Source organism: Bombus flavifrons, chromosome 4, assembly GCF_040668555.2.
Source record: "Bombus flavifrons isolate JBK064 chromosome 4, iyBomFlav1_principal, whole genome shotgun sequence".
NCBI lineage: Eukaryota > Metazoa > Arthropoda > Insecta > Hymenoptera > Apidae > Bombus > Bombus flavifrons.
In genome coordinates, this window is record NC_138445.1 from 6810290 (window position 1) to 6882378 (window position 72089).

At 35.2% G+C, this 72089-nt stretch overlaps 6 protein-coding genes and 1 pseudogene across 6 annotated transcripts; all 7 read right to left on the minus strand.

Moving 5' to 3' along the window:
- Positions 1-20383: 20383 nt before the first annotated feature.
- Positions 20384-24204, minus strand: LOC138178920 (glucose dehydrogenase [FAD, quinone]-like). Its single transcript, XM_069111267.1, has 4 exons — positions 24141-24204; positions 23125-23337; positions 22527-22697; positions 20384-21891 (listed from the first exon to the last, which is right to left on the minus strand). Exons 2-4 carry the CDS (start codon positions 23306-23308, stop codon positions 20399-20401), a joined length of 1848 nt encoding a protein of 615 aa, XP_068967368.1. The 5' UTR covers positions 23309-23337; positions 24141-24204; the 3' UTR covers positions 20384-20398.
- Positions 24205-27531: 3327 nt separating this feature from the next.
- LOC138179079 (glucose dehydrogenase [FAD, quinone]-like) lies at positions 27532-29414 on the minus strand. Its single transcript, XM_069111518.1, has 4 exons — positions 29306-29414; positions 28732-28836; positions 28465-28502; positions 27532-28380 (listed from the first exon to the last, which is right to left on the minus strand). Exons 1-4 carry the CDS (start codon positions 29412-29414, stop codon positions 27697-27699), a joined length of 936 nt encoding a protein of 311 aa, XP_068967619.1. The 3' UTR covers positions 27532-27696.
- Positions 29415-32586: 3172 nt separating this feature from the next.
- Positions 32587-36568, minus strand: LOC138178919 (glucose dehydrogenase [FAD, quinone]-like). Its single transcript, XM_069111266.1, has 4 exons — positions 36495-36568; positions 35475-35687; positions 34827-34997; positions 32587-34181 (listed from the first exon to the last, which is right to left on the minus strand). The coding sequence occupies exons 2-4, from the start codon at positions 35656-35658 to the stop codon at positions 32680-32682; spliced, it is 1857 nt and encodes a 618-aa protein (XP_068967367.1). The 5' UTR covers positions 35659-35687; positions 36495-36568; the 3' UTR covers positions 32587-32679.
- Positions 36569-40013: 3445 nt separating this feature from the next.
- Positions 40014-41094, minus strand: LOC138179080 (glucose dehydrogenase [FAD, quinone]-like; annotated as a pseudogene).
- A 2028-nt stretch (positions 41095-43122) lies between these two features.
- On the minus strand, positions 43123-46344 carry LOC138178972 (glucose dehydrogenase [FAD, quinone]-like). The gene is made up of 2 exons (XM_069111363.1): positions 46250-46344; positions 43123-45314 (listed from the first exon to the last, which is right to left on the minus strand). Exon 2 carries the CDS (start codon positions 45310-45312, stop codon positions 43834-43836), a length of 1479 nt encoding a protein of 492 aa, XP_068967464.1. The 5' UTR covers positions 45313-45314; positions 46250-46344; the 3' UTR covers positions 43123-43833.
- Positions 46345-49306: 2962 nt separating this feature from the next.
- Positions 49307-52094, minus strand: LOC138178767 (glucose dehydrogenase [FAD, quinone]-like). Its single transcript, XM_069110986.1, has 3 exons — positions 52060-52094; positions 51420-51590; positions 49307-50784 (listed from the first exon to the last, which is right to left on the minus strand). Exons 2-3 carry the CDS (start codon positions 51580-51582, stop codon positions 49307-49309), a joined length of 1641 nt encoding a protein of 546 aa, XP_068967087.1. The 5' UTR covers positions 51583-51590; positions 52060-52094.
- Positions 52095-55325: 3231 nt separating this feature from the next.
- LOC138178864 (glucose dehydrogenase [FAD, quinone]-like) lies at positions 55326-58410 on the minus strand. Its single transcript, XM_069111159.1, has 3 exons — positions 58202-58410; positions 57554-57724; positions 55326-56932 (listed from the first exon to the last, which is right to left on the minus strand). The coding sequence occupies exons 1-3, from the start codon at positions 58383-58385 to the stop codon at positions 55431-55433; spliced, it is 1857 nt and encodes a 618-aa protein (XP_068967260.1). The 5' UTR covers positions 58386-58410; the 3' UTR covers positions 55326-55430.
- Positions 58411-72089: the final 13679 nt, after the last annotated feature.

Here is a 72089-nt window from a genome sequence, read left to right on the forward strand (position 1 = left end):
TGCACATCTGGTGACGCAATGGGTCTTCTCCGGAGTCCTAAAGACTTGATATACCCTGTCGCTGGTCGCTAGACTTTCGACAAGTGGGTTGTTTAGGAACTCGAGATTTATGATTCTCGCGAACGCAATTGAGGCTGGCAACGAAACTTTGAAAAAAAAAAAAAAAAAAAAAAAGGAAGTACATGCACGCAATCCAAATTGTAGCGACGGGTAGAAAACAGCTTCCTCGGAAATAGCTTCACTGCCGTGTGGTGTCATAAATTCTATTGGTCATTGGCACACAAACGGTTTTTACTTCCGCGTGCCTTCACAATCACAGAACCCGGTTAACATCATCTATTCGCCTGACGCTACTTGCCGAAAATCATTAAAAGTGAAATCCTCGCAAGGTCTCCAGTGTTCGATATCGACATATTAAGATCGAGATCACAAAGTTCGGGATGACAACCATCTATCTTGTGATACACGAAGGAATCGATGTCAGCAACACCCGAACAACAGCGAAGAGCAGGATCAAGACGGATTACTTCCTCCTACTTCTTTAATTCAGAACCAGGATAACATCTAGCTACTTTAAGCTGAAAGTCGTAGTCGTATTATACCTCAGGTTTTGTGACTGAACTGATTCTCGTGGGATTTATTAACACCCGTTGTGAAGTTTCTCAGCGGGAGAAGCGCGATACTCCTCACCATCTAGCATCGAACTTTGTATTGCTGTTGCGCTGGTCATCTACGTCTGAAAGAGAGAGAGAAAGAGAGAGAGAGAGAGAGATCTACGATGGATTGAACTTCTTCGTTGTTAGATTTGTACCTGCGAGCAGAATCACAAATTCTGGTGTTTAGTCTAAAATACTTCTAGTGAGCAAAATGCGAACACTTGCACGTTATAAAAGTAAAAATTTGCTAATAATAGGGCACTGCATTCGTACCACTTTCTATATCGAACACGTGATATATAATGTCAGGTTTTTTTTCGCTAAACAGCATCAAAAGTATTATAATGTGTTTACATACGTATGTATTTATACACATTCCACATACATGCGTGCATACATATAAATACGAGCTCACAAATGCTCTATTAGGAAGTTATAACCAAATCTGCAATGACGTTATATTGGTTTTTTCTTTGACGTAACCAGAATTTAACGAAAATACAGAATAAGTCGGGAAAACCTATTGGTCCTCAAGATTATCAAATTATCACAGCTGCGGATTTTCACTTGTAAGAGGAAAAAATTATTTATTATGCAGAAATAATGCTGAGAATTCCTAATGCATCGAAATCATGGAAAACCAATGAGAAATTCGTAATTATAATAAATATAAGTTTTCGTAGATGTCAATTTGGTATATACTGAAGACGACACTTAAAAATGTATGTAATTTAAATATCGTCAATCTACTTTTGTGTTTTATGAAACGAAAATCATGTTCGTACCTTATTCCGTATTTTCATTCTAATTTTTAATAAAGCATTCTCTCGACCCGAGACGTAATTCTGGCAACCATTTGTTCCACTGTTCTTTCCTACGTGCCTGACTTGATATCCAGCGTGATATCCCGATGTCTGACGATAAAGCACAGATCTACTAGATAGTCTAGATACTAACGAGTCTACTAACAGGTCCTGAACAAGACATACCGTCTTTTTTATGCTCCTCCTCTTTTTTCATCTTTCTTTATTATTTCTATTCACAGAGTAAGTTTTATGGAAAACATCTGCGACATTCTATATATATGATATTCGGACTAAAGTAGCAAAAAATTCACGAGATGTTCCTATAAAGTAAAGTGAAGAATAATTACGTTCCAAGCTTTGTTTATCAGTTATTGACATTTAAAGATCAATCAAAATATCCCCGAGGCCCACGAATTCTCTGCCCAAAGCGAATCTAGGTCAACCTAAGTGACGAGGAACACGGTGATCCTGAAATCCAACGACACATGAGTGGCAGCTTATGTACCTTGTATAAGTCGTAAAGTAGAAGACTATGACATTCGTCGTAAACGATCCTGTTCTCCCATAGAAAACTGTGTTCTGTGTTACATGTTAAATCTGTCTATTCGGAGAAATTCATAAAAGAACGAGAAGTTCAGTTTCCGAATGGAGGTTATTAATGTTCCTTTCAGTCCTTGAATTTGCTCATGTAATGAAAAAGAAAAGATAACAAGCACAATGTACACTATACGCATAACATATGTGATGCACACGAAGAAGTATTACATAGTAATATTCATATAGGTACAATCGTGTACGAAATAAAGCGAAAGAACAAGGGAGGTTATAAAATTACAGTAAACTAAATCAAATTAAATTGATAATATAACTATACATTAACTATACGTTAAGTTATTTGATCAACATTAACTTTAATGTTTATATAAATTAATTTCGTTACTAATTAAAGACGATATTAGAAGTATCGCGTTGAAATAGTTCTCTCAATATTTCTCTTTCGTCGCGGAAATCTATTCTTTCGAAACTGGTCTACGTTAGTTACAATACCTGCGAGGCCACTTGTAAACCAGAGTATGGCCATTGTGAAACTGGGCACACGCTGTTCACCTGATATGTTTTATGAATCCAGAAATATGTAAGACATAATTTCAATGATTTTAAAGAGAGAATATCCAAGAAAAATTGTTTGTACGGGATCATTCTTTCCACATTTTTCAACACGGTTGATACATTTTTTATATTCAAATCTTGCAGCAGATGTAAAAACGTAGTTATGAAAATTGTAATTACGTGACATTTTTGAATATTGAAATAATAAATAAATTCCATGTCTGTATTAATAAATGGTTTAAATAATATTCATCACTTCGTTTAAAACGAGCATTTATTGATTGATAATGTCTTTCCTCTTTTATTAATTTGTGTAGAATAACACCATAGACTCTACTAATCTCGTGCATTATGCCTCGAGAAATAATACGTTGTTATAGGTAAACATCTTCATTTAACCTTCTTCAAAAAAAAAAAGAACTTTAATGGCGTTACATCATATAAATGTACTCGCCCTGATAAATGATAAATCTTCTTCGTCATTTTATTGAATGTGGTTCATCGTCATATATTAGGTTGTCCGATAAGTGTCTTTCTTTTACAGACACGTCTTTCACAACGATGCATCTTTATACAAACATGAAACCTAATCTGTTGAACGTTGTGATCTTTATTTTGATAGTACAAAATGGATCATACGTGATTCAATAAAATAATATAAAACGGAAAATGTTGTGCATCCATTATTTCCTTATAAGACGAAAGAAACTTTTCGGACGACCTAATATATGTAAAATATACTGACAATAATATAATTTCCAAAATGTCAGTGGTCTTCACTTAACAATAAGTACAACATCTTTATGAAGTGCGACTAACAGCTTGGTTGGATTTAATTGTTTTTAAAGCGAAATTTTGCAACTATTCGATTACTAGTTGGTCGAACTTAAAACAAACATCTATTTCACTTAAATATACTACCTTCGATTTTCTTTTTCTCTTTGCTTTACCTGAGTCAAACTTATTTCACAACTGCTATTTTTCCTTTTTAATATGTTAATCAGTATACCTGAAATTTAAACATAAAATATTCACAGATATGTTATTTCTGTTACGTCGTAGATAATAGATGCCATTGGAAAATCAGATGAGTGATAAACTATACAGCTCGATATACAAGTTCCTGTTAATCGATCATTAATTTTGATCGTTTTGTTTGGAGTCTGAATATGATTCACCGAGAATTCGAACAAGATTCGTGGCTACCAGAAATATAACAAACTGTCGTTTGAGTGACCGAACGTGGTTCTTTTATTATCTGAAAAAAACACATGTAGATTAGTTCATGTCCAAAATATTGGTTTTCCAATCAACAAGCTTCAACGGTATTGTGTTCACTAGACTGCAGATTTTTACGCATTTGTACAACATTTCAAGTTGCAAAAATACACGAAATTCATGTGATATACAGAAATATGTAAAATATCCAAAATAGAGAATTTACAATTTTTTATAAATAAGACGCGTGTAGTATTTAAGTTCCACTTTTTAAATTACGCTCATAAAATATAAATTTTCTTTTATATTATTATTATTTAATTTGTACTTTACAATTTGTCCAGCTGGACATTTGGTAAATTTTTCTAACTTAATTGCTAAATAACATGTGGATGGCTACCCCCAGCGGAATATCATCTTCGAGAAAATATAAATTTGAATAAAACTTCGTAGTCTACCGATCGCTATTTCATTTTTTTGTACGAAGAAGATATGGATTTTCCTTTATTATCCGAATACTCTCGTATCTGAACATTCTGTTATCCAAATAGAATATCTACTAGTAACAGATGCCCTTTTCTGTTTAATACACTATTACTATACGTATCAAAATACAAACAGTAAATGAAAATGTCGAGGATGTGCCGTTTTTCGCCGAAAATTTATCTAGTTAAGCGACCAAAAAGTACGAAGCCCTTACGTATTACAATAAAATAAATTGACAATTTCTCTGATCTCCCTTGAAACAAATAAAATTTAATACGAAAAAAGTAATTGTTCTATTAACTGTCCGAAAATTTTATTATCCGAACATCTTTGTCTTTATTAGTTTGGATATGGGAGATTCTACTGTGTACCTAAACGAACGTGAGATCTTTGAAAAGTTCTTTGGCAACGCCGCTGAATTTCCTCTACATCTGGCTTTCGATTGCACGTGTCGTGGTGCTGCTTTTTTATTGATTCTTCGAAAATATCGAATACATGACGTGTCTGTGGCTATTGCAAGCGAAGCTCTTGTTGCAGCAGGTTAATTAGTATTGTCAGAAATAGACTGATATTTCAACAAAATATACGCAAACATATATCATCTTCTTGTTAAATGAAAAGATACTAACAAGTCGCGTGTATCGTTTCGTCGAAAGGAACGACGTTATTCTATTATTTATCGATACCATGCTTTGTCGAATGTACGCGTGGGAACGTGCGCCTGTGAGTATAATATTAAAAATGATAGAATATATCGATCAGATCGTTTCGTAGGAATTGAGAAAAAGAATTCTATGCTACACGGTGATATGAATGATCTTGCCATATGTTATTACAAATTTACTAAATATCTAATCACTGAAATTTACAGAAACGTATCAAAATTTATTTTACTAAATTTTACTAAAATTTATGTTCAGGTTGACTGAAAGAATAACGAGTGGGAGAATTTGTAGTAGAAAAATATATTGAAATAAATAAAGCTATAAGTGTAAGTATAGTGTATGCTGATCCAGATCCTCACTCTTACAGTATTACAATACAATAGAGGAAGCTATGATAGGGAGCACGTTCACATACTTATAGCAAATGACATTACCACAAAGTTAACCTTGTAGCTCTAGCTGAAGGCTACAAGAAACAGCAATAGAAATCTACTTATAGCTCTTCTGTTTCTAGACCTTGTAATCCAAAGCATAATTTTATATTCAAGGGCACAATAATATGGACCTCTCCTTATTTCGAATTTTTTGTTTCACTAAATTCTATTCTCTTCGTAACAGTGGTCTACAGGTCACAGATATGCAAAAGTAAAGATGCAGAGTTTTTTTTGAAGTAATTAAAAATACCTATTTGCACACAAAAAGTTCTGACATATTACGAATCTGTACATTGAATTTACACTTGCAATATTTATACCTACATAGACATCGTAAATGTTACAGGCGATCTAATACACGTAGTATCATGCAGAACACTGAAAGCTTTCAAGTAAATCGTAATATTCGTTTCTAATTCTATAACGTATAAATCATTCAAAAGCAAATTTCATATAATTTCTTAATTTCACTTATGGATCATCTTACAGCAGTCTATCCTTTTCTTATCTCCGTAGTTTCTTATGTATTTTTGTCTGAATGTAGATCGAACTTTTACAATTTGTAGGCACAAAGCATAAATAATCTGAGTGTAAATAAAACGCGAAACATTGTTTTTTTAAGCTATTATGATGTTAAATAATTTAGAATTCATATTTTCGATTCGCGAGTCACGAAGATAAACGTTATGGAATGTTTTCAATTTAGTGTATCGAATATTGAAGTTTGAGTAGTAATTTCCAATTGACGAATAAGTGATCATTGGCTAAATGATACCGCATGTATCCTGAGGAATTATTAAATTGTGGAATGTATATAACAATGCACGATTCCTATGTATGATACTAAAGTAACTGTTTTTGTTATAACGATAACAAGTCAGAAAAGACTGCAATTTCTTATTAGATAAATATGTATATTGTTTAATAATAATATCTATAACTGTAATATATCTGCTTTTTCTCTTGTCGTTGATATTTTTCGAAAATTGAGGGATAATACACCTAAGATTTTGCACAAAATTCTCCTTTTTTTATATTCTTTTTTCCCTATTAAACACTATCTCCATTTCTATCTATATACAAATTATAGCAACTAAGCTAACTTCGAAAAGTATTAATTCCATATCCTAAATATAAACCGTGACTAATAAAAAACATACATATTCGATAGTTTTAGATGCTTCAGCTCTATGCAATTTCGTGGAAGTTAACGAGTGTCAATAGATGGAGCGTACTCGTTGTTAGTAATACATAGGATAGAGCAATTCGTTAATTTAAATGTAAAAGGAAAATATTTACTTCCGATGTGGCTACTAATGGGCAAGCTTTCGCAGGTAAAACGAAGCTTTGTTGCATTCTCTTTGCTGCGACAAAGTGAAAAATGGAATTGGATGTGATGTATTTTCGCTCGGTGGCACGAAGCTGAAAAAACTGGCTACGAGACAAATAGGTTCGTGCGGTTAACTCGAATTAAAGTTAGTAAATTTGTAGTGTTGGTCCGATCAATATCGAGAATTAAATTACCTGATAATTTATAAGTTCCTAACTACCGTAATTATCGGTTGAATCAGTCTCACCCGACGTTTATCGAAATCCCAAGTAACTCTTAATTAACCTAAATGTATACCCGCAAATCGATGTCGAAAATTTAGTTTTCAGGGTACATTCTATAGCTGAATTTAGCTATGCTTATCGGACCATATAAATTTCTGTTACGAACAATATTTATGTAGCGCGGTGTAATCTCGATATGTTACAAAGATATATGATAGATATATGATACGGTCTCTCCTATAAATACTTCCAATTGGCGATGGCTCATTAGCAAGCTAATGATTTTTCCAATGCTAATTGAAACTGTATTCTATCGTTTGATCCTTGCTACTTTAATCTTTCAAATTTAACTGCATAAAAGTTCGTTTCAACAAGCTTCACTTCGTTTGTGTAAGTCAGATTTTCTCGATAAAATGTTAATTACGCGTGGATGAGATTTTACCATTTTTTATGATTTGCTTTAAAATTTACTATAATTTCATTCAATATTAAGTCAACTAGGAACGTGTTGTTACATATGTATATGGAAAGGTAAAACAACGTGTTCAATAAAAAAACTGTAGAGTCGCTAGATGCAAAACTGTGATTTATTTTTCTGCGTTGCTGTGTATCGCATAAACACATCACCAGCATAAACGTATGGCATCCATTAATACCTGCGACTAGTCATTTTAATCGTTCGAGTCTCTTAAATTTTATCTAACCTGGAAAGAATTAGAAATCTCATTGTTGTAACGTCCTCCATTTTTTATTCTCTTTTCCCTCGTATTTTTCTTTTATTGCACAACCTAATTGCTTGAATATCAAAGTCATTTTCTATGACAAGATGTTATATTTCTTGAATAGACGAATTCTAGATAAAAGTATATTGGCTTAATTAATCGTACATATAATAATTAACAAAATGCATTCGCTTTGTTTCTGGAAGATTTACTTTCTATAACATCAAACTCTGACCACGTGCTGGTATGTACATGAAAATTCAATAACATTATAGATATTTTTTTTAAACCTTCAAGAATGGCAAGAATCATTCGCCAGTTGCACATAAGTAGATAAATTTATATGTACAGTATTTTTATTAAATTCTATGGTTTATTTCTTTTTATGAAAAGTCACTAGTCTTACGCTTTACATCAAACGTAAACATTGGACTGTCTTAACATTTTCATAATCTTTTTTAAATGCTAAAATATTGCAAACAATTTTTGTGATACTTTCCCCGAGTTTAAAGTGATATAAAAAGTTTACGCGTATATTTTAATTATTCATGATGATCCATAACGAAGTTTCAATATTTCTATTAGAAAGCTTGTTAACTTCTTAATATATGTGTATTATAGCGAAGTAGCTGGATACTTTAATGTGGCTGATAATAATTGACAATAGGTCAAAATTTAATGGATGGTATGGACCTGTCAATTTCAAATTTCGGATAAACCATCTTTTATACTTATTAATCCTTTCTCGTGTCTGCAAACCACTCTTGTGATTCATGACGCGGAAAGATCAGTTATATCGATGACGCGAAGGCAATTCTTATCTACAATCATTTGCGGACTTTATGTAACAAATTCTCTAGTTTTGAAGAGATTCTATTTAGTAATTGTTAAACTGCAACTAAAGAGATTATGTACTTGGTTTTCGTATACCATTCATGTCGAATTGCATCTTCTTTCGTTACGTCACCAATATTTTTTCCAACTTACAGTATTTTTTATAGCTTCTGCATATACTTGTTATATCACTATTATTCGAAATATTTTCATATATCATTCGAAAGCTACGATCATTCTGTACACTTTAACAATAGTGCTATGTATATTACAATTTCTAGAGATAAATGTGGGAGCATTATCGAATGATAGCAGAAATATCTACCGCGGTTCTTTTATATACCACTGTCAAGCACAAACTGATATGCACAGTCCATGTCCCCACGCTGTAACCGTTCCGTGTCTGAATAGATAATACAAATGCTAAGTGTCTTTGCCGGAACGGAATCGTGCTGTAACCGTTCCGTGTCTGAGCAGATAATATAAATCCACCTTTAGATGTCAGATTGAAACATCTTTCAACGCAGCAGTGGCGCGGTCTTGTCCAAAATAGGGCACTGAAAAACGGGAGAACAAGAATTAGTGCTACATAGCAATAATAATTCTGACAATTTCATAACAGAACAGCTATTGCTTGATGATATAACATTTGTAATAGAATGATGTATGAAATGAACAAATGTAGAGAAGTCTTAGTGACGATACCGTGAAAGATCGAAGCTGACGATATCATCAATCTGCATTTATACATCAAAAGAAATCCAATAATTAGCATATCACACGAAGGCATGGCGTTAGGACGTTCAGTTCATGGAAGATTTTTAAGAATCCTAATAACGGTTGAATAAATTGGACTTGAAATCAATTACATGTCTAGCTAAAGGAAGATATACGTACACGTAATTCTAATCAAAGAAATAACACTCATCTCAAACTCTCTATAGATTTGTCGCTATTACAGGCACCTATGCTATTACAAGCTATTACAAGAATCCTAATAACAGTTGAATAAATTAGACTTGAAATCAATTACACGTCTAGCTAAAAGAAGATATATATATATACATATAATTCCAATCAAATAAACAACGCTCATCTCAATCTCTCTATAGATTTGTTGCTATTACAGGTATCTCCCTCAAAACGGAATAAGTTCTATTTGTAATATTTTTTCGAACAACGAATAGTTTCATTTATAAGTTAAAGTGAAGCAGCTTGTCTAGGATAATTTTAGTATATGGTCCTTCGTGTCGGATACTCAGAATTTGGTAATGTTTGCGATCAGAACGGTTCGAAGGAAGCATAAACGAATAAGAAGGAGAGGTAGAATGGATTAGAGGATGTTTATACGATGAATAATGTGATAACTAAGGGACTCTATAATGTGGATGTGTATGCAAATTAAAGGTTATGTCTCCTGGAAGGTGAAATTTGCGCTGATTGTCGGACTGTTGACCGGTCCTTTCGTATATATTCCGAGCTCGATCTTTCTCGGTGAAGGAACACAATCTAATTCAAGGATTTCGCTGGCCTGAGTTGTAATTCCAACGGTCTTTCCCGTGCTGGTGTACCGCCACAACTGCTTTCGTTATATTCGTTCAGTATATTTGGCCGCTGATATTAGGCTCGTAAAATGATGAGATGAGTTGGGTCGAAAATCCAACACTTTGTGGACTGTATCATTTTAGGAAAACTTGTGACACGGATTTCCACGTGTCTGCACTAATGCAGATTCCCGATCAGGATTGTTTGGAGATATCACGATCAATAACTGTCAATGTTCATCGTCTGCGACCCTTCCTTTAACTATCGAAGGTTTATCATTTAATAAATAAGTTTAGCGCAATAGCATGTTCTCGATGTTGCGAGACGTTTCCAATTGCAAACTCGGTACTCGATATTTAGTACATCTTTGGTCTGTGTCAGATAATGTTCAGCGGTTACGGGTTCGATATTACTTACTTTATGGCGTTGTCTTCCAGCAACGTGACTCGATGAACAACTCAAGCGAAGAACAGCGAACCTTCTGCCACTCATACTATCAACCACTTCGTACCTTAAACGTGTTGGATTGATTCGGATAGAATTAGTCGGATGGAATTAGAACAACATCCAGTCGGTCTATCGACCCACGATACGAATTCAGGATATTTCGAGAACTGGTGAACGTCAAACCATTTCGTGCTCTGAATGCAAGAGTCGGTTCGAATATCGAAGTCTGATCAACTTTCAGCCGCTCCAATGATCCATGGCCAAGCAGCAGAGCTCGGTCAACCTAGCCACTCTTCTGATTCGCGTTGAAAGTTCCGGAAGCAGCTTTGAAAGCCAGACCCGGTCAACACTGTCGCCATTTCGATCCGCAAATTGTTATCGAGAGAAAAGAAGAACGTGGTCCTGGTTGACTTAGCGATGCTTGTCTTGCTCGCTTCTTACTCGTTTGTCGTATCATTCAGGTCGTGATCTGTTTAATGCACAATCGGGAGCATATTGTCGACGAGAAATTGTTATCTTACCTGTGTTAATTGATCGCAGTTTCTCATTAAGAAGTCTTTTGTAATTAGTGTTGGATAGACAAGTTTTTTTCTATTCTTCAAACTTTTAAATAAACTTTAATAATCTATCTATCGATGAGCTATCGATATGAATAATAAGTACTTAAATTTGAAAGATCTTATCTCTTGCATCGTCGGAATATAGGAATAGAGACTGTGTCTAGGTAATATTCTGTGTAATAAGACGCGATGCACTTCAATTACGGCTGTGACCATCTAAAATTCACCCCGTCCTACCATTATATGCTCTCTGTGAGCGCTCAATCATTTATGTTCAGCTCCGCTTTTCATCTCCGTTACTCTTCTAAGAATTTGGTTCCGTAGTTGGCCGATTATAATACCCCACCGTATAAATTGGCAGTCGAATTTTTTCCGATTTTCATTATTTCTCTGTCGTTCGCAACGTAACGTGGGCTTTATTCTTTATGCGCTAGGTTTGTTCTATTTAGATGGTTGTTTCTCAATCGATAAATAATTAGTAGAAAATAGAATAAAATGTATGAGAACACAATAGAAGATATATCGGGTTGCTCGAAAAGCTCGTAACGTCTCCGGTAATCGATATTAAGTTCTGTTGTGTGCTTAGCGAGATTGGACAGGAATTATTTACTATGAGCGTCTGTCAAATGATGAAATGCCGAATTCGAACAAATATGTTCGTAGTTGGATATTATTTGTAACAATCGAAGAGAAATATTCGAAAGACAACATTGAGTCTCATGTGTCAGCATTACTTACACTCTGACTATTTAACATGTTAGAGATTTTCAAATTAGATTTTTTCAAAGACATTATTTCGAGGCCACAAAATCTACCTGACTCCGTTTGTATTATAAATCATTAGAATAGTATTCTATATTTAATAAATATAATTGTTACTAAAACTTATTATCTCTTAGAATCTTGATTATCGTTCGAATCGATCATGCGACAGGAGTTAGTCGCACTGGATGCAGACAATCATTCGAGTTCGTATTTCGACAGCAATCGATTGAAGTCACGCCTCCGATATAATCCATCATTTGGGATGACACAATACATTACATCTTCCACTCGCCCTCGGTATTGAAACAGTTACCCGATATATATTTGACGAGCAACCAATGGTGAAAGAATCACATATCACGATGGTTAACTTGAGATTTACAACTAAGAAGGGAAATAATTTATATGGTGCGATCGCAATTCAAATCAGATGTCATTTTGTGTTTAGAGATTGCTTGGAAAATCTAGTTTCGTTTTAGAGGAAACTGGGACGGAAAAGATGTCGATTGTTCAATTAATTTTCCCAAACATCAAAAGCTAGGTTGAGAAAACACAAAAATCAATTAACGTTGTTATCGTTTGTTCATAGAGTGATGTACAAACAATGTGGTATTTGGTGCTCAAAATTAGAAACCAAAAAGGAGAGAAAAAATACATTGTCGTCAGGCTAAAAGTGAATTACAGTCATATAATGCATAAGATGCATGATGATATACTGGCAATATGGTATATATAATATTATATATATTATAATCATATTACATGATTATAATTCACCTTTTATATGATTATATACGTACCTTTTCCATTTTTCTCAATTTTTAATTTTAAGTGCTTTAAGTTATTACATATACAGGATGGTTGGTAACTGGTGGTACAAGCGGAAAGGGGGTGATTCTATGCGAAAAAAGAAGTCGAAAATATAGAATAAAAATTTTTCGTTTGAGGCTTTGTTTTCGAGAAAATCGACTTTAAATTTTCGCTCGGTACGCGTGCACTTTATCATGTCTCGTTATAACGGATCTCACAGTAGATCGTTGTCTCGATGGAAAAATTAAAAAAAAAAATTAAAAAAAATTTTTATTCTATACTTTCGACTTCTTTTTTCGCGTAGAATCACCCCCTTTGCGCTTGCACCGCCAGTTACCAACCATCCTGTATATCTATATACATAAATCCTTAGGGTAAATCAGACGGTCGATTCTGGAAAATCGAGTTTACTTTGGAAATAATTAAACTAAATACAATAACAGTTAATAACAAATATACTACAAATTTTACCTGGAAAATCGAGAACCGATTTTCTAAGTCCTAAATTACTGTTCTTCTCTCGTGATCTATTCTATTCAGCAAATGACTATCGGTAAAACAAAACAAAAGTAAAAATGTCGGCTGGTGGGTAGTTTGAATTCTATAAAGAAATTACTAAATTAATAGAAATCGTCAATGTGTATAAATACAAATACAGTAAAGAAGATTATTTCAAATGTGAAAAGGGGAATGGAATTACGATAAAAACATGTTTATGAAACATCTTTATGAAAAGAATTAATTATGTTTTATGAACAGAACAACGAGATAATGATATTTAATAGAATGATAGTGCGTATAAAATATTGTGTCTCCTAAATTTGAAACTGGTAAAACAGTACCACTCATAAATTTTTGTTTTGTCATCATTTGTCACTAAAAGAAAATTAGATAGTTTATTGCAAGTGGCAACTATTAATTACCGACTAACATAATACAGAGTAATTAAACACTAAGGAAAATAGAAATATTATGATCTCCGTCATTAACCGTCATCAACAATAAAAGTATTTAGGAGTTTTAAGACAACTTGGGAGAACTACCACAGAAGTTGAAAGGACTATAAATCTAGGATTTAGAAAAGATCGTGTAAACGTTAAAACGATTCAATGCATTGGTGAAATTCAACAAAGCTGGTGATTTTTTGTTATAGAATAAGCTATTAACAATAAGATGAACATCTTATGAGAAAATATGCAGAAAAGATAATGTTTCAAACCGAACGATTGTGGTAATTGGATTCAAAAAATTCATATATTCTAGAACTGAAACGACGAAATTTTAGAACAGCTACTGTAGAATATAGACTTTTTTAAGCCTGAAATAATTAATTGATAGTTAGCTGTTGAAAAACACTGCTAATAGTTATCTGTTTCGCTGAAACTGAAGACCAGAATCAGGCATTAGAGAGTGCGTAATGATAGATGGTGTTGCGTAATGGACATCAAAAATTGAGTAACGTGGGAGAAATATGAAATTCGTGTGCATGTTTAATCAGTTGGATTATACGCATACTGAAATTTATGTATTCTGAAAGCTGAAACAAACATTATGGACTTCTGTCGAAAACATGCTGAATCTCGGGTGTTTAAATAAAAACAGTAAACAACGTTGCTTTATGCAAACAAGCGTTGATATGATCAGAGGAGAAACAAGCAGCTTTTGCGGTGTGGAAAATATGGAAAGCAAGAATACAGGTTATACATATAAGAGCAGGTGACTTTGAGCTTAAAAGAAATATGCGCTTGAGAATTTTCATATAGATTTATCGTAACCCCAAGATTCTTGAAACGGTAATCATAGTAGTTTTCTGTTTATATACTTCGCACAGGTATACATATACACGTTATATAAAAATTTACATAGCCTTCTTTAATTTTTAGGGTCGATAAAACGTTTCAACGTTTCGAACATAGGTACATATATATATATAATTGTCCGAAAAGTTTCTTTCGTTTCATAAAGTGATAATAGATGAACAACAATTGTTTATCAACAATCTGTTTTATATTATTTTATTGAATTAGGTGTGATTCGTTTCGTTCTATTTCTATTATTATATTCGTGAATAATTCAATAAACTAATATAAAGCAGAAAACATTGTGCGTGTATTATTTCCTTATAAAACGAAATGTATATATGTATATGTATGTATATGTGTATATGTATATGATGTAATATATCGTTCTAGGAACTACAATTTAACGTAACACGCTGGATATTGTTTTAAACGTTTCTTCGGACTAATGATAAAGGATCCATTAATTCATCAGGATGGATAGGTATTTATATATCTTACAACTAGTGTAATAAATTCCACTTACGATGCGATCAGAGAATGACGCCATCAGAAAATCCGCCGGCATCGATTTATGTCGAAACTGCTACATGCAGACATGAATTTACGTTGATGCAAGGAAAAATAAAATGGCGAACGGGAATGTAAATGCAAACTGAAAGCTTAAAATACAGAAAAAATCTACCAGACTCCATCAAGATAACGATATTATTATTGAATAAATATTTGAAATAAAAGAGATAGAAAGAAATATTTATAATAGTTTTATATATTTCCGTAGTTCTCTTTATCTATTTCAAACATAATTCTTTTAGTTGTAAAAAGGAAAAAGGGACATTTTACCACATTAGCAGCCGATGAGTCTGACACGGGAACCTTAGCTGTTCGCCGTTTACAATTTCCAAGAGTCCATAGCCGAAGCGTCGCAGAATTTCGCTGTTAGATTGCCAGCGAATATGCAAAATTTTGCTGTGTCATATCATGGTGTGATATAAAATAACTTTGTAGAGATCTGTTTGCCAGGCCATCCAACAGTTTCCAAACTGCCATGTAATGCACCTTATGCGGCTTATGACTGCGATATTATAGCATTAATAATTTAGAGAAGCATGTAACAACAAATAGTAAAGTACTAGTCATTGCAAGGTGCGCGTAACTCATTGTGAATATGAAACAAGATATGGTAGAACCGTGTTAACAGCAACTAGCCGCAGGTTTTGAAATGACGTAGAACCAAGTTGCCGGCTGCGAATGTGTTAAGAATATTTCTTATGATTTGTCATTTTGTAACATTTTCTTAAAACACGCAGCAAAAATATTTGGCTCTTTGAAGACGACGTGACTAATTGCAGGAGGAGTAATTGATAGAAACAAGATAACGCCGATCGCGTTAACAACGTTGGATCAACCGCGAATTTGTTACGTTTCTGTATATTATGTGGCTCGAGGATCTCGTTTTCTTCTTAAATTGCAACGAAACTAATCAAGACAAGGGAAACAAAATGCGTAGTGATTTATTACGAGATTCCCTTTTGGAATCACTTGAGATGAATTTCAACGAAGATGTTGAAATAATAAGCGGAGAACGATTTACGAAAAACGTGTTAGAACAAAATCGAGATAAGGGAATTATAAAAAAAATAAATAAGGGAAACATAAAAAAATAAATAAAAGGAAAATTAAGTAGCAGGAAAATGAAATGGAATGAAACAAAAATATCCGAATGACAGTATTGGGATAAGAGGAAAAACAATGGGAAAGAACGAGATAAGGCCGTAGTATTAATGGTGACGTTTAAAGATAAAATAAAAATAAAACGAGAACGGAGATCTAGAGAAATACAGAAACAAGAAAGAAAGGAAACCACGAACAGGAAGGAAAGGCTTTATACCAGTGATAAAAGTTAAAGGTTGCTAGATCGGTTGGTACACCGAGACAACTGAAGATGACGAAGCTTAGTCTTTTTCTCACAGTCTTCAAGTTGATGAATCGAGCTGGATGATAGGAGCTTAATACTTGTTTTCATTCGTCAATAACTTCTTCGATTCCTTAAAAATAAGGAAACTAATGCTAAAACAAATTGATAATTTAAGATTAATTTAAAAAATAACAGAAGAAAATAAGAAAATAAATAAAATAAAGATACTCTGATGCTTTGTTTTATAGAAATGTTACAAATTTATCTTCGATTTATCTAATCTTTCAAACGATCGAAATAAGTAGGTCGATGTATTTGAGTAAGATAAAGAGGATCCCTTTTGGTATGTCTTATAATTCTTTTCTCTTCGTTATCCGGTATCGTATTATCTTGGTACATAGGGTAATTCACGTAATTGTAGCAAGCTATATCTTCTTTTCGGCTGATATTAAAAAAAAAATGTTACGGAAAATAAATGAATGGCACCATTTTTTTTAAATATGAAAATATACATTATTTATTGCATCAATCGTATCGCTTCCTTAGCCTTAGCCTTTAACAAGTACTTTAAGTGTAATTTTATAGAACATCATATTAGTTTACTTAATAAAGCTATAGGGATCAATTTGATCTGACCTAACAGGCCTTTTTGCATAAATAACACTAGCAAAGGAGATTTCCAAAACGATTTTGATGAAATTTATACGGAATATAGTTCTCGAAAAAATATCTGACCTGTATTTTTATTATCGGCAATCATTTATACGTTTAGAGGATGAAACAGCCCCTGAAGTTGGAGATGAAAAATGCATTTTTCTCAATATTTTCTCAATATAACTCTGTGTAGCAGAAAAAAACATTGTATGCAAAAAATTGCTTGTTTTTTTAGTGGTAAATTGAACTACATAAACTGTATTTCAAAATGCCTATCTATTCAAAAATTATAATAAAAATTGATATTTTTCTGTTAATTTCTCGCACAAAATGTAATGCTACTTACGTCTAATTTTGTTTAGTTCAATTATAAGGTAAACTATAAATTATAAAGTAGATGGATACCGTGAAATTTTCTATTATAATATTTTTTGTTAATAATGATAAAATGTTTGTATTCGAGATGAATAAAACTGTTTCATTTTCAGTATTTAGCAATAAGAATCAGCAAAATGAATCCGAATCCATTTTTTAGTCACCAACAATTCAGGATTTAAGAGTAGACCATAATCTTGAAGAACCTATAAGTGCGGAGAGCCTTACGTTATTGGTCAATGAAGAAGTTGCAATCGTACAGAACAGGCTGCATAACATTAGCTATAACCTAGAATACGCCATATCCGGAGACGGTCCTTTGACCACCTTTGCATTTATTGCAGGAGCAGCTTTTATCGATACCAAATACGCGAATGCCTTCGACGACTGCCCAGACATACAACTACATTTTACCTCATCGGATGTCATCTCCGACGCCAGTAGAAAGATTTTTGCGTTGACCAGAGAATTCTATGATCCGTGTTCCCTATCCTTTTAAGACCTAAGAGCAGAGGTGTTATCAAGCTTCGGAATAACAATTCTTTCGATTATCCATTGATTTATCCAAACTATTTCGATGAACCGGAAGATATGGCGACACTGATCGAAGGACTATTAAAATAAGAATAAAATACAGAGCAAACTGGGCTCTTGGATCCGATACTGAGTGTGAATCATTTTTATCTATGTCAGCCGAAGTTCGAACTACGTTTGGGTATGGTATACTGTAAATGTTTGTACATGAAAATATATCCTTTATTGTTTAGTATACATTTTTATTTTACACGTATGTATGTAGGTCAAATAGGGTTTTATGTATCTCTACAATATATTTCTAATCTTTCTACTTAAATTAGGAAAGCTTATAATGAATGTAATATTTTTCACATTTTCAAGCTGTTCATTATACCGTCTAATCAATCTGTATAATGATTATACAATTGTATTCCTTATTTGTACAGAGTATCACGTAGCATCAGGGAACCAGTGCGGCTGTGGATTCTGCACATGAAAACGATAAAAAACTTTCTGGCAAACATGTTCCCTATTTTTCTTCGTTCTCGAGTTACAGTAAATTAAATTTTTAAATAAAAATTTACAATAAGTTAACAAACTCTATCTACATGCCTTCTTAAGAAGTGTTCATAATAAACTCCTTGCGTTTGAACACGAGATTGTAGACGTTTTATTGTTGTTCTTCTTGCTCTCTCCATTTGTCCAGATATTGTTTATAAGAATACCGAATTCTATTCGCCATTCTATGAAATTAGTTCAACTACTTCCATCTTCCGATAAAGTTACTTCAACATGGAACTCGCTAAAACTTGAAAATCAGGTCAAATAGGTTGTACGTTCATATGAGCACTGTTTATTGTTTTCATGCGCAAAATTCACCGCTGAAACCATTTTCCGATGCTGCGGGACGCCCTGTATATTATAATCAGTGCCATGTGTAATGAAGAATCAAAAATGTGATAAGTGCAGAGCAGGCTTTTTTCACATTGGCTACACCGTATGTAGCTACACCGAATTACAGCTACTTCGTTGCACTAGCAATAACAATAACATCACATGGGAACAATGTGAACAAGACATAGCAACGTGTGTTTTACTTACAATTCACGGTACGATTCTGTTCGACAATACGTAAGTAAAGTGCAGTTCTTTATTTTTATGGGTTCTGTAACACTTGCGTAGTTCGTGATACTTATTCGGATCATTTGGAATGTTTCAAAGTAATGATAGATCATATAGAACATTTCTTGCAAAATAATACAAATTTGGGACAGAAATATGAAGACGTTCAACTTCTTACTTCGCTACAAATTACTAATTTTTCTCCTCAAGCTCATTTCAAGATCAACGTCAATCTATCTGTTTTAAATCCATTTTCTACTAGCCACAATGATGCGACGATGAAAGTATACCATTTTTAAGTATTTTTTACAAACTTCTCCTCATATATTTGTTTGTATTTGCAAAAGTAACAAAGATGTTGAAGTCTACGTTTCCTTTGGCTTCTACATAAAAAATGTTGAAAAAAGTATAATTTATTGTAAGTTTGCCGATAATAGACACAATTTACTGTAGTGATATCAATAGTTTTTGAGAATATTCGCAACAATAGCTTCCTTCATTAGGAACAATAGTTTCAGGCCAACAATTACATGTATAAAAAAATTATTCAAAATGTTAATTTCTCGAGTGTCACTAGTCGGCAGCCAATAGTTGCAACTGTATCAATCACGTTTTGCTCATGTTTACTGCCTCGTCTCGTTGAACAGACTATAACAGTCTACTACACTTCTTCTTGGACGTGCGACTATATCAAAGTCAATGTTTGCATGATACATTACAATATCAAAGGCAAATAACGCTATCATTTTATTGCATAACACTTAGTTTATATTGTTATACATGTACGAAACTTTTTTGTTATCATAACAAAATACATGAGATCGTATTACTTTAAACTTCATGATATCTAGAGGACAGATGGAGTATTAGGTTATACAGGGTGGTTGGTAACTGGTGGTACAAGCGGAAAGGGGATGATTCTACGCGAAAAAAGAAGTCGAAAATATAGAATAAAAATTCTTTTTTTTTAATTTTTTTTTTTAATTTTTCCATCGAGACAACGATCTGCAGTGAGATCCGTTATGATGAGACATGATAAAGTGCACGCGTACCGAGCGAAAATTTAAAGTCGATTTTCTCGAAAACAAAGCCTCAAACAAAAATTTTTATTCTATATTTTCGACTTCTTTTTTCGCGTAGAATCGCCCCCTTTCCGCTTATACCACCAGTTACCAACCACCCTGTATATTCGAAGGAGGTTTCTTCATATAATTACAATCGAACTTCACTAATGTTAACTTCGTTTGATCCTCCAATTTTATACAACAAGACTGTATCTTGAATCGCGCTCCTCCATACGTGACAAATAATGAAAATTTATTTTCAGTGCAAAACCGCACGTCTTTATTACGTAATGATATACTACTAGCAGTCGCTTAAAATAAATTAACAAAAGTAACAATCAATCCACACCCCGTTCATTCAACCATTCCTCTTTAACCATGTCGGCACCCTTCTCACCAATCATAATAGTTGGAGCATTGGTATTGCCACTGATTAAATTTGGCATAATCGAACTATCTATGACTCGAAGTCCAGCAACTCCGTAAACCCGAAGCCGAGAATCTACGACGGCGTTCGCGTCCGACTTGGGCCCCATTTTGCAAGTACCCACGGGATGATATATAGTCACGGGAAGAAATCTGGCCATGCACTCCCAGAAAGAATCGTTACTCATGGGAATATGCTTGCAGCCAGGAAATGGTGTCGGATTCATTTTGCTTCCGTATCGTTTAAACGAATCAGTTTTACTCAATTCGTACACAAACTTAGCTCCTTCAACCAATGTCGCCATGTCTTCTGGCTCCTTGAAATAATTCGGATAAATCAATGGATGATCGAACGGATTGTTGCTTCGAAGCTTGACAACACCTCTGCTTTTTGGTCTTAAAAGCACGGGAAACGCGCTCCACGAGCCCCTACCGCCAAGCTTTCCATATACGGCGTCGTAGAATTCTTTGGTCAGTCCACGATCTTCTCTAAAAAGTTCGCTATTTTGTCCCGATGGTACAAAATGCAGTTGTATGTCTGGGAAGTCATCGGAGGCATTCGCGTATTTGGTATTGATAAAGCATGTTCCCTCGACCACTGCTAAGGTAGTCAAAGGACCGTCTCCGTATATGGCGTATTCTAGGGTATAGCTAATATTAGTTATCTTCGTTTCTATGGTTGAAATTTCTTCATTCACCAGGAACATAAGGCCTCCCACGCTTATATGATCTTGAAGATTATGGCCTACACTTAAATCTTGTATCACTGCTATACCGAGATCTGATAAGTGTTCTCTAGGTCCTATACCTGACAGCATCAACAACTGGGGGCTATTGATAGCTCCTCCAGAAATGATCAATTCCTTGTTGGCACGTACGCGCAATATCTCCCCGTCTCTAACGAACTCTACGCCGTAAGCCCTTTTCGTTGACGGATCTATTAAAATTTTTGTAACATATGCTTCCATGGCGACGTGTAAATTTTTCCGCATCCTGGCTGGCCGCAAGAAGGCTTTCGCCGTGGAGCAGCGGCTGCCATCTTTGATGGTGCCTTGAGGAATCATAAAGCCAGTGTGCCGTTCTCCGTTAATATCCCTGCTCTCGTAACCCATTTCTTTGCCGGCTTGAATGAACGCAGCGGCCAAAGGACTGTGCCATCGTGGTTCTTCGACGGTTAAGTACCCGCCGGTCGAATGATACGGTGTTTTGGCGTAGCTGTGATTTCGATTGTCTTCAGATTTTAGGAAATAAGGCAGCACATCCTGATACGACCATCCTGGATTGCCTTGCTGTTCCCAGATGTCGTAATCTTTTTTGGCACCACGGACGTAAAGCATGGAGTTTATTCCGCTGCTACCTCCAAGCAACTTGCCACGTGGCCAGCGGCAACGACCATTCTCCATCGCTGTGGGTATAATTTACGTTAAAGTACGTCGAAACAGTTGCGAATAATTCATTAACGAATATTGTCGTTGTTTGGTTATTAATTCATGTTTATACATCTTTGGGTTCGGCGATAGATTCATTCTTCGATTTAGATTTGACATTAGGTATGCCTAAATCTACCTGTTGGTACTATATACAAATCAATAAAATTCAAGTGGTATTACTTGAAATTAACAAGTCCGCACATTTGTATGTTTTATATTTTTATACAAACACATTTATATATTTTAATACAAAGCAATATTAATTATGGCTATAATACCTATATCTTTTTAGCAATTGCAAAATAAAAAATTTTAGATCTGTCATTTTATCGCGTTTGGAAAGTTCAGCGACAATATACGTTAGAACTGTATTGTGATGATTTGCGAATGTTTTAGAAAGATTTGCTTATTTACACGCTTCGTTTGTTCTTACTGCCATAAATTGCATTTTATAATCCCTTCCAAGCGTGATATAATTTTATCTTCTTCCCCCTCTTTCGACCGTAAAAATAGAGCGTTAGACATGGATGATTAGGGGATGCAGTATTGTTTCTGTAATCAACTATTTATTGTTTTTATTTATAAGTCAGTATAATTCGACACTTTTTACCTCGACAATAATTTTCATTGGGTTCCGTCGTGTATTCCCAATCGATTTTGGTGAGTTGCAGATTGTTGGCAAGAGAAGGAATATCATAGATAGCACTTCCATCACCACCTGCTTCGAGGAGGAGTACGTTCCATTCTTCCATTTCGGACAAGCGACTTGCCACCACGGCACCTGTCATCGTGTAAAGTTGCAAAGCATTTTAAATGAAATATATCTAAGAAACCTTAATCCAGTTTAACGTGACGAATATCTGTGAATCGAAAGTGCGTAGCCTAATTTCAAAACATCGAGAGAGATAATTTGTCGAAATTACGAATCGAAATTCGCCATAACGCAAAAGTACGTTTACAAAGTAAACAGAAAATATATTTAGACGAAGGAAATTAGATGTCAAAATTTCGGAGTTAGTATGTAGAAATAACGTACAACATTGCTGATACATCTAGTGGATTAGCAGAGTTGTGAAAGGAAATTTGACAAAGAATCGCGATTTCTGAATTGTTAAATTTTTGCGTCAATCCCTCGTGTTAGTGCACTTATCTTTGACACACTTTTATTAGATTTAGGAACTTCGCGTGGATAATATGAAAAGCCATACCTGCAGAACCACCGCCCACGACTATGAAATCGTAAGCTGGCAATAGCGATTTGGAAGGAACATTCGTCGAAGAGTAAGGAACATTCGAATATATCACGTATAGCAACACGCTTATGAGCATCGATAACGTTGATGTGATCGGTTGTGATCTCATCCCCCCGAAAATGATGCGATTGACATCCATTTTATACTCCTCCGAATTCCTTTATCAATCTGTAACATCAATGTTCGATACCTTAACACACATCTTATTAGCAATATAAGGCGAAGTAGCAGAGAATTATTACTAAATGCATATTGCTATCATTTTTTCTTTCGGGCCCTAAGGGTCTTTGGTGCTTTTATTCTTAAACCTACTTTTCTCGAATAGAACCTAGCGTAACTAATATATATCTTTTTAATGAGTGTATCGCAACGATTTTAATTGCCAGTGAAACATGTTGATGAGGTTAACATTCTGAAGAACCTTTTTCATATACCTGCAACCGCTGCGATGCTGCACAGCCTTACATTTCACGACATTCGCAAAATACTTCATTTAAATTTATATGATGATACATCATCATCTTGAGGTAGGCTTAAATGGAGCAACTTATACTTAAATCACTGATGACAGAGGCAACTATTTTCGATGTCGTGCAAGTAAAGTAGAAAAAGCGGCTGTTTGTAGATTGTGCTAGACTAATAAAGGATATCATGAAATAATCTTTGATGGATAGATCGCTACATCGACTGTTGCACTTTACTTGATTTTCCATGCTGTGGTTATAATTATGAGAGAAATTTTTTGAGGTTTACCCATCTCTGAATAATCACATTTTTTTTTTGTGTGTGCAGATGATAAGAGAATCGGAAGTTATTTGAAATTGTGGTGTCACTGACATACATGGTCGATAAAAGAATAAGACGGCAATAAACTTACAGCATAGATGTAGATATTATTTCTTAAAAAGTAGATCAGAAGTAATGAGATGACAAAATATTAGCGAAAATACAGAAATTTATGAAATACATACGTAAATTAAACACGAAACCTAAAACAGACTTCCGATGCGACGTGACCCAAGACGACGAATGCTTCCGGCGAGCAATCGCTTATGTACTGAATTCTGAGCAATTATTGCACGACATGAAAAACGACATAATTATGTAGTAGAAGCATGAGAAACTTTTCCAAGGTTTGAATACTTAAAACAACTTTGTAAACATATATCTTTGGACATACGATTATTTCGTTGTAGCGACAAACCACTTTTCAAAAGATCACTTAGCAAACTGCGTCTATTCATTCACATTATTGAAACTGATGTAAAGTTGTAGGGTGGTGGGAATAGCTCACCATATTCCAAACAATATCAATTTTTAAAATATACTTTCAACAATACAAACAGGAATGAAAGTAGTAAACCTGCGAGTTCGATTTGTGACCAATCTATTTTACCATTGCACCTGAATATGGAATAGATGAGTGTGTTTGGACATAGTTCAGCATATGTCATTCTGCATATGACATTCAGGAGAGAGATAGCGATTTTTGATAACACAAAGATAAAAATGAATATGAATTAGGTGTGGACTGGTCTAGCGTAGTATGTGGCCGGCATGGACAACCTGAAATAAGTTTCAATGAACCTATTGATATACGAAACATTGCACTATATCTTATCTTTCTATTTGCACACGTAACCTAATGACAAATACCAAAAGTTGAATACCAAAGTGTGTTTCGTAAATATGAACAATAATAAATCGTAGTAATTGAATTGAGAATATACTGATAAAATCGCATGAAGTAGGAATTTATAATTGCTATTCTAGTGTTACCAGCCATTTCACAAAGACAAGATATGAATATAACCCAACCAGTAACCCATGGATTTGTCTTGATGAATGATACTATTCATCATTGATGTAATTATGCGAAAAAATAATGAATAATATCATTGAGTTAAAGTTAGGTTGGTCCATACAAAAATGTGGCCATTTGCATGCTCAATTGAGAGGTAATGAAAACCTCATGTAATTGATATTGTTTGTGAATATCTCGAACATAACAACACATTTCAGGATCGTCGAAATCGGTGATGTGTGACCTTCCTTACATAAATTGAATTATAACAGACATTTGTAACAGTATCGCACATGTAGTTGTGTGCAGATTTTACTATAGATTACCCAAATCTGGTTCACATTGGAATGTGCTATAAACAGAAGATAAGAGCTTGGTTTCGATGACTCACCATACCCGTCCGCTACCAGGGATACGGTAACTAATGCTATCGCATACGCTGATACGGAGGCATAATTATAGACAAAGTTTACTGCAGTGGTATTGACAGCTTTTAAAAAATAATTCAGAAACTATGATCGCCTGAAGCTTACATATACAGAAAAAAGTTGTTCACGATCGTGCTCCCGGCAACAAATTCAATAGTCATTGATATCCGAGAGGACGTAACGTTTCTCCAGCTTCGCCATCAATGCTCGTCACAAGACAATACTCTACGAGACAATATATCGCAAGACAATTTCTGGCAAGACTCATCACATTCCTTTCTGTATGTTGACGGAAATGTGGCCGTCACTCTGCTCGCTCCAGTCTCCAGCTCAGTACTCGATCAAAATATTCTTTTTCGAAAACCAACACCTGCTTTGACGATTGAGTGGGACAAGCTGGTGGAATGTTACTAATAAGGTTAATAAATATAACTCACATCGGCAGTTAGACGATTTAAATATCCGGTACCTTGTGAACAATCTCCATTGAATCGTTTTCATACCCCGAGGTTTCGTTAGCATCATAACCCTAATCCATCAGCTAGGCCCTTGTGCGCATACAGCGAACGGCAACCGACGTAAATACTAATATTGCTTACATCTGGAAATCTGATTCTGAAACTTTACAAATCAATGTGTTTAGTTTCAAGTGTGCAAATATAAAATTTTATCCATTTCCTCTCCTTAGTATTAGGTAGTAGGGAATCTTTCGGCATTAAAACAATATCATAACGAATATAAATTAATAACGCTTGTGTTACACATAGAAGTTTGGTAATAAAGAGCTCAGATATGGCTAATTTTTCAGGCTCTGACCATTTCCAACTTTTGTTAATCTTATCAAAGACTTATCGAGTATTTCGAGGTGCCAAAATAGTACCAGATATCAAATACACGTGTAACTGAAACCATAATTTAAGAACAATAGTTCATGTTTGCCTTCTGTGATAACCAAGTATTTACTTCGTGGTCATAACATAAATGTAAGAAGCAAGGTTAGCCAATTAGTTATATATTTCTTATTCGTATACACGTGAGCTCATACCGTAAAACAGGCGACTACACTAGCTGCATTAGTAAGGAAAGTCGTTTTATGTATAATTATAGAAACTGCAGAATGAGCAGGAAATTCACAGTCCTTTGCCAGATTTTATAGAATAAGTAGTTTATATTTCTTTCTCTGTCCATCCAAGACAAGGGAATACACGGACGCTACCACAGCGTCTGTACACCACGAAGACAAGATTTTCTTCTTATGTTCATGTAGACGCTCAAGGCGCCTAATGCCTGGGTAGGAATTTTTTTCCTGGTTATAGTAAAGGATGTTGTACGTAAGACAGGGGCCCAATGTTGAATCCTGAAATCTGCTAATGTTATCCAAGGATTCAAAGGCAGAGGACATCTACAGATATAAAAGACGACAATTAATGTGTGACTGAACGTCTAAAGGTTAGACTTGTGTCGAAACAAAATAGGTAAAGGTTGGTTTTGAATGTTATTCGAAAGGGAGAAAGAGAGACTTTATTAAGAAAATACTCCAGTCAGACCGGGTTGCAAGTTCCAAGGAACGCATAGCAGTAAAATTGGCCTCAGATTGTGGGATTGTTCACCAAACTGATCGTTGATTGCATCTCGGAAGAAATATCATCACAGCAAAATGAAGGATATTCATTTAAAGTTGCTACATTTCTGAACATCCACATTGGTAACATCGAGAACGAGGCAGATGAAATATAATTGTAGGATGAAACGAAGTTAACATAAGTGAAGTTCGATCGTAATTATACGAAGTTGCCTTTTTACATTACTAATGTTATACTCTCTCCGTTCGCTCGATTAGGGTAAACAAAAAGAAGCGTTTTATCGCCTGCGCGACCCCGCTTTAACGTCCTCTCATGTAGCAGAAAGTATTTATGGTATCTTACCGAGTACAGTCGCTCACAAAATATAGCGAGCGCGGGTGTAAGGTAGTCCATGTCAGTATATGTGGGAGAGAAAGAAACTATCTGGAATAACTGAACGCGATAGTCTCAGCGATATTGTGATATGGGCTCTGTTGTTCGTAATAGGCCATGAAGATTTATTTTCAATTCAAAACTGCACGTTTATATTACGAATACTACTAACAGCCCCTTAAAATTGTTTATTTTTACTATTTAATTTGTACTTTACAGTTTGTGCAGCTAGACATTTGGTAAGTTTGTCTGACTTAAGTGCTAAATAACATGAGGAAGCCTACCCCCAGCGGTATACCATCTTCGACTGTCGCTTAAAATGAATCTACAAAAGTTGCCATCAATCTGAACCCTGTTTCCTCAACCAATCCTCCTTTACCTTGTCAGCACCCTTCTCACCAATCATAATAATTGGCGCATTGGTATTACCACTCACTTGGTTTGGCATAATCGAAGCGTCTATGACTCGAAGTCCAGCAACTCCGTAAACTCGAAGCCGAGAATCTACCACGGCTTTCGCGTCCGATTTAGGCCCCATTTTGCAAGTACCCACGGGGTGATATATAGTCACGGGAACAAATCTGGCCATGCACTCCCAGAAAGGATCGCTATACATGGGAATATGTTTGCAGCCAGGAAATGGTGTCGGATTCATTTCGCTCCCGTAACGTTTAAACGAAGCAGTTTTACTCAATTCAAACACAAACTTAGCTCCTTCGACCAATGTCGCCATGTCTTCTGGCTCCTTCAAATAATTCGGATAAATCAATGGATGATCGAAAGGATTGTTACTTCGAAGCTTGATAACACCTCTGCTCTTTGGTCTTAAAAGCGCGGGAAACGCGCTCCACGAGCCCCTACCGTCAAGCTTTCCATATACGGCGTCGTAGAATTCTCTGCTCAGCCCACGATCTTCCCTAAAAATTTCGCTATTTTGTCCCGATGGTACAAAATGCAGTCGTATGTCTGGGAAGTCATCGGAGGCATTCGCGTATTTGGTATTGATAAAACATGTTCCCTCGACCTAGTATTCATAGATGCTAGTATTCATTACAATTGCAAGATTATGATGCACACAGATTTTAGAATGCTTTACTTATTTACTCGCTTCATTTATTCGCATTGCCATAGGTAGCACTTTATATTCTCTTCCAAGCATGATAATATTTTATCTATCTTTTCTCAAATTCTTTTTTTTTTTCAATGGGGAAAATAGAGCGTTGGACGTGAATGATTAGAGTGTCTGGTATTATTATTGTAATTAAGTACCTATCATTATTATAATTAGGTATTATTCAATATTATTTACCGAGACAGTAATTTTCATTCGGTTCCGTCGTGTAATTCCAATCGATTTCAGATTGTTGTCAATTGCTGGCAAGAGTAGGAACATCATACATAGCACTTCCATCGGCACCTGCTTCCAGCAGGAGTACGTTCCAATCTTCTATCTCGGACAAGCGATTCGCCATAACGCTTCCTGTAATGGTGTAAATTCGCAGAGTATTTTAATAAAACATGCCTAAGAAAATTTTTTCTTAAACGTTACAAATATTTTCAAATCAGGAATTTGTAGTTTTACATCAACACATCGAGATTGGGAGTAAAATTGTCGAAATTAGAAATAATACTTCGCGGTAAATTCACAATATGTTTGCACAATGATCCCATAGTATATGTATATGAATAGAATAAGATATTAAAATTTCTTCATTAATGTATATAAATAGCGTATATGATCACTAACGCCAACGATAAATAGATAGAGTCGGAAAATGATATTTGGAAAAAATCGATATATGGGAAGTACGTAACATTTTTGGTGTTACGCGATCATACAAGTAACAAATCCTTCTTCCTTGCACGCACATACGCAGCTGCAGCTGTTTTAGTTACACTTTTATCAGATTTTTAACGGAACTTTGTATCGGCATCGTGATAAGACATACCTGCTGAACCACCGCCTACGATTATGAAATCGTAAGTCGGCAGCAATGATTTGGTAGGAATATTGGATGAAGAGTATGGAACAATCGAATAGATGACATACAGCAACATGCCTAAGAGTATCGATAGCACCGAATGCGATTTCATCCCTTCGAGAATGATGCGTTTGACATCCATTTTATTCTCCTCCGATATCCTTTATCAATCTGTAACATTAAGGTTTGCTACCTTACCAAACATCTCATTCGCGATATAAGACAAAGTGGCAGAGAATTATTACTGAATGCATATTACCATCATTTGTTCTTTCGGGCCGTAAGGGGCTTTGGTTCTTTCATTCATAAAGCTACTTTTCTCGAATAGGATCTAGCGAAACTAATATTTATTTTTTTAATGAGTGTATCACAACGATTTTAATTGCCAGTGAAACATGTTGTCAAGGTTAACATTCTGAACAACGTTTTCCTATACCTGCAACCGCTGCGATGTTGCACAGCCCTATATTTCACGATATTCGCAAAATATTTCATTTAAATCTATGTGACGATACCCCATCGTCTTGAAGTAGGCTTAAATGGAGCAACTGAAACTTAACTGATTGATGAAATAGCAACTATTTTCGATATCGTGTAAGTAAAATAGAAAAAGCAACGGTTTGTAGATTGTGCTAGACTAATAAAAGGTATCATAAAATAATCTTTGATGAATAGATCGCTATATCGACTGTTGCATTTTACTTGATTTTCAATGCGTCAAAAATGCTATAAATATAGTTCTCGTCACAAGAAAATCGTTTTCTAACCAAAAAATTACAAAATTGTTAAACAACACATATGGTATTAAACATAAATTGCTTTGTTCCTTGCAAGCCAAGTTTGAGCGGTGGTTATAAATATGGGAGAAAGTTGTTCAAAATGGTGAGTTTGACGAAGTATTTCGATGTCATCGATTTCTTTGGAGTTTATCTATCTCTGAATAATCACATCTTTCTTGTGCATGCAGATGATAAGAGAATAAGTAGCTAATTGAAATTATGGTGAAACTGGCATACATGGCTGAGAAAAAAATAAGACAGCAATAAATTTACAGTATAGATGTAGATACTATTTCTTAAAAGATAGATTAGAGGTAATGAGATGGCAAAATATTAGCAAATATACAGAAATTTATGCAATACATACGTGGATTAAACACCAAACGTAAGCAAGTGATCCGGTGTCCCGTAATTCAAAACGACGAATGCTTCTGGTTAGCGATCGCTTATGTACTGAACTCTTAGCAATTATTGACACGAAAAATGACATGGTTACGTAATCAACACATCAGAAATTTTTCTCAAGGTTTGAACAACTTAGCATAATTTTGCAAAAATATCTTTTTGGGCATACGATTATTTCACTTAGCAAAAACACTTCTAATCATACATGAATACAGGAATAAAAATAGTAAACGTGAGAATTCGATTAGTGATCAAACTATTTTACTATTTCACCTCAATAGGGAGTTTCGACGTAATTCAACCTAAATCAATTAGCATAAACCATTGACGAGAGAGATAGCGAATTTTGATAACGCATAGATAAAAATGAATATGAATTAGATAAGGACTGAGCTAATGTAATATGAGATCCGTACTAATCACCTGAAATAATTTTCAATGAATCTGTTTTTAAGTTGAACACAAAAGTATATTTCGTATATAGAGGGTGGTTGGTAACTGGTGGTACAAGCGGAAAGGGGATGATTTTTTTTTTAATTTTTCCATCGAGACAACGATCTACACTGAGATCCGTTATGACAAGATGTGATAAAGTGCACGCGTACCGAGCGAAAATTCAAAGTCGATTTTCTCGAAAACAAAGCCTCAAACGAAAAATTTTTATTCTATATTTTCGATTTCCTTCTTCGCGTAGAATCACCCCCTTTCCGCTTGTACCACCAGTTACCAACCACCCTGTATAAATAATAATAAATCGAAGTAATTAAATTCAGGATAGCTTATAAAATCGCAGTGGTTCACATTGGAATCTGCTATAAACAAGAGATGAGAGCTTGGTTTCGGTGACTCACTATACCCGTTCGCTGCCAGGGATACGGTAAGCAATACTATCGCGTACGCTGCTACGGAAGCACAATTATAGTTAAAATAAACTGTGATGTTATCGATAGTTATTTGCGAATGTTTCAGAATTTATGAAGTCGTAAAATAGTAAGAAGCAGGGTTAGTCAATTGCTTATATGTTCATTATCCGTATACTCATGTACTTATTCCGTAAAACAAGCGATTACATTAGCTTCATTAGGAAGGAAAGTTGTTTTATGTACAATTATAGAAACTGCAGAATGAGCACAATATTCACAGTCCTTTGCTAGATTTTACAGAATAAGTAGTTTATATTTCTTTTTCTGTTCCTCTAAGAAAAGGGAATACACGAATGCTCCCAGAGCGTCTGTACACTACGAAGACAGAGTTTTCTTTCTATGATCATGTAGACACTCACGGCGCCTAGTGCCTGGATAGTAATTTCTTTCCTGGTTACAGTAAAGGATGTTGTACGTAAGACAGAGGCCCAATGTTGAATTCTGCAATCTCCTAATGTTACCCGTGGATTCAAAAGCAGAGGACATCTACAGATATAAAAGACGACAACTAACATGTGACTGGACGTCCAGAGGTTAGAACTGTATCGAAACAAAATAGGTAAAGGTTGGTTTTGAATATTATTCGGAAGGGAGAAAGGGAGACCTTATTAAGAAAATACTCCAGTCAGACCGGGTTCAAGCTCCAAAGAACGTTTAGCAGTAAAATTAGCCTCAAATTGTCAGATTGGTCACCTAAGTGGTCGTTGATTGCTCCTCGACAGAAATACCATCACAGCTAAATGAAGGGTATTCATTCAGAGTTGCTACATTTCTAAACATCCACATTGGTAACGTCGAGAGCGAGGCGGATGAAATATTATATAATCGAACGACCAAACGAAGCTACCATAAGTGAAGTTCAATCGCAATTGCATGAAGCAGCAACTAATTTCTTCTTGTTCCAAAAAATTAGAATCTCAAGCTAAAAATTATTAGAACAATCGACGCAGTATGAATGAACTAACCGATTGGCTGTTTTATTTGTTATTTATTGTAAACGTGGCGATACTTAGCGAGCTACATTAATAATCTATTCGAACGAGGCTTCTTCATATGATTACGATCGAGCATCATTTAACACAAGGTCGCTTGATCATTCAATTTTACACAATATGACCATATTCTGACTTATGGTTCGCCGTACGAGATGCATAATAAAAATCTTTTTCAGTTAAAAACAATAACTTTCTATTATGTAATAATAATACAGAACTATCATCTATCTTAAATCAATTTACAACTGTTCACCTGCATCCCGTACCTTCAACCACTTCTGTTTTACCATATCGGAACCCTTCTCTGCGATCATAATAGTCGGCGCATTGGTATTGCCACTGATTAAATTTGGCATAATCGAACTATCTATGACTCGAAGTCCAGTAACTCCGTAAACTCGAAGCCAAGGATCTACCACGGCGTTCGCGTCCGACTTGGGCCCCATTTTGCAAGTACCCACGGGATGAAATATAGTCGCGGGATAGAATCTGATCATGCATTCCCAGTAAGGATCGCTATACATAGGAACATGTTTGCAGCCTGGGAATGGTTTCGGATTCATTTCGCTCCCGTAACGTTTGAAAGAAGCAGTTTTACTCATCTCGAGCACAAACTTAACTCCTTCGACCAATGTTGCCATGTCTTCTGGCTCTTTGAAATAATTCGGATAAATCAATGGATAATCGAAAGGATTGTTGCTTCGAAGCTTGATAACACCTCTGCTTTTCGGTCTTAAAAGCGTAGGATACGCGCTCCACACGTCCTTATCCTGAAGCTCTCCATACACGGCGTCGTAGAATTCTCTGGTCAATCCACGTATCTCTCTAATGATGTCGTTGTTCTGTCCCGATGAATAATAATGCAATTGTATGTCTGGGAAATCGTCGGAGGCATTCGCATATTTGGTATTGATAAAAGCTATTCCTTCGATATTTCCTAAGTTGGTCCAAGGACCCTCTCCGAATATGACGTATTCTAGTACGTTGCTAATATTATACAACCTACTCTGTACGAGTGCAATTTCTTCATTCACCAAGAACGTAAGGCCCCCCGCACTTATATGGTCTTGAAGATTATGGCCCACTCTTAAATCCTGAATCACTGGTATATTGTGTTCCGTTAAGTGTTCTTTAGGTCCTATTCCCGACAACATCAACAACTGGGGGCTATTGATAGTTCCACCGGAAACGATCACCTCCTTGTTGGCACGAATGCGTACTGTCTGTCCATCTCTAACGAATTCTACGCCATAAGCCTTCTTCGACGACGGTTCTATTAAAATTTTGGTAACATGCGCATTCATAGTGACTTGTAAATTCTTGCGTGACCTGGCTGGCCGCAGGAAGGCCTTTGCCGTGGAGCACCGGCTTCCATGTCTGACGGTAGCCTGAGGGTTCATGAACCCAGTGTGTCGTTCTCCGTTAATGTCTCTATTTTCGTAACCCATTTCTTGGCCTGCTTGAATGAACGCAGCGGCCAGGGGAGTATGAAATGGAGGTTCTTCGACGGTAAGGTACCCACCGGTCGAGTGATACTGTGTGTTTGTGTGGAAGCGATTTCGATTGTCTTCGGATTTTAGAAAATAAGGCAGGACATCCTCGTAGGACCATCCTGGATTGCCTTGTTGTTCCCAGATGTCGTAGTCTTTTTTGGCACCACGAACGTATAGCATAGTGTTTACCATGCTGGTGCCTCCGAGCACTTTACCACGTGGCCAGAGGCAACGACCGTCTTCCATCGCTGTGGGTATAATTTACCGTAAAGTACACCGAACGCATTACGAATAATTTGTAGCGGTATATTGATCTAGGTTGGTTATTGATTCTCATTTATATCTGTTTAGATTCGACAATACATTTTTCATTATTACATTAATTATTTTTAATTATTACATTATTACATTATTACATTAAATGTTCCTAAATATTCTATATGTATGAAACAGTGTAATCCACGCGATATTACTAAAATAAATAAATCTACACAATTATATTCCATCAAAATGGAAATTCTGTTATTTTGGCCAAAATATTTGTATGTTTCTAGTAACTGTAAAAAGGAGAATCTCTTATTCATCCTTTTAATCATTTTGTCATCTTTAGGTAGTTTTAGTGTAGAATTTATTAGAATTGAAAGGCAGTGATGTACCAATGTTCTGGAATGCTTTACTTATTTATTCGCGTTCCCATAGATTGCATTTTATAATTCCTTCCAAGCGTGACATGATTTTATCTTTTCTTTCTTTAATTTACTTTCTACATCGTTAAAAATAAAACGTTTGAAGGGTGATTGCAGTGTTTCTTTTGTAATTATTTAATTAATTAATTATTTTGTAATTATTTAACTTATAATTATTATAGTTAGATATTATTCGGTATTATTTACCTCGACAGAAATTTTCACTAGGTTCCACCCTGTATTTCCAATCGATTTCGGAGAGCTGCACACTGTCGGCTAAAGAAGGAATATCATATATAGCACTTCCGTCGCCACCTGCTTCTAGGAGAAGTATGTCCCAATCTTCTATTTCGGACAAGCGATTCGCTATAACGGCTCCTGTAATCGTGTAAGTTGACAGAGCATTATAAATGGACCATACTCAAAATAATTGAATCTAATTAAAGATTACAAATATTTGTAAATTAAAAAACTATGTAGTTTCGTTTCAAAATACCGACAAAGAGACAATTTGTCCAAATTATGAAATGAAATTGGCGATAAATTCAAAATAGTTTACAAAACAAACCTAAAATACGTTTATATGAAGAAAACAAAAAGTTAAAATCTAATCGTTAATACATACAAACGATGCATAGCGTCATTAATATACTATATATACATGATACTATACGTTATATGAAACTTGCGTTGGTAAAATATCAAAATATGTAAGTTGTTAAATTCTCGTATCAGTTGATCGTACAAGAAATAATATGCTCTTTCTCATACGTAAACAAACGAGTACGTTTATCTTTATCGCATTTTTTTCACATTTAAGACCGAAATTCGCGTGGACAATATGAAAAGACATACCTGCAGAACCACCGCCCACGACTATGAAATCGTAAGATGGCAATAGCGATTTGGAAGGAACATTTGTCGAAGAGTAAGGAACATTCGAATATATCACGTATAGCAACACGCTTATGAGCATCGATAACGTTGATGTGATCGGTTGTGATCTCATCCCCCCGAAAATGATGCGATTGACATCCATTTTATACTCCTCCGAATTCCTTTATCAATCTGTAACATCAATGTTCGATACCTTAACACGCATCTTATTCGCAATATAAGGCGAAGTAGCAGAGAATTATTTCTAAATGCATATTGCTATTATATCATTTTTTCTTTCGGGCCCTAAGGGCCTTTGGTGCTTTCATTCTTAATCCTACTTTCCTCGAATAGAACCTAGCGTAACTAATATATATTTTTTTAATGAGTGTATCGCAACGATTTTAATTGCCAGTGAAACATGTTGATGAGGTTAACATTCTGAAGAACCTTTTTCATATACCTGCAACCGCTGCGATGCTGCACAGCCTTTTATTTCACTATATTCGCAAAATACTTCATTTATATTTATATGATGATACCTCATCATTTTGAAGTAGGCTTAAATGTAGCAACTTATACTTAACTCGCTGATGAGAATGGCAACTATTTTCGGTGTCGTGCAAGTAATATAGAAAAAGCGGCGGTTTGTAGATTGTGTTAGACTAAAGAAGGTATCATGAAATAATCTTTGATGGATAGATCGCTACATCGACTGTTGCACTTTACTTGATTTTCCATGCTGTGGTTATAATTATGAGAGAAATTTTTTGAGGTTTACCCATCTCTGAATAATCACATTTTTTTTTTGTGTGTGCAGATGATAAGAGAATCAGAAGTTATTTGAAATTGTGGTGTCACTGACATACATGGTTGATAAATGAATAAGACGGCAATAAACTTACAGTATAGATGTAGATATTATTTCTTAAAAAGTAGATCAGAGGTAATGAGATGGCGAAATATTAGCGAAAATACAGAAATTTGTGCAATACATACGTAAATTAAACACCAAACGTAGGAGAGAGTTCCGATGCGACGCAATGCAAGACGACAAATGCTTCTGGTTGGCGATCGCTTATGTACTGAATTCTGAGCAATTATTGCGCGATAGGAAAAACGACATAATTATATAATCGAGGCATGAGAAATTTTTGTCAAGGTTTGAATACTTATGGCAACATTGTAAACATATATCTCTTAAAATACTATTATTTCGTTGTATCTACAGGCCAATTTTCAAAAAAATTACTTAGCAAACTACGACTAATCATTTGCACTATTAACACTCAAATAGACTTATAGGGTGGTGGAAAGAGCGCACCCTTTTTGAAGCAATGTCAATGACTAAAATATACTTTTAACAGTGCAGATAGGAATAAAAATAATAAACGTGCGAGTTCGAATAGTGATCAAACTACTTTACCATTGCACCTGAACATGGAATAGATGGGCGTGTTTCGACATAGTTCTGTATGTGTTATTTTGCATATGACATTAACGAGAGAGATAGTCATTTTCGATAACGCAGAGATAAAAGTGAATATGAATTATATAAGGACTGGGCTAACGTAGTGTGAGACCGGTACTGATCACCTAAAACAATGTTCAATAAATCTATAAATATGTGCAAAGTTGCACTACATTTTATTTGCCTGTTTGCACAGGTAACATATAACCCAACCAATAACCCATGAATGTGTCTTTTTCTGCATAATTACATTAAAGATGAATAGTATCATTGATTTCAGCTTAGGTTGCCTATACAAAAATTTGGCCATCTGCGTGCTAGAATGAGAGGTAATGGAATCCTAATGTAATTGACATTTTTGTGAATATTTCCAACATAACGAGACAAAGACACATTTCGGAATCGTCGAAAACGGTGACGTAAAATAAATTTTTACATAAATTTACATAACAGATATTTGTAACAGTATCGCATATGTAGTTGTGTACAGATTTTACTATAGGTTGCCCGAATCTCGTTTACATTGGAATGTGCCATAATCAAGAGACAAGAGCTTGGTTCCGATGACTTACTATATCCGTCCGCTACCAGAGATAACCGATACTATTGCGTAGACTGTTACGGAAGCACAATTATGGACAAAGTTCACTGTAGTGGTATTGATAGTTTTTAGCAAATTTCGGAAACTATGACCGACTGAAACTTATATGTACAGGAGAAAGATGTTCAGGATCATACTTTCGACAACAAATTCAAAAGTCATCGATATCCGCGGGTTTCTCCAGTTTAACAGTTCTCTAGATTCGCCATCGCAAGACAATACTCCACGAGACAATATATCGCAAGACAATTTCTGGCAAGACTCACCATATTCCGTTCTGTATGTTGGCGGAAATGTGGGAGTCACGCTGCTCACTCCAGTCTCCAGATCAGTTCTCGATCAAAATATCCTATTTTGAAAAACAACATCTTCTTAGTCGACTGAGTGAGACAAGGTGGAAACCTTTTTGTACGCACCTCGTACCATCACCAATTGAACATAAATTCTACGAAGCGTGGAACCTTGCTAATAAGGTTTATAAGGTAAATAAGGTAATTCGGTTAATAAGGTAAAGTTAAAGCAATTTTGTAACGAATGCAGATTAATAATATTTGTGTTACACATAGAAGTTTAGAAATAAATAGCTCAGATATTGCTAAATTTTCAGGGCCTGATCATTTCCAACTTTTGTTAATCTTATCAAGGGTTACCGAGTATTTCGAGGTGCCGCCACAGTAGTACCATATATCAGATACACGTATAACTGAAACCGTAATTGAAGAACAATAGTTCATGTTTGCCTACTGTAATTAATCAACTATTTATTTCATGGTCATAAAATAAATTGTAAGAAGCAAGGTTAGCCAATTACTTATATATTCATTATACGTATACTCGTGAGCTCATTCCGTAAAACAGGTGACTACACCAGCTGCATTAGTAAGGAAAGTCGTATTATGTATAATTATAGAAACTACAGAATGAGCAGAAAATTCACAGTCCTTTGTCAGATTTTATAGAATAAGTAGTTTATATTTCTTTCTCTGTCCATCTAAGACAAGGGAATACACGGACGCTACCACAGCGTCTGTACACCACGAAGACAAGATTTTCTTCTTACGTTCATGTAGACGCTCACGGCGCCTAGTGCCTGGATAGTAATTTCTTTCCTGGTTACAGTAAAGGATGTTGTACGTAAGACAGGGGCCCAATGTTGAATCCTGAAATCTGCTATGTTATCCAAGGATTCAAAGGCAGAGGACATCTACAGATATAAAAGATGACAATTAACGTGTGACTGGACGTCTAGAGGTTAGACCTGTATCGAGACAAAATAGGTGATCGTTGGTTTTGAATGTTATTCGAAAGGAAGAAAGAGGGACCTTATTAAGAAAATACTCCAGTCAGACCGGGTTGCAAGCTCCAAAGAACGTTTAGCAGTAAAATTAGCCTCAGATTGTCGGATTCGTCACCGAAGTTGATTGCTTCTCTGGAGAAATACCAACACAGCTAAATGAAGGGTACTCATTTAGAATTGCTACATCACGAAACAATCACATTGGTAACGTCGAGAACGAGGCGGATGAAATATAATTAACGAAGCTATCATAAGTGAAGTTCAATCGCCATTATAGGAGGATGTCTCGTTCGAAGAGTTGAGACAAAGACTGGAAAAATTGCAGGAATATAAATGTGACATCTCAAATTCCTCCACCTCTCATATTCTTCTAGCTATTTTAACGGATTTCTCTGAGAATATGAATTTCTCAGGAATCTCGTCAAATTTTGGCGTCGTGTTAACGCGTTGCCAAGACGACCTGTTCATTTGTTATAGCTAAAATTCGTCTAGGTCTTATTCAAAATGCTAATATCTGATGTAAAACTGCGTTAGGAATTTGACATCAAAAAGCGGCAAGGCATCATGCTACTATATTTCTGATGAAGAAATACAAAGTATCTAATTAGGTTAAATTCAGAATGAATGTCAAACATAAGTTTGCACTGTCATAGCACTGCCATAGGTGTCTACAAAAAGTGTAGGGCTGGCGCGTTCAGTTTTTTCAGACAGTTTCTTTCCCTCCCACATATGCTGACATGCGCCCTCTTACGCCTGCGCATGCTATACTTTTTTGAGCGACTGTTCTGAGGAAAATATCTTAAAAACTTTCGGCAGCATGAGGAGACGTTGAAGCGAGGCCGGGTAAGCGACAGAGCACTTCGTTTTGTTTACTCTAAACAAACGAACGGAAAGAGTATAACATTACTAATGTAAAAAGGCAAATTCGTATGATTACAACCAAACTTCACTTATGTTAACGTTGTTTGATCGTCTAATTTTATAAAATATGACAATATTGTGACAGGGGCTCTGCTATTCGTAATACGCCATGAAAATTTATTTTTATTCAAAAGTAACAATCGCATAAAATTAATTTACAAAGACAGCTATTGATTTGAATCCTGTTCCTACAACCATACTTCTTTTATCACATCCGATCCCCTCTTAGCAGCTATGTGAGTCGGCGCATTGGCATTGGCATTGACTATGTAGGGCATAATCGAACAGCCCATAACTCGAAGTCAAGTAATTCCGCAAACTCGAAGCCAAGGACCTACCATGGCTTCTGAGTCCCACTTAGGCCCCATGTTGCTAGTTTACACAGAGTGAAATATAGTCGAGAGATAAAGTTTGATCATGTCCCTCCAGTATGGATCGGTATACATCAGAATGTGCTTGGAGCAAGAAAATGGTTTCGGATTCATTTTGCTCCCGTAACGTTTGCATGAAGCAGTACTCATCTCGAGCACAAACTTAACTCCTTCGATCAATGTCGCCATGTCTTCTGGCTCCTTGAAATAATTCGGATAAATCAGTAGATAATCGAAAGGATTTTTACTTCGAAACTTGATAACATTTCTGCTTTTCAGTCTTAAAAGCGTAGGATACGCGTTCCATAGGTCTTTGTCGTGAAGCTCTCCATATACGGCATCGTAGAATTCTTTGGTCAATCCACGAATCTCTCTAATGTTGTCCGAGATCTGCCCCGATGAATAATAATACAGTTGTATGTCTGGGAAATCGTCGGAGGCATTCGCGTATTTGGTATTGATAAAAGCTATTCCTTAGATATTTCCTACGTTTTTCCAAGGACCCTCTCCGAGTATGACGTATTCTAGTACGTTGCTAATATTATACAACCTACTCTTTACGAGTGCAATTTCTTCATGCACCAAGAACGTAACCCCTTCTCCGCACTTATATGGTTCTGACGATTATGGCCCACTCTTAAATCCTGAATCACTGGTATACAGTGTTCGGAGAAGTGTTCTCCAGGTCCTATTCCCGGTATCATCCGCAACTGTAACCTACCGATAAGTTCCGCGGAAACGATCACTTTGTTGGCACGAACGCGCTATGTATCTCCGTCTCTAACGAATTGCAGTTCATTAGATTCCACCCTGTATTTCCAATCGATTTCAGACTGCACACTGTCCGGTAAAGAAATATCATATATAGCACTTCCATCGCCACCTGCTTCAAGGAGGAATACGTCACAATCTTCTATCTTGAACAAGCAATTCGCCATAAGGGCTCCTGTAATCGTGCAAATTGACAAATACATTATGAATAGAACGTAGTTGAGACAACTGAAAATAATTAAAAGTTATAAGTATTTTTAAAGCAAGAGTATGTAGTTTTATTTCGAGATATCGAGAAAGGGAGACAGTTAGTCGAGATTACGAAATGAAATTCTCGATGAATTCTAAATATGATTACAAAACAAACCTAAAATACATATTGAAGAAAACAAAGAAATAAAAATGTAAAGAAAACAAGATGTTAAAATATAGTCGTTAACATATAGAAACGGCGCATAACGTCATTGATATATTATACATAAGATAGAGCCGTTATATGAAATTTGCGTTGGTAAAATATCGAGACGTGTAAGTTGATAAATTCTCGTATCAATTGATCATACGAGCAATACCATGCTCTTTCTCGAACACATTTACACGGATACGCTTGTTTTTGTCACACTTTTATCATGTTTAAAATGGAATTTTCTAACGACATAATGAAAAAAGAAATAATTTGGAAGGAATACTCGTCGAAGAGTAAGGCACAATAGGATACATAATGATGATAGAAAACGATACGCATAAAAGCATCGAAAGCACCGGTATAATTGGTTCTGCTTTCATCCCTCCGAAATGCTTCGATATCCACTTTGTACTTCTCCTATTTTCTTTGTCAGTCTGTAATATTATGTTGTGATACATTCACAATAATCTTATTCGCAAGATAAGACGAAGTAATAGAGAATTATTAATGAACACATTTGGGTAATGTTGACATGTCTTTAAATTAATGTGCATACTTACGAAAAATATTTTGAGACCTTTTGGTCGCTTTTCACGATTCGTTACACATAATTGTCACGGTTATATTCAGTTTATTATTTTTCCGAAATTATTCCTACCTTAAATTTGTCCTTGATAAAAGGTTATAAATACAAGAAAATTTATTTCAAAAATAAAAATATATATATCTTGTAATATCTACAAAACGTTAAACGTAAGATTGTGCAACGATATAATGGAACGCAAAGCGACGAGTGCTATTTTGCTGATAATCACGTAAACGAGGTATTTTGAGAAATTATTTTGCAACATCGTAAATTACGCATATTCGGTGTAAAAAAGCATTCGTACATCCTTTAAAAGGTGATAATAGTTTTTCTTAAATTTCATGAAAGGACCTCATATCTTTCGAGAAATTAGAATAAAATTAGTATTGAAAAAATAACAGTTGGAAATTCATAGTTCTCTACCTCTTAATAACTGAAATGAAAATTTGATAACAGCTAGAAAAATGGCGTCAAAGTCCAACGACAACGGCTCTAAAAATGTGTATAAATAACATCGTTCGTAATTTTATTTACTTTTTGGATTTTTGCTAAATAGATGTAAATAAAATAAGTAGAATACAGAGGAACCTTGGCTTTCGGCTCCGATAATGACTGTGAATTTCTTTTATTTATCTCACCTGAAGTTCGAATTGCGTTTAGATATAGTACACTGTAAATGTATGTACGCGGAAATATATCTTTTATTGTTTAGTGTACATTTTTATTTTACACGTATATGTGCACGAAATATATAGTGTTATGTACCTCTAACACATATTTCTATTCTTTCTAGTCAAACTAGAAAAGCTTATAGTAAATATAGTATTTTTCACTTTTTCAAACTGTACTTCACTATACTGTATATCCAATCTCTATAATGATTGTACAATTGTATTCATTAATTATGCAGAATTTCTCGTAGCATCAGGAAACCGGTGCGGCTGTGGATTCTGTACATGAAAGGACGTTCTTGCAAACACGTATCCTATTTTTCCTCGCTTTCGAGTTACAGTGAATTTGTACATTAACAAACTCCCTCTGCATAGCTTCTTAAGAAGTGCTCATAATGACCTCCTTGCATTTGAATACAAGAATGGCTTTAGCATTGTCCATCTTGCTCTCTCTATTTGTCCAGGTATTGTTCATGAGATACCGAATTCTGTTCGCAAATGAGGATGTGAAATTAATACAACTACTTCTATTATCCGATAAATTATTTCATGCGCAAAAACCGCTGCAGATTATCAATGGTTTTTGCAAATATTTCGAAAACTATATTCTCAACTATAATTTTTTTCCTTAGGAACTATAGTTTGCGACCAACAGATATATGTATAAGAAAAGTTACTCAAAATGTTAATTTCTCGAATATCACTAGTCGGCAACCAACAGTTGCAACTGTATCATTCTCGTTTTGCTTATGTTTATCGCCTCGACGCGTTGAACATATTATAGTATTGTATTGTACTACACTTTCTCTTGGAGGAGCAATTATATCAAAGTCAACGTTCGCACGATACATGACGAAATCAAAGACAAATTATTGTAATAACTATTTTATTGCATAACACATAGTTTATACTATTATACATGTACGAAACATTTTTCTTATCCTAACAAAGTACGTGCGATCATATTACTTTAACCGTTATGATATCTAGAGGACGGATGCAGTATTACGATATATATTCGAAAGAGGTTTCTTCATATAATTATAATCGAATTTCACTTACGTTAATTTCGTTTGATCGCCCAATTTTATAAAACAAGGCTATATTTTAAACCGTGCTCCGCCATACGCGATACATAATGAAAATTTATTTTCAATTCAAAACCGTATGTTTTTATTACGTAATGGTATACTACTAGCAGTCGCTTAAAATGAATTTACAAAAGTAGCAATCAATCCGAACCCTATTTCTTCAACCAATCCTCTTTTACCATGTCAGCACCCTTCTCACCAATCATAATAGTCGGCGCATTGGTATTACCACTCACTTGGTTTGGCATAATCGAAGCGTCTATGACTCGAAGTCCAGCAACTCCGTAAACTCGAAGCCGAGAATCTACCACGGCTTTCGCGTCCGATTTAGGCCCCATTTTGCAAGTACCCACGGGGTGATATATAGTCACGGGAACAAATCTGGCCATGCACTCCCAGAAAGGATCGCTATACATGGGAATATGTTTGCAGCCAGGAAATGGTGTCGGATTCATTTCGCTCCCGTAACGTTTAAACGAAGCAGTTTTACTCAATTCAAACACAAACTTAGCTCCTTCGACCAATGTCGCCATGTCTTCTGGCTCCTTCAAATAATTCGGATAAATCAATGGATGATCGAAAGGATTGTTACTTCGAAGCTTGATAACACCTCTGCTCTTTGGTCTTAAAAGCGCGGGAAACGCGCTCCACGAGCCCCTACCGTCAAGCTTTCCATATACGGCGTCGTAGAATTCTCTGCTCAGCCCACGATCTTCCCTAAAAATTTCGGTATTTGGTCCCGATGACATAAAATGCAGTTGTATGTCTGGGAAGTCATCGGAGGCATTCGCGTATTTGGTATTGATAAAACATGTTCCCTCCACTGCTGCTAAGGTAGACAAAGGGCTATCACCGGACATGGCGTATTCTAGGATATAACTGATATTAGTCATCTTGCTCTGTATGGATGAAATTTCCTCATTCACCAAAAACATAAGACCTCCCACTCCTACATGATCTTGAAGATTGTGGCCCACTTTTAAATCCTGAATCACTGGTATACCGTGTTCCGATAAGTGTTCTTTAGGTCCTATTCCCGACAACATCAACAACTGGGGGCTATTGATAGTTCCTCCGGAAACGATCACCTCCTTGTTGGCACGTACGCGCAACGTCTCTCCGTTTCGAACGAACTCTACGCCGTAAGCCTTCTTCGACGACGAATCTATTAAAATTTTGGTAACATATGCTTCCATAGCGACGTGGAGATTCTTCCGCGTCCTGGCTGGCCGCAAGAAGGCTTTCGCCGTGGAGCAGCGGCTACCATCTCTGATGGTGCCTTGAGGAATCATAAAGCCAGTTTGCCGTTCTCCGTTAATATCCCTGCTCTCGTAACCCATTTCTTTGCCGGCTTGAATGAACGCAGTGGCCAGAGGAGTGTGCCATCGTGGTTCTTCGACGGTTAAGTACCCGCCGGTCGAATGATACGGTGTTTTGGCGTAGCTGTGATTTCGATTGTCTTCGGATTTTAGGAAATAAGGCAGCACATCCTGATACGACCATCCTGGATTGCCTTGCTGTTCCCAGATGTCGTAATCTTTTTTGGCACCACGGACGTAAAGCATGGAGTTTATTCCGCTACTACCTCCAAGCAACTTGCCACGTGGCCAGCGGCAACGACCATTCTCCATCGCTGTGGGTATAATTTACGTTAAAGTACGTCGAAACAGTTGCGAATAATTCATTAACGAATATTGTTGTTGTTTGGTTATTAATTCATGTTTATATATCTTTGGGTTCGGCGATAGATTCATTCTTCGATTTAGATTTGACATTAGGTATGTCTAAATCTATCTATTGGTTCTAAATACAAATCAATATAATTCAAGTGCACATTTATAAATTTAAAAAAGGCAATATTAATTTTGGCAATTGTTGAAGTTTGTCCCACTGCACATCATCTCTAGTGTTTAGCTTCCTTAGTCTTCGAAGCCATTGGGTATTGTTCAACACTTAATCAATTTGAAGGGCCTCTCAGCCTCATAGCCTTATTAGGATCATGCTTTTGATGCGTGCGGCGGGGTACAGACAAGCCAGTTTTTCGTAATTGTATAAATACACATAGACCCATGGCTTCGAATCTCTTTCATAAAGTAACGCTACTAGCGTGCGTATCTGGATTAGACATTATACTTACACTTAATCTTGTTTATATATATTTTCTATTATTCTATTCATCTACCCATTTCCTCTCTCTCTCCCTATTACGAGATAAAACCTTAATAGCAATAATACCTGTATGTTTTTAGTAATTGTAGAATACAAAATTTCAAATCTGTAATTTTAACTTCTCTGGTATGTTTAGTGACAATTTACGTTAGAAACGAATTGTGATGATTTGCCAATGTTATAGAAAGATTTACCTATTTACATGCTTCGTTTATTTTCATTGCTATAGATTGCATTTTATAATCCTTTCAAAGCGTTATATAATTTTGTCTACTTCCCCTTCTTTTCAACGTAAAAAATAGAGCGTTAGACGTGGATGATTAGGGGATGCAGTATTGTTTCTGTAATCAACTATTTACTGTTTTTATTTATAAGTCAGTATAATTCGACACTTTTTACCTCGACAATAATTTTCATTGGGTTCCGTCCTGTAATCCCAATCGATTTTGGTGAGCTGCAGATTGTCGGCAAGGGAAGGAATATCATAAACAGCACTTCCATCTCCACCTGCTTCCAGCAGGAGTACGCTCCAATCTTCTATTTCGGACAAGCGACTTGCCACCACGGCTCCTGTCATCGTGTAAAGTTACAGAGCATTTTAAATGAAATATATCTAAGAAACCTTAATCCAGTTTAACGTGACGAATATCTGTGAATCGAAAGTGCGTAGCCTAATTTCAAAACATCGAGAGAGATAATTTGTCGAAATTACGAATCGAAATTCGCGATAACGCAAAAGTACGTTTAGAAAGTAAACGGAAAATATATTTAGACGAAGGAAATTAGATGTTAAAATAACGTACAACATTGCTAATATATCCTGTGGATTGACAGAGTCGTCAAAGGAAATTTGGCAAAAAATCGGGATATGTGAATAGTTAAATTTTTTGCATTTATCCATCATATTAGGAGCAATAACGCGACCTTCTTCGCACGCAAACGCACCGATGCAGTTATCTTTGACACACTTTTATCAGTTTTAGGACGGAACTTCACGCGGATAATATGAAAAGCCATACCTGCAGAACCACCGCCCACGACTATGAAATCGTAAGCTGGCAATAGAGATTTGGAAGGAAGATTCGTCGAAGAGTAAGGAACAATCGAATAGATGACGTATAGCGACATGCTTACGAGCATCGAAATGATCGATGTGATCGGTTGTGATTTCATCCCTCCGAAAATGATGCGTTTGACATCCATTTTGTACTTATATTTCCGCTATCAATCTATGATATTAAGTTACAGAGAATTATTAATAAACACGTATTATCCTTATTTATCTCTTCAGACACGATCGGTATTTGCTTCTTACATACTTCAATCTACTATACCCCAATGGTTTGTAGCAAAGTTTGTAGAAACAAATATCTTGTTTGCTAGTTATTGTAAGAACAGTACAGCTCATTAATTTCGATGACCTTAATACATATTGCCAAAATTAACGTTTTAGACAATTTTTTCATATACCGGCACGGTGGTATTCGACTTTTGTTTCCAAGAAAGATATTTGCACAATAATTCAATGAAATTCACGTTATGATTACTCTTCATCTTGCAGTACACAATCTCATTTTTATACAGCTCAACCTAAACTTAGCTCACTGATGAGGAAGCTAATTATTTTTAACATTTTACAAATACAGAAGAGAAATTTATGTGGTATCAGTAAACTTATAGCATAGATGTGGATATTATGTGGTAAGATGTAAAAGATCAGAAATAATGTAATAGCCAAGTATTAGCGAAAATACTGAAATTTAGAGAACGATTTCATATATGGGTGATTATGTTTACCATACCTAAGAGCGTGCTTCGATGCGACGTGAACAGTGGCGGCGAACGCTTCTTGGTGGGTGCTTAAATACTATATTCTGTGTCACTATTGCATCAGGTCAGAATTACATACATATGTGCGTCTCTTATCTAAGGTAAACAAAGATGCGATTAATTTATGTAGATCATGGATACATTTCAGATCTCGACTGTTGCGAGAAGATTTAGATGGTTTGTCCAAATTGTAGATATTGGATCAGCAAAAAGGTCGTGCCTGATTCTAAAAGATAAATTATTTTTTTACAAGTGTCATATATCGTTAAGATAAAGATGGTGATATTCAATTGTTATTTCAACAACGGACATTTGTGTTTTGGTACATTCGTGTTTTGCCAGCTTTTACAACGCAATAAAAGATTTTGATAATAAGCGAGCAACAGGTTTATCTGCGCGTTATTTCATGTTGCTGGAATTCTGGGAAGCTGTAACGGTGCAAAATGTTGTAAAAATATTCACGATGTTTACCACGACTGTACGGCAGCTTTTCGCGCCATAAAAAAATAGTTTGCAAAATTTAGACGTGGTGATTTCAAACTGCAGGACCAGTCACACTCTGACCGACTTTCTCTGGTAAACGATGACATTGTGCCCAATTTATTGCAATGTAATCTCCGAATTTCGACTGCAGGAGGCTTCTAAAAAAGCAACGCTTGTGCAGGTAAGTACAAATTAATTATCAAATTAATAGGGGCATGAATAATTGATATTATTTAAAAAAATGGAAGAATTCTTATTGCTCCATCGAAATACTGCCAGCCAGTTTCACGACGACCAGATTGTAAAGCCTACTCCAAACTCAAACCCAGCTCTTTGATGTTATTGACTTTCAATTCAATTGTAGCAGACTTGTCTCATAGTCCCGCATATACAGTTCTGAATGGATCTTTATCAAAGTTCGTCCAACCCCCGATTGTATACATAAACAGAAGATAAGTGTTAGGTTTCCAGGTCAGGTAATTCTGTCCAGCTGTCAACAACAAATACTAACGCGTATGATTTTACGGGGGTATAATTATAGGCAGAATTCAATGTAGTGGTGTCTGTAGATTTTTGCTAAAGTTGTTCAGGATCATAAAATAACAAGATATTAAAAAATCATCGAAATCCGTGTAAACGCAATGGTTCTACAGTTTCACCACCGATACTTGTCAATGAAATATTTCTCAAGACAATACTCTGCGAGACAATATATCGCAAGACGATAGTTCGCAGTAAAATCTCACACAAGACTCATCACACTCATTTTTGTATGTTGGCGCAAATGTAGGCGTTACTTTCTTCGCTCAAATCGAGTGACGTTTCCCCAAAACCAACGCCTTCCTAATAGATGCTCTGAGACGAGATGGATAACCTCGAAGTGGCAGCAAGGGGACGCAGCCCAGATCCTCATCGACTTCCTGAGGGCTCGGATCGGTTTACGATGCGTCGATTGGGATTAGAACAACTCATATCGGTAAGTGAGAACTAATTTAACAATCTACTAAGTCGCGTCAAAACATTTTCTCTGGAATCATTTTAAAATACCGAAGTTTATTACCGAAGTCATTCCCATCAAATTTTACTTAAAATAATTTCGCTTATGTAATAAGTGCACGTAATAGTACAAGTAGGTGCATAAAATTATTTTAACCATTTCTCTTTGACCATATCGGAACCCTTCTCTGCGATCATAATAGTCGGCGCATTGGTATTGCCACTGATCAAATTTGGCATAATCGAACTGTCTATAACTCGAAGTCCAGTAATTCCATAAACTCGAAGCCAAGGATCAACCACTGCTTTTGGGTCCGACTTTGGCCCCATCTTACAAGTACCCACGGGGTGTGATATAGTTAAGGGGAAAGATCTGATCATGCACTCCCAGTACGAGTCGCTATACAATGGGATATGTTTGCAGTCAGGAAATGGATTCGGATTCAGTTTGCTCCCGTAACGTCTAAGCGAAGCAGTTTTACTCATCTCAAGTACAAATTTAACTCCTTCGATCAATGTGGCCATGTCTTCTGGCTCCTTGAAATAATTTGGATAAATCAATGGGTGATCGAAAGGATTGTTGCTCCGAAGCTTGATAATCCCTCTGCTTTTAGGTCTTAAAAGGGTAGGGTACATACTCCACCCGTCCTTATTGTGAACATCTCTATATACGGCATCATAGAATTCTCTCGTCAATCCAAGAATCTTTCTAGTGCTTTCGGAGTAGTCCCCCGTTGACCAAATATGTAGTTGTATGTCTGGAAAATCGTCGGAGGCATTCGCATATTTGGTATTAATAAAACCTAGTGCTTCATTAAATCCTAAGGTTGTCAAAGGACCGTCTCCGGATATAGCGTACTCTAGGGCATAGCTGATATTAATCAGTCTGCTCTGTACGATTGAAACTTCTTCATTCACTAAAAATATAATGCCCCCCGCACTTACATGGTCTTGAAGATTGTGGCCCACTTTTAAATCCTGAATTACTGGTATACCGTGTTCCGATAAGTGTTCTTTAGGTCCTATTCCCGACAACATCAACAACTGGGGGCTATTGATAGTTCCTCCGGAAACGATCACTTCTTTGTTGGCATGTACGCGCAACGTTTCCCCGTCTCTAACGAACTCTACGCCGTGAGCCCTTTTCGTTGACGGATCTATTAAAATTTTCGTAACGTACGCTTCCATGGCGACGTGTAAATTTTTCCGCATCCTGGCTGGCCGCAAGAAGGCTTTCGCCGTGGAGCAGCGGCTACCATCTCTGATGGTGCCTTGAGGAATCATAAAGCCAGTGTGCCGTTCTCCGTTAACATCTCTATTCTCGTAACCCATTTCTTGGCCGGCTTGAATGAACGCAGCGGCCAGAGGAGTGTGCCATCGTGGTTCTTCAACGGTTAAGTAACCTCCGGTCGAGTGATACGGTGTTTTGGCGTAGTTGTGATTTCGATTGTCTTCGGATTTTAGGAAATAAGGCAGCACATCCTGATACGACCATCCTGGATTGCCTTGTTGTTCCCAGATGTCGTAGTCTTTTTTGGCACCACGGATGTAGAGCATGTAATTTATGCCACTGCTGCCCCCGAGTACTTTGCCACGTGGCCAGCGGCACTGACCACCTTCCATCGCTGTTGACATAATTAACAGTAAAGAACTTTGAAAACATTGCGAGTAATTCGTAATCAAATATTGATTTTAGAAGGTCACTGATTCACGTTAACTTCTCTTTGGAATGGACGATAGATTCATTTTTCGATTTATGTTAACACTAGAACTGTGCAAATATATCTGACTGTTCTATATATAAATCGGTATATATAAATAAAGTATATACTAAAAGTTCTATATACAAATCAAGTGTCATTACTTAAAATAAATAGATCTATATAATTATATATTGATTTAAACTTTGTTCAGCATTAATTGCGCTTAAAATATCTGTTTATTGTATTAGAAAGATAATTCTGGTCCGATATTTTCACGTCTTTTTAGTGCTAGTATTCATTACAATTGCAAGATTATGATGCACACAGATTTTAGAATGCTTTACTTATTTACTCGCTTCATTTATTCGCATTGCCATAGGTAGCACTTTATATTCTCTTCTAAGCATGATAATATTTTATCTATCTTTTCTCAAATTCTTTTTTTTTTTCAATGGGGAAAATAGAGCGTTGGACGTGAATGATTAGAGTGTCTGGTATTATTATTGTAATTAAGTACCTATCATTATTATAATTAGGTATTATTCAATATTATTTACCGAGACAGTAATTTTCATTCGGTTCCGTCGTGTAATTCCAATCGATTTCAGATTGTTGCCAATTGCTGGCAAGAGTAGGAACATCATACATAGCACTTCCATCGGCACCTGCTTCCAGCAGGAGTACGTTCCAATCTTCTATCTCGGACAAGCGATTCGCCATAACGCTTCCTGTAATGGTGTAAATTCGCAGAGTATTTTAATAAAACATGCCTAAGAAAATTTTTTCTTAAACGTTACAAATATTTTCAAATCAGGAATTTGTAGTTTTACATCAACACATCGAGATTGGGAGTAAAATTGTCGAAATTAGAAATAATACTTCGCGGTAAATTCACAATATGTTTGCACAATGATCCCATAGTACATGTATATGAATAGAATAAGATATTAAAATTTCTTCATTAATGTATATAAATAGCGTATATGATCACTAACGCCAACGATAAATAGATAGAGTCGGAAAATGATATTTGGAAAAAATCGATATATGGGAAGTACGTAACATTTTTGGTGTTACGCGATCATACAAGTAACAAATCCTTCTTCCTTGCACGCACATACGCAGCTGCAGCTGTTTTAGTTACACTTTTATCAGATTTTTAACGGAACTTTGTATCGGCATCGTGATAAGACATACCTGCTGAACCACCGCCTACGATTATGAAATCGTAAGTCGGCAGCAATGATTTGGTAGGAATATTGGATGAAGAGTATGGAACAATCGAATAGATGACATACAGCAACATGCCTAAGAGTATCGATAGCACCGAATGCGATTTCATCCCTTCGAGAATGATGCGTTTGACATCCATTTTATTCTCCTCCGATATCCTTTATCAATCTGTAACATTAAGGTTTGCTACCTTACCAAACATCTCATTCGCGATATAAGACAAAGTGGCAGAGAATTATTACTGAATGCATATTACCATCATTTGTTCTTTCGGGCCGTAAGGGGCTTTGGTTCTTTCATTCATAAAGCTACTTTTCTCGAATAGGATCTAGCGAAACTAATATTTATTTTTTTAATGAGTGTATCACAACGATTTTAATTGCCAGTGAAACATGTTGTCAAGGTTAACATTCTGAACAACGTTTTCCTATACCTGCAACCGCTGCGATGTTGCACAGCCCTATATTTCACGATATTCGCAAAATATTTCATTTAAATCTATGTGACGATACCCCATCGTCTTGAAGTAGGCTTAAATGGAGCAACTGAAACTTAACTGATTGATGAAATAGCAACTATTTTCGATATCGTGTAAGTAAAATAGAAAAAGCGACGGTTTGTAGATTGTGCTAGACTAATAAAAGGTATCATAAAATAATCTTTGATGAATAGATCGCTATATCGACTGTTGCATTTTACTTGATTTTCAATGCGTCAAAATTGCTATAAATATAGTTCTCGTCACAAGAAAATCGTTTTCTAACCAAAAAATTACAAAATTGTTAAACAACACATATGGTATTAAACATAAATTGCTTTGTTCCTTGCAAGCCAAGGTTGAGCGGTGGTTATAAATATGGGAGAAAGTTGTTCAAAATGGTGAGTTTGACGAAGTATTTCGATGTCATCGATTTCTTTGGAGTTTATCTATCTCTGAATAATCACATCTTTCTTGTGCATGCAGATGATAAGAGAATAAGTAGCTAATTGAAATTATGGTGAAACTGGCATACATGGCTGAGAAAAAAATAAGACAGCAATAAATTTACAGTATAGATGTAGATACTATTTCTTAAAAGATAGATTAGAGGTAATGAGATGGCAAAATATTAGCAAATATACAGAAATTTATGCAATACATACGTGGATTAAACACCAAACGTAAGCAAGTGATCCGGTGTCCCGTAATTCAAAACGACGAATGCTTCTGGTTAGCGATCGCTTATGTACTGAACTCTTAGCAATTATTGACACGAAAAATGACATGGTTACGTAATCAACACATCAGAAATTTTTCTCAAGGTTTGAACAACTTAGCATAATTTTGCAAAAATATCTTTTTGGGCATACGATTATTTCACTTAGCAAAAACACTTCTAATCATACATGAATACAGGAATAAAAATAGTAAACGTGAGAATTCGATTAGTGATCAAACTATTTTACTATTTCACCTCAATAGGGAGTTTCGACGTAATTCAACCTAAATCAATTAGCATAAACCATTGACGAGAGAGATAGCGAATTTTGATAACGCAAAGATAAAAATGAATATGAATTAGATAAGGACTGAGCTAATGTAATATGAGATCCGTACTAATCACCTGAAATAATTTTCAATGAATCTGTTTTTAAGTTGAACACAAAAGTATATTTCGTATATAGAGGGTGGTTGGTAACTGGTGGTACTAGCGGAAAGGGGATGATTTTTTTTTTAATTTTTCCATCGAGACAACGATCTACACTGAGATCCGTTATGACAAGATGTGATAAAGTGCACGCGTACCGAGCGAAAATTCAAAGTCGATTTTCTCGAAAACAAAGCCTCAAACGAAAAATTTTTATTCTATATTTTCGATTTCCTTCTTCGCGTAGAATCACCCCCTTTCCGCTTGTACCACCAGTTACCAACCACCCTGTATAAATAATAATAAATCGAAGTAATTAAATTCAGGATAGCTTATAAAATCGCAGTGGTTCACATTGGAATCTGCTATAAACAAGAGATGAGAGCTTGGTTTCGGTGACTCACTATACCCGTTCGCTGCCAGGGATACGGTAAGCAATACTATCGCGTACGCTGCTACGGAAGCACAATTATAGTTAAAATAAACTGTGATGTTATCGATAGTTATTTGCGAATGTTTCAGAATTTATGAAGTCGTAAAATAGTAAGAAGCAAGGTTAGCCAATTACTTATATATTCATTATACGTATACTCGTGAGCTCATTCCGTAAAACAGGTGACTACACCAGCTGCATTAGTAAGGAAGGTCGTATTATGTATAAGTATAGAAACTACAGAATGAGCAGAAAATTCACAGTCCTTTGTCAAATTTTATAGAATAAGTAGTTTATATTTCTTTCTCTGTCCATCTAAGACAAGGGAATACACGGACGCTACCACAGCGTCTGTACACCACGAAGACAAGATTTTCTTCTTACGTTCATGTAGACGCTCACGGCGCCTAGTGCCTGGATAGTAATTTCTTTCCTGGTTACAGTAAAGGATGTTGTACGTAAGACAGGGGCCCAATGTTGAATTCTGCAATCTCCTAATGTTACCCGTGGATTCAAAAGCAGAGGACATCTACAGATATAAAAGACGACAACTAACATGTGACTGGACGTCCAGAGGTTAGAACTGTATCGAAACAAAATAGGTAAAGGTTGGTTTTGAATGTTATTCGGAAGGGAGAAAGGGAGACCTTATTAAGAAAATACTCCAGTCAGACCGGGTTCAAGCTCCAAAGAACGTTTAGCAGTAAAATTAGCCTCAAATTGTCAGATTGGTCACCTAAGTGGTCGTTGATTGCTCCTCGACAGAAATACCATCACAGCTAAATGAAGGGTATTCATTCAGAGTTGCTACATTTCTAAACATCCACATTGGTAACGTCGAGAGCGAGGCGGATGAAATATATAATCGAACGACCAAACGAAGCTACCATAAGTGAAGTTCAATCGCAATTGCATGAAGCAGCAACTAATTTCTTCTTGTTCCAAAAAATTAGAATCTCAAGCTAAAAATTATTAGAACAATCGACGCAGTATGAATGAACTAACCGATTGGCTGTTTTATTTGTTATTTATTGTAAACGTGGCGATACTTAGCGAGCTGCATTAATAATCTATTCGAACGAGGCTTCTTCATATGATTACGATCGAGCATCATTTAACACAAGGTCGCTTGATCATTCAATTTTACACAATATGACCATATTCTGACTTATGGTTCGCCGTACGAGATGCATAATAAAAATCTTTTTCAGTTAAAAACAATAACTTTCTATTATGTAATAATAATACAGAACTATCATCTATCTTAAATCAATTTACAACTGTTCACCTGCATCCCGTACCTTCAACCACTTCTGTTTTACCATATCGGAACCCTTCTCTGCGATCATAATAGTCGGCGCATTGGTATTGCCACTGATTAAATTTGGCATAATCGAACTATCTATGACTCGAAGTCCAGTAACTCCGTAAACTCGAAGCCAAGGATCTACCACGGCGTTCGCGTCCGACTTGGGCCCCATTTTGCAAGTACCCACGGGATGAAATATAGTCGCGGGATAGAATCTGATCATGCATTCCCAGTAAGGATCGCTATACATAGGAACATGTTTGCAGCCTGGGAATGGTTTCGGATTCATTTCGCTCCCGTAACGTTTGAAAGAAGCAGTTTTACTCATCTCGAGCACAAACTTAACTCCTTCGACCAATGTTGCCATGTCTTCTGGCTCTTTGAAATAATTCGGATAAATCAATGGATAATCGAAAGGATTGTTGCTTCGAAGCTTGATAACACCTCTGCTTTTCGGTCTTAAAAGCGTAGGATACGCGCTCCACACGTCCTTATCCTGAAGCTCTCCATACACGGCGTCGTAGAATTCTCTGGTCAATCCACGTATCTCTCTAATGATGTCGTTGTTCTGTCCCGATGAATAATAATGCAATTGTATGTCTGGGAAATCGTCGGAGGCATTCGCATATTTGGTATTGATAAAAGCTATTCCTTCGATATTTCCTAAGTTGGTCCAAGGACCCTCTCCGAATATGACGTATTCTAGTACGTTGCTAATATTATACAACCTACTCTGTACGAGTGCAATTTCTTCATTCACCAAGAACGTAAGGCCCCCCGCACTTATATGGTCTTGAAGATTATGGCCCACTCTTAAATCCTGAATCACTGGTATATTGTGTTCCGTTAAGTGTTCTTTAGGTCCTATTCCCGACAACATCAACAACTGGGGGCTATTGATAGTTCCACCGGAAACGATCACCTCCTTGTTGGCACGAACGCGTACTGTCTGTCCATCTCTAACGAATTCTACGCCATAAGCCTTCTTCGACGACGGTTCTATTAAAATTTTGGTAACATGCGCATTCATAGTGACTTGTAAATTCTTGCGTGACCTGGCTGGCCGCAGGAAGGCCTTTGCCGTGGAGCACCGGCTTCCATGTCTGACGGTAGCCTGAGGGTTCATGAACCCAGTGTGTCGTTCTCCGTTAATGTCTCTATTTTCGTAACCCATTTCTTGGCCTGCTTGAATGAACGCAGCGGCCAGGGGAGTATGAAATGGAGGTTCTTCGACGGTAAGGTACCCACCGGTCGAGTGATACTGTGTGTTTGTGTGGAAGCGATTTCGATTGTCTTCGGATTTTAGAAAATAAGGCAGGACATCCTCGTAGGACCATCCTGGATTGCCTTGTTGTTCCCAGATGTCGTAGTCTTTTTTGGCACCACGAACGTATAGCATAGTGTTTACCATGCTGGTGCCTCCGAGTACTTTACCACGTGGCCAGAGGCAACGACCGTCTTCCATCGCTGTGGGTATAATTTACCGTAAAGTACACCGAACGCATTACGAATAATTTGTAGCGGTATATTGATCTAGGTTGGTTATTGATTCTCATTTATATCTGTTTAGATTCGACAATACATTTTTCGATTTATTTTAAGAAGGAACCGCCTAAATGTTCCTAAATATTCTATATGTATGAAACAGTGTAATCCACGCGATATTACTAAAATAAATAAATCTACACAATTATATTCCATCAAAATGGAAATTCTGTTATTTTGGCCAAAATATTTGTATGTTTCTAGTAACTGTAAAAAGGAGAATCTCTTATTCATCCTTTTAATCATTTTGTCATCTTTAGGTAGTTTTAGTGTAGAATTTATTAGAATTGAAAGGCAGTGATGTACCAATGTTCTGGAATGCTTTACTTATTTATTCGCGTTCCCATAGATTGCATTTTATAATTCCTTCCAAGCGTGACATGATTTTATCTTTTCTTTCTTTAATTTACTTTCTACATCGTTAAAAATAAAACGTTTGAAGGGTGATTGCAGTGTTTCTTTTGTAATTATTTAATTAATTAATTATTTTGTAATTATTTAACTTATAATTATTATAGTTAGATATTATTCGGTATTATTTACCTCGACAGAAATTTTCACTAGGTTCCACCCTGTATTTCCAATCGATTTCGGAGAGCTGCACACTGTCGGCTAAAGAAGGAATATCATATATAGCACTTCCGTCGCCACCTGCTTCGAGGAGGAGTATGTCCCAATCTTCTATTTCGGACAAGCGATTCGCTATAACGGCTCCTGTAATCGTGTAAATTGACAGAGCATTATAAATGGACCATACTCAAAATAATTGAATCTAATTAAAGATTACAAATATTTGTAAATTAAAAAACTATGTAGTTTCGTTTCAAAACACCGACAAAGAGACAATTTGTCCAAATTATGAAATGAAATTGGCGATAAATTCAAAATAGTTTACAAAACAAACCTAAAATACGTTTATATGAAGAAAACAAAAAGTTAAAATCTAATCGTTAATACATACAAACGATGCATAGCGTCATTAATATACTATATATACATGATACTATACGTTATATGAAATTTGCGTTGGTAAAATATCAAAATATGTAAGTTGTTAAATTCTCGTGTCAGTTGATCGTACAAGAAATAATATGCTCTTTCTCATACGTAAACTAACGAGTACGTTTATCTTTATCGCATTTTTATCACATTTAAGACCGAAATTCGTGTGGACAATATGAAAAGACATACCTGCAGAACCACCGCCCACGACTATGAAATCGTAAGATGGCAATAGTAATTTGGAAGGAACATTCGTTGAAGAGTAAGGAATATTCGAATATATGACATATAGCGACAGACTTAAAAGCATCGAAAGCACCGATATGATCGGGTCTGATCTTACTCCTCCGAAAATAATCCGTTCAACATCCATTTTGTATTTCTCCGAAATCCTTTTTCAATCTGTAATATTAAGTTTTCATACCTTACGAACCATCTTTTTGCAACATAACACGAGGTGGCAGAAAATTATTTCTGAATGCATATTACCATCATTTGTCCTTTTGGATGCTAAGGGGATTTGGTTCTTACCTTGTTAAATCTACTTTGGTCTAGTGGGTTGTCGTAGAGAGATTTTTTTGTTTGGTAATTATTTTTTTATTATCATAAAATCTCGCCAATTTTGATGATATTGAGGCATTCTGTTGCCACGCTAACGTGAAGTAATATTCGATGAATTGACTGAGATATGCAATGTTGCGCTATATTCTCGTCTTCGATTGGTCAAAAATATAAGCAATATATCTACCGCTACTGAAAATTTGTTTACTGTACAAAAATTCGTAAAATATATTATTAAATAATACATTTAGTAATAAACATAAATTGTTCTACAACTTGGAAACTAAAGTCGAGCGGCGGGTTGAAAAGAAAGTCGTTCAGAATGTTGATTTTAATGAAATATCTCAGTGTCAGTGAAATAGGTAAGATGTTCCCTTGTCTGACTAACCGTATTATTTTTATTTATACAATTGATAGAAAAATGAAAAGCTATGTAAAATAGTGGTGACACAGACACAAATGGCTGATAACATCTTAAGATACCAATAAACTTACAATGGACATTTGGATATTATGTCTCAGAATTCAGAAGATTATAAATAACCAACAAATCAAGTACTAGAGAAAATACAGAAACTTGGAGTATACATACATGAATTCAACATCAAACGTAAAAGAGTGGACCCAATACGATGTAGATCAAGGCGACGAGCGCTTTTGTACTGGCGATTGCTTAAATACTGAATTCTGAGCAACTATTGTGTATCACGGGAAATTTCATGAATATGTAAAGGACATGGTATGTGTCTTATCTAAGATATACAGAGATGCTGACAACATATTTTGACGTGTTTCAGATTGTAACAATTGCGAAAAGAGTTTGGTTCTTTATCTAAATATTGCTTGATAAATATTGGGTTATTGCAAAAGTTTGTGCTCGACTCTAACTGATGCACTAAATTATTTTTCTGCATGTCGTATCTGTTGTTGCATACGCAGACTGCATAGCGGATAAAAGTAGCGATATTCAATTGTTATTTCAACTAAAAACTTTTGTGTTTTGACAACTTATGCATTGTAAAAAAGAATTTGATATAGATAAGAAGGATTTTGAAGATAATGACCGAGGAAAATATTCATTTGCGTTTTGCTGGAAAGCTGTAACGATGGGAATTACCGGAAAAAATCTTCAATTCTTCTTCAATTGAAATTCGGAGATTATTTTACAATTAATTGAGCACAATATCATCGTCTATTAAAGAAGGTCGACTAAGCGTAGCTGTTCGTCCAGTTGGAATTGCGCACGTCTGAATTGCGCAAACCATTTTTTTATTGCACCAAGAGCTGGTAGATGATTGTGGTAAACATCCTGAATATTTTTACAGCAGTTTCCGCAGTTATATCTTTCCAGAATTCGAGAGACGTAAAATGACACAAATATATCTTTTCTCTTCCTCATTTTCAAATGCTTCTCTTAGAAGGTAAACGCTGTTGAAACATAAAGTCTGCCGTTGGAATAACTTTCGAATATCGCTATTTTTATCCCCTATGAACTTTGCACATGCGATAGCTGATGTGATTTGCAGAGAAATATTTAAGCGACATATATTGGAATCGGGCACGAAATATTTGCACTCGTCGGATAGTTATCGTCGAAGATGACTCCTTTCTTTTTTCCTTGTCACGCAAATTTCCTTTCCCGGCATGCCAGTAAGATGGTATGGTTCCGCAGCTATGGCATTTCTCCGTTGTTTACTATCGGTTTTAAAGCCGCCGGGGCCTCTAAAATTCCGAACAAATACTGAGTCCAAAAATTACAATTGGAAATATTTCGCGTCGAAATTAGTTGCTAAAAATGCTCCAAGACAACTAGAATATTACACTAATTAAAAATAACTGTGAGTATTACTCATAAATGTACAGAGTGAAGCGATAAGAACTACACATGATCCAAAATAACTCGTTACCTAATGATTGTAATAAAAAATGTTTTGTATGAATTATATTGCATTTGAACTCATGGGTTGGTAGCAATTAGATTTTCTCATATATCATATTTTCTGAGTTATCCAAGTAACCTTGAGTTGTTTCAAGTTCAATGTACTTCTTTTAAGTTCCACGTTGGAGCTGATAAGGAAAAATTCAATGATCTGTAATGAAATGATTTTGAATTGATCTTAGACCTCAAAACTAGGCAAAGCGTTGAGTGTAATTGTACTTACTTTTGTTTTTGTTTCGAATTTTCGCCGATTTCTTCTTCACATTTTATGTGAAGCGGATACGTGAAATGTAAATTTAGTTTTAGAGAAGAAAACAAGAAATTTAGTTGCAGAGAGCAAGAAATATTATGATTATTGTAATGAATTGTCAAAGTTGCAGATTTACAATTAAAAATTAGAAAATTATTTAATTTGATTGCGTTATTAATTTATATCAATTATTAATTTATGACATTTATACTATTAATTTATAATAATGCTGTCGTTAGTTGAAAAGAATCCAACTATTAATATAGAACAATACCATTAATCTATAACAATTAAATTATTGATTTATTTTATTTTATCTAATATTTAACACGTTTCCCGAGGCATAGGACACAGTCCCTGTAACGAGCCTTCCTTCTGAGCTGCCTCTTTCTCACTAAAGGTGCAACTTAGTTTTAAGTCAAGTTTTATTGTCTAGTTTTGAATTTTATATCCCGTCGTATATTTTAAGCGTTAGTTTTAGTATATTGGTAAAGATCGAGTACTTGATTGATGTACGTATTTATTCACAAAAGTATGATTTTGGTGATCTTTTGCTTCTTTCATTGTTCTTTTTATTCCTTTCGTTGCTCTTTTCCTTTTTTTTTTTTATTGGGCATAATTTGTTTGTCTCAGTTATCGATAAATTGTGTTACATGTTTCTGGTTGTGAGTCGGACTACCTATTTTTGATAATACATAATTAAAATTGATTTAAGGATACAAAGATGGAAATAGAAAGGATTAAAAGATTACAGTTTTATTTAAAACTAATTAAACTAATCATTTAACTATTAATATACAGTATTACTAAATTTATATAAAATTAACTATTAATATACAACATTTTATCTATAATTTCATACAAGACTTTAATTTTCATTCAAATCAGTACTATACTGAATCGATAACGTCGCACGCGACATGAAAATGATATGGAATATCAGGTAACTCCCAAAACGTGGAAATCAAAAAATTTCACATCTTTGAAATTTCTATGGCATTGAATTTCACGTTTATTTCTGTACCTCGTTTGCAACTGTAAGAGGCCGTTGCGTCGTGTCGTAGGCCCATGACCAGTTACTGAAACGCTGGCAGTTACCGCGAAAGCGAATCACCAAGCACGTCGCACCACGATTGTGGATGCCTGTGTGGTCATTCGCGTTGATAGTGCGAATGCGAGTAGAACTCTCGATCGAAACAAGACAGTTCGGTAAATGTGAATGTGTCGCGAGAAAGTGAAGCGTTGCAAAGAGTCCCTACCTGCGTCCGCCATCCGTCCATATCAAAATCGATATAGCGGAAAATTATGACATAGCATCTTGACGATTTTCACGGATGCATACCGTGTAGTGGGGGTTTCCTTAAGCGGTGAGTTGACAGAGATTATTTCTGTCGGTTGTGCGGACAAAGAACCTGTGCTTTTCGAGACTCGCGCACGTGGCTGGCCGACGCATTCGGCGTAAAAGAGGATCCAGTGCGTAGTAAAACGATAAACGACTTGACGTCGCGCGAGTGTCTTTTATGCCCGAATTGGGGCCGATTTTGATGCTTTACCCAGTCACCAAATTTTGTGTGTCACAGGGTATAAATGATATCTTTTCGTAACATTCTTTTTGCTTCGTGGGTTTTTTCTAGACTAATATTCTAAGCATCTTTTCGGAGACGTAAAATGATTGATTTCCGTATTTGTAATCTTGTAATTTTCGATGTGTAAACTTTGAAAATGCAAGTTTTAAGGTGTTGAATCCATTAATGCAAACGGTATGCATATATATGCATTCGTAATAGTATCGAGCAGGTTTAGCGTATTCGAAAAGTTGTGTTGATTATTATTTAGCGTATTTGACAGGTTATATTAGCTTCGAGTCATGATTCGAATGGAGTCACTGGCTATAGACACTAGTTAGCACGTAGGTGGCGGCCATTTTGCGGCGGGATTTTGAATTGGATTAGGTTTGGGTCTCTTTACTCTTCAGCCACCTCGCGGCGGCCGGTTACGCCGGTAGAACTAATTTTCGACCAACTTTGATTCAATACTCATCTATGCGAACTAAACAGATGATGGGTAGAAGCCAATATGTCAAATATGCTAAAATATTGTATTTTATGTACGTATAACTTTCGAACTAGCGAACTCATCATCTAAAAACTTCTTTTTCAGCTCGAATCACGTAAGAAACTAGAGACAAAGTCAATAATTTTGCGTCTCCTAAGTCGAAGATTACCCCATATTTTTGTCCACCCTACGCGAAGTTCGAGTTACTTCTAGGTATGGTACACCGCAAACGTATGTATGTAAAAATATATCTTTATTGTACATTTTTATTTTACACGTATGCATGTACACTATTTGTGACTTTATGTACCTGTGCAATTAATTTCTAATTTTTTTCTTTTTTAGCAAAAACTTATAAGGAATATAGTATTTTTTACTTTTCCAAATTATAATTCACAAATACTTTTTCAATTTATATAATAATTATGAAATTTTATTCCGTAACTATATATTACGACCAGTGCAAGTATAATGAAGGATCAAAAATGTGATAAATGTAAAGCAGGTTTTCTTCATACTGGACATAGCTACACGGAATCGCAGATAGCTTGTTGCAACTAACTTTGTCACAGCTACAGTTATTACACATTTTTAAAACATTTTTAAAACTTATGATATTAGAGAGTGTATTAATCCCGGATGTTTGCCATGCTTAAATAATCATCGGCTGGAATGCGGGAGACGAAAGTTGATTAGAAGCAAATGATAATAATTTTGCTGTAAAACTGCGATCGGTTAGACGGATTTCAGCATTATCGTCGTATGATCCAATTATATCTTCTAAACGTTCAAGTAGAAACTTAGATTGTTTAACAAAATATACCTATATATAAATGTTAGATAAAAACTGTTATTTTAGGGAAGATGATTCTAATTACGACTTGGTTTCCTTCATGGTCAGGCAAATTTTGAGGATATAATTCTCGATATTTCTGAGTTGATTAAGAATTTTGCGATAGGACAATTTTTCCATTTTTCCAAATAGAAGGTAGACAATAGCGTATCTAATTATGTTACTTTGTGCTAATTTACCACCAACAGATGCACCGATGAGGATGATGGGTAGATCCTTTGGGAGCCTATGCTCAACAATTATATCCAAATTTTCCATTTGTCTATCAAAAACAAACATATAAAATCATTGATATATATACCTTTTTATAATTGCCTTTTCAAGGCAACCACTACTTAACATTAAAATTTGCATCGAATGTGAATGTGAGACAAAATTCACGTTTTGCACTTTCGATAAAGTTATCTTCTTCCTTGTAGTGTTTAAATCTCTTTTTGAAACAAGTTCATGCTTTCTTAATACATCCAGCAATTTTCGTGTTAACATGTTGATTAATTGAAAAGATATAATTCGGAGAAAAACATGGTTTCTGCTAAAACTACTCCTTCAACAAAGTAGGTAAGAGCCTAAGAGGTGTAATTATATTATGTATTAACCGAGTGTTTGTATCAATTTATCAACTTAAATTTGCATTCCAGATATAAGCACGAGTTCAAATATTGCATGTTTACTATGCGTCAAAATTCATGAAAGACCTTAGATACCAATATAAAAACCTCACTATACATTATCAATCCATTAATAATCATATACATAGAAAGAAAGGAATAATTAGAGAAGCTATCATAAGTTCAAAACAACAATTTGACCCTAGAAATAGGAATAGCGAAGAATCTTGATGAAAGTAACATGTTCTAACTCCGAACACGTTCGAGATCCTAACCGAAGGAAGAAAAAAGTAGCGGAATTCGTATTTCGTAGTGGAATCTCCATATTTATAACCTCTACTCCACAAACTCCAAAACCAAAATCGCTGGCGATTTCTATAGAATCACAGGCAATATTCAAATGTGCACGGGAATTTTTAAGGAAAATTGCCTGCAATAAGTAAACAGTTATATAAACGATCACACATAACATTCTGATCAAAACCCAAACCGATACATTAAAATATTGCCGGAAAATAATTAAACTTGAAAAGGGGTAGAGTGAATTTAAGAAAGACAAAAAGTAATACTATAAAATGTTACTTAGAAAAAATGATATAGACAGTCTTAAGACACAATCTATAATTGATACAGTTAAACGTTTTATCTAACTCAGATTGTTGGAGCATGTTTTTAATATGGTTTATCATATGATTAGAAACATTGACGAATAAAAGTAAAATTTGGAAAATTTTATATTCACGCGGATAAAGATACAGATTCGGTCATTCGGTCAGTCTGCTGACATTTTTTCGAGTTTATATTTTAATGAATACAATTAAAAAAAAAACGAGTCCTAAGCAGTGGTTTTCTCTACCCACTTACTATAATAACCGGTACTTTAGATATTTCGTATATTATTATGTAATATGTGCACTGTGTGTATCATTGCACGTTTAAATTTTCTACAAATGCGTAAAACTCCGCAATTATGTTTCAGTTGGTTTTGCATTATTTCTCATTATACATTTTAGTACGTCGCAAATCTGGAGTTTTCAAAGGGGCAATGTATTTCTAACAGCTCCATAGAAACCAACAAAACGTACAGAGGATTTCCCGTTATTGCTAAATTTTTATATTCTTAGGTTAGAATTAGTACACATGCAACGAACACGACTAAACGATACTAAAAGGTAGAGTGATTAATTTATTGGACGAAAGTGATTATATCAATCACTGACTACGATCAAAGACTTCTTCGGAAGTCTCTGGTTGAAGTATTGGATTCTAGTGTTAGAACTGTTCGAACATTTGGAACATCAAACTTCAGGAACAGACAGTTAACCGAAAGCACTGATTAAGCTGAAGTAAGAGGCTTCAGAAACGGACTTAAAGTCCCACGATCGCTAAGACAGATCAGCTGGAGCAACGGGTTTCAGGAATAGACTCAACTTTGTCTTTATCAGCGAGCATTGGGTTCCACATGCAATTAGTCATGCAGAATTGACTCAAACAACGATACGAACAATGAACTTTATAGGATTTAGATTCACATCGGTTACCGAGAATGGCTTTATACAAAATGACAAAGGTAGAACGATAGATTTCCACAGCACGTTTGTAATCAACTGCGTAAGTCATTGGTTTTGTAAATGTTTACTCATACACATACGTAGTTTCGTTCCCATGTTGAATTAACGATTTGGATACAGGTGGAATGAAAATAAGAAAACAACCTAGAATATTGACAGATTTTTAAATACCATTGTTTCATTTCAACCGCAAAAGCATGAGCAATATTCTTCAATGTACTAGTTTCGGAATATTTATTCGTACTGAAAATTTCTGTAATAAAACATCAGCCTGCGTTAAAAAACATTTTACCTCGGAGGATTCAATAAAAACCTGTAGAGAAAATGTTGAATAATTACCCAGTTGATTGGAGAAGATATATTATCAGGGAGCAATTCCAATAAAATTTATTTCCGAAACCGAAGTACAAATCACTATAAAAAATCGATCGAGTTTCCCAGTTAATAGCATTATAAAAGCAATCATTCACTTTGACAATTGAATGAATCCAATGGCATTTGCACAATTAGCCGGAGCTAGATACAATTCGATCACTATACGTACTTCCTATCAACGAAAAATATACAGACCTTCGTAATTGTATTCAAGGAACAAATTAATTTACTAAGCCTGCAGTTGCAGTAAATATAACGTTAGATGTGTTCTTGAAACTCCTGTTCTTAATAAAAAAGAGTAAAATGTAAAAGTAAAAATAGTGAAATGTCAATTCTATTTCTTAATTAATTAAATTCTAAAAGAGCAAGTTCAAAAGAATTGAACACATTTCTCATTAGACATGACATTGACATGATACTAATCTCTAAAACACTTCTAAAAAGCAATTATTAAATTAATATTCTATTATACGTAATACAGTATACAAAACACTCTTTTAAAATGGAGCGTACCAAAGTACGGTATCATGAAAAACAGCGTAAAGCAACACTTCTACAATGGCATAATCATTTCTAGTAATAATCAATAATTAATTACTGTAAATTGCTTGTTTTCAAGTGTTATATTTGTTTATTAAGTTTATTTTGAGTTTCGAGTATTATTTTGAAGTGCAAGTTTTGGACACTAAAAGTATTTTTGATTTACTATAAATATGTTGGAATTTTTTATTAGACATGCATGTTATTGCGTGACTGAATTAATCGACCACCGTTCCCTTCCGAGATTCCTGGGTAAGTGTTGTGCTGTTCCTCACATTTCTTTTGACAGAAGTCACCCTCGCTTTTCTCATCCCCAGGCTAGTTCATCTAGAAACAATATAAGACAGCGCAACGTGGCGTCGCGCCGGGTCGCTTGCCATCCCCAAACTCTCTCACGTTAAACAATCAAACCTTCGATATCCGATAGCTACGTGATTTCGGGTCACTAGCTACCGTGATAGCCTTTCTGGATCGCCAATATTTTTCCGAACTTTCACCCTTTTCAAACCTTAACTGCGTTAGTCACAACGCCCCGTCAACTGTAGTTTTAACTTACAATACATAGCGAAATAGAATAGATGCTAATTTTAGTTTTTACTTCAGTTTCCTTTAAGTATAATATTATTGCGCAAATGTTGATCTCTCATAATATAAATGGCAACGTTTTATCAAAGTCTCGAATTTCAAGCCGCAAATCCGGCTTATTCGATCGTTATATTTCGTATCGTTGTGTATCTGTACAATGTCATTTGTACTTTTATTGGCACGCGATCTAAATACCTGTTATAAGTGGCTCGAAATCAGAATAGTGTCGAACTGATTGCTCTAGATGACATTTAAAGCTGCGTCGTCACGGAAATAAAGATTATATTTCCGTTATTATGTTACGTTCAGAAAAGAAGGAACTTATAGCATTTACAGTACCGTCCGTAAGTGTTTGGTCTTTGATTGATTTGTGTCAACAATATTTGAATCTGGCCAATATGTACAGTGGAAATAATTTCTAGACCTCTGGATCGTTAGATATTTGCAAACAAAAAGTAGTCGCAAAATTGATCTTGACCTTAAAATTCTAGGTCAATTTTTTTTTTACTGCTTCGTTTTTAAAGGAACCGTGGTTCGCAACTCAGTCGTTCTCTGCGAAAAAAATGTGAAAGTTTCATTAGTTTTCCAACTCGCTTTGTATATGTGTTTACATTTTACAGTCAGATGCAGAGAAAATAGCATCCAATGTCGCACGTAGATATCCCAGAACCACCATTGTACATGTATATCTCAGGACTGCGCATAGAATAAGTTAGCATAAATTATATATATTGTTATATATACATATATATATTTATTTATTTTTTTAATTAAAAATCACATTCGATAAATTCTATCACGTTTTCCATCTAATTAGTTTCAATCTAATTTATATTGCAAATATATATTGCTAATATATATTGCAATTATATAATGCAATAGGTACCTACTGAATAAACTGCAATCGACCTAAACATATTCTTAAATCTCTGGAAGAACGTACGCGGCTAATTCGTAAGTTTCATTATTAAAGTAGATTATGGATTCATTATTGGACATTCAGCCACTTCGAACAACCGCAGCATGCACAACTTTCATTTAATATTTATCTTCCCATTTGTAAAAGCTCCGCACGTAGCCCCGAACATCAAAATGTGTGTATATGTATGCGCGTGCGCGTTTAGGTTTGCGTTCCTCTTAAATCTGCTGGTAAGCCTGCACATCTGCCACCCACACGGCTTTCTTCTATTTCACCTTATTCCCCGTATTCCTCGTCCAAACAAATACCACAGCTACAAAATCGAAAGGCGAGAGATTGTCTACCTTATCTCCTTTCTTTCACGACTGCCCGGTTCTGCTCCTCCCTTGAAATCCAATCTTTACGATTCGTATGTAAAGGCTGATTTATTAGATAAATGACAAAATTAACTAATTCTTTCTTTCCTTTCTTTACTCAACGTGCGTTTAGGATTTTATTAAATGAGAAATGATAAAATTTATTTACGATCGACGATGCTTGTTCACGATCAGAACATTATCGTATGGCTCAGCTATACATACAGAGTTCTTAAACCATAATAATTTATGTTCATATATATACATACAGTGGCTCACAAAAGTATTTGAATACTCCTAGAAACTTTATATATATATGTATATTATACAAATCTCATTTTGAAATCTCACGTAGGACTGTAACGAGAGATAATTATCGTAATTATATTGACAAGATTTGAAATGAATATGAAAGTTATAAAATGAATATGGAAGTTATAAAATATTTGTTAAAAGTATAAACTCTGCAAAAATCATTGAAGTACTTGAACAAGTCTATTAGTCACTATATTAGTAAGGCACAATATATAGCGAGATTATCTTTGATACTAATTGTACGTTGAAAGTTACTATTTATGCTGTATATTAACTTTTCACAATGTTTATATTTGGAATAAATGCTTTGTAACTTTTACGTACATCAATCATTTTACTATTAATAATCACAATAGTCGGGTCCCATTACAGCGCTAACGAAATTTTACTAAGTTTCGTATAATGCACATAATATACAGGGTGGTTGGTAACTGGTGGTACAAGCGGAAAGGGGGTGATTCTACGCGAAAAAAGAAGTCGAAAATATGGAATAAAAATTTCTCGTTTGAGGCTTTGTTTTCGAGAAAATCGACTTTGAATTTTCGCTCGGTACGCGTGCGGTACTTTATAACGGATGTCACTGTAGATCGTTGTCTCGATGGAAAAATTAAAAAAAAAAAATTAAAAAAAAATTTTTATTCTATATTTTCGACTTCTTTTTTTGCGTAGAATCACCCCCTTTCCACTTGTACCACCAGTTACCAACCACCCTGTATATATAAAAAAAATGTTTGTGATAAGTTTTCGAATACTTTTGTAAGCCTCTGTATGTGAAACTGTTACCACTAGTAACAGCTTGGATTTCATCGGCAATTTGATTTTGACGGGACCATGAAAAAGCAAATTGTTATTATAGAACGCGTGTATTTGAAAAGTTTGTTTTTCTTGTTTTATACTCTGTCTATCTTTGATTGATTTCGCTTTGCATATTTTTGCTTCCTGTAAACACTCGACAGAGAGGTAACATTTTAACGTTTCATTTATTTCACGACTCTCAATAAGTTATTGGAGAAAAATTACTTCGTTCCTTTACAGTTTACAGGATATGTATTGCAAGCAAAGTTTTTAACTTATTCAGTTTAGATGTATGGTTACAGAGTAAATGTATGTATCATATGTATGAAGAAGTATGTATATGTATGTAGATATATGTATGAACGCGGATAGGCTTCCATTCCATCACTCTTGCTTCCTCCTATCTTCGTTTGCTTCTAAATTCTGAGTTAAGAATTCATATGAAAATTCTCAAATATACATTTTAAAAGAAAATCTTCAGGTGATGTCTCGTATTTTTAAACTTTTACTTTCTTAAATTTATAATTTATTTCTTATTCTTGTTTGCGCTTTTACATGTACAAATCCGGTTATTTTTTCAGCAGTCTGTTTTCACCTGGTTTTACATGGATTCATCAATACTGCAGATTATGTGCGTATCTTTGATAAAAGTTGATATGTAAATCATTTCAAGCAACATCCCTAATATTTTTCTTTACTAATTTGCAAGTTATTCCATATTGATCATTTTGTTCCATGACTTGTTAGAAAATTTTCTAATATTGAAATATGTTTTATACAGAGTTTTTATAAAACTATGTTTAGCTTTACTAAACTAAATTCTTTTAATTTCAATATTAGTCAGAAAGCGCAAAATTGTATTGTCGATCAAATTATAATTAAACATCTGGATTTTAATGTCTCTTGTATTTATTCGTTAGGAATAGGTGTTTTTATTTTGTCAATTTGATCTTCGATTCAAAATTTAAGAAATTGATTAGAAATTTAAAAAAGATAAGTCTGCAATTTACATTTACTTCCTTTTTTAATTGTTTGTGAATTAAATGATGATTACTTCAAGGTTATGACCAAAGCACAACGATAAACACTTCCTTATTCAGGTATCAGATACACAAGTAATTTTCGTTAAGCCGTTAAACTGCTTTTCAAATAGTTATATTATATAACTATTCCATTTTTGTATTATCTTTCAAGATAGATAAATTACGCTGGAAAATAGATAAATATAAGCGGAAAACTATTACACATCTACAAAATTCCGTAATAACTTCGTCATTATACTGTGACAACGGTTAATTGCTTTTAGCAAACGAAATAAAAAAAGGAAAGAGATAATAATGAAAGAAGGTTAGCCATTGTTTTTTGGAATGTAGGACTATTCTTAAAGTTTTAACAATATGAACGTATATTTGTAAAACAATATCGTGAAAATTATCAACATAGAACGCCTTTGAACTTGAGATTGCGGTAGATCTCTTTTGATTTAATACTGTATTGTGTACGATTTCGTTAATCGTATTTGTTACATAAAAAACATTTGGGTTTTTTTATTGTACCAATACACAACAGTAGACCGAACACTGTACTAATTTAACTGGAGGCGCATCTCAGCATTTATCCAGACTGCGGATTAAAAAGATTTTAATCAGAGAGAAGACGGTGGAATACAGAGAATTTTCAAAACGTTTTATCATTCGGATCGAAGGCTGACTTTGCAAAATACATATATTCCTATCTTTTTTATAACGTAAAAATAATTTTTAGATATAGAAACAATTCATTGGGAAGGGCATGCTTTTCACGATTAAAACAAAAGAAAAGTGAAGTCTACTTATTTAATAGCTTCATGAACGAAGGTAATCGTTGATAGCCATGAAAATTGCTAATTTTTCACATCTGTAGTTTCCAACCAATTCAAGATTAAGAATTAGTAATTAAAGTTAAGAATTTAAGTTTTCTGCAATATTATGGAAACTCTTAATATCAAGGTGCAAAAGTGATTAAGTTGGAATAGGATAATCCTTACATCTCATTAGAAAAATCCTCCTTATATCTCACTTTGATAAAAAATTCTCTGTAAAACATCTTACAAAAGATTTTAATCGCGATAATAATGCTTCACCTTAAAATCTCGTAAGCGAATTTATACGGAATACTTTCATTACCAAAAGTTAGATGTGCTTTTGAGATTGACATAATGTTATACTTGACTTTCAAATTAAATATTCACTATATCTCTATGAATCTTCCTTTTAAATATGAAAGTAATTAACACACTTAACTATCTGTTGGAGTGATAAAAATAATTTCTAATGGATATCGCTTGTTTCGTATAAATAGCATATTTGCATAACT

What these genes read in the sequence shown, in the direction of transcription:
- LOC138178920 (XM_069111267.1), bottom strand. Translation starts at nt 23,308, where the DNA reads ATGGATGTCAATCGCATCATTTTCGGGGGGATGAGATCACAACCGATC. An exon ending in CGTGGGCGGTGGTTCTGCAG is followed by an intron (nt 22,698 to 23,124) that starts GTATGGCTTTTC and finishes ACACGATGACAG; the next exon opens with GTGCCGTGGTGGCAAGTCGC. An exon ending in CAATGAAAATTATTGTCGAG is followed by an intron (nt 21,892 to 22,526) that starts GTAAAAAGTGTC and finishes TTATACCCACAG; the next exon opens with CGATGGAGAATGGTCGTTGC.
- LOC138179079 (XM_069111518.1), bottom strand. Translation starts at nt 29,414, where the DNA reads ATGTTGCTGTATGTCATCTATTCGATTGTTCCATACTCTTCATCCAAT. An exon ending in TGATGTTCCTACTCTTGCCA is followed by an intron (nt 28,503 to 28,731) that starts GCAATTGACAAC and finishes TGCTTGGAAGAG; the next exon opens with AATATAAAGTGCTACCTATG. An exon ending in TGGCAATGCGAATAAATGAA is followed by an intron (nt 28,381 to 28,464) that starts GCGAGTAAATAA and finishes TATGAATACTAG; the next exon opens with GTCGAGGGAACATGTTTTAT.
- LOC138178919 (XM_069111266.1), bottom strand. Translation starts at nt 35,658, where the DNA reads ATGGATGTCAATCGCATCATTTTCGGGGGGATGAGATCACAACCGATC. An exon ending in CGTGGGCGGTGGTTCTGCAG is followed by an intron (nt 34,998 to 35,474) that starts GTATGTCTTTTC and finishes ACACGATTACAG; the next exon opens with GAGCCGTTATAGCGAATCGC. An exon ending in TAGTGAAAATTTCTGTCGAG is followed by an intron (nt 34,182 to 34,826) that starts GTAAATAATACC and finishes TTATACCCACAG; the next exon opens with CGATGGAAGACGGTCGTTGC.
- LOC138178972 (XM_069111363.1), bottom strand. Translation starts at nt 45,312, where the DNA reads ATGGAGAATGGTCGTTGCCGCTGGCCACGTGGCAAGTTGCTTGGAGGT.
- LOC138178767 (XM_069110986.1), bottom strand. Translation starts at nt 51,582, where the DNA reads ATGGCGAATCGCTTGTCCGAGATAGAAGATTGGAACGTACTCCTGCTG. An exon ending in GAATGAAAATTACTGTCTCG is followed by an intron (nt 50,785 to 51,419) that starts GTAAATAATATT and finishes TTATGTCAACAG; the next exon opens with CGATGGAAGGTGGTCAGTGC.
- LOC138178864 (XM_069111159.1), bottom strand. Translation starts at nt 58,385, where the DNA reads ATGGATGTTGAACGGATTATTTTCGGAGGAGTAAGATCAGACCCGATC. An exon ending in CGTGGGCGGTGGTTCTGCAG is followed by an intron (nt 57,725 to 58,201) that starts GTATGTCTTTTC and finishes ACACGATTACAG; the next exon opens with GAGCCGTTATAGCGAATCGC. An exon ending in TAGTGAAAATTTCTGTCGAG is followed by an intron (nt 56,933 to 57,553) that starts GTAAATAATACC and finishes TTATACCCACAG; the next exon opens with CGATGGAAGACGGTCGTTGC.